Source organism: Ranitomeya variabilis, chromosome 5 (genome assembly GCF_051348905.1).
Source record: "Ranitomeya variabilis isolate aRanVar5 chromosome 5, aRanVar5.hap1, whole genome shotgun sequence".
In the NCBI taxonomy this organism is placed as follows: domain Eukaryota; kingdom Metazoa; phylum Chordata; class Amphibia; order Anura; family Dendrobatidae; genus Ranitomeya; species Ranitomeya variabilis.
This window is the reverse complement of record NC_135236.1, coordinates 237,092,582-237,164,670: the sequence shown is the minus strand read 5'-3', so window position 1 is coordinate 237,164,670 and position 72,089 is coordinate 237,092,582. Positions and strand designations below refer to the sequence as shown.

Genomic DNA, 72,089 nt, shown 5'->3' with positions numbered 1-72,089 from the left:
ATGCTGCATGTGTGCAAGGTGGCTCATAAACGTATTCTCCTCGCACATGTGGAACTGAAAACACGTCTGAAATGTGTCCTCTGTGTGACCATTTAACCGTCCCGGGGGTGTGACTTTCCTTTGTAATGACACGCTGCAACCCCCTTGGTAGCGCTGCCCGTCTTCTGGCATCATTGTTTGGCTGGCTGCGCCTCTGCGGCCGCCCTGACCCACACAACGCCCCTCGGTGTCTTATTTATTGGGACTGCGAGGGTGTGATTGATGGGCAGGATCAGTGCATCAGTTCGCCTGTCCCTCCTCTCCTTCCGCCTTCTTCGGACTGTGCGGCTTCATGGCCGTGGCATGCGATAAGGGATCAGATGACGCCGCACAGTCTGAAGCGGGTGTAAGGACCCGCGTGTGAGAGGCGAACATATGTGCTGCGCCAGGCCCTGAATCCCAGCCCCGCAGTGTTTTAACAATGTTAAGACACTGCGGGGCTGGGATTCATGGTGATCGCGAACCGCAACGGCCGACATTAAATGATGTCAGAAGATGGGCAGCGCTAACGGCGCTAGGCCAGGGGATAACACGACAGCGCAGACTCCTGTACAGCAAATAACAACGCTCAGGAGGCTGCACCCAGCACCAAGGTGGGATTCTTGACATCTGTGCTGCGTCTCATTACAAAGGGAACTCTCGCCTCCATTACACAGTTTGACTGTATAAAGGGCTAAATGTTATACGTGTTCCATTCAGCGTGTGCAAGGAGAAAAATTACAAGAGCAACCTTTGACTTGCGCAGCACTACTGCTGCATAAGCTGTGGCTCTTCTACTTTGTAACCCCTGAGGGGGGGTTAAAGGTGACTTTTGAAATCGGTTCAATTAGGCTTCGGCCTACACTCTGCTCCACCTGCAGAGCCCGGGCTCCAACAACGCTAGTTGCTGTCCGGAAGTGCTGGCTGCACAGAGCCAAACACCTCGCCAATGTGTCAGTGGGGTCCAGCACCGCCAGCTGTTCCCCTGCTGTGTAGCCGGCAACGTGTCCTGCAAAAGCCACGCAGACACAACACACCCAAAGCTGCCGCCTGTGCAGGCTTCGGCCTACACTCCCCTCCCCCTGCTCCTCCTCCTCCTGCTCCTCCTCCTGCTGTCCCTGGGCTCTAACACACCGCCAGTTTTTGCCCAGATGTGCTAGCTGCACAGAGAAAAACACCAGCCAATGTGTCAGTGGGGTCCAGCACCGCCAGCTGTTCCCCTGCTGTGCAGCCGGCAACGTGTCCTGCAAAAGCCACGCAGACACAAGAACTGAAATTGAAGGGAACCTGTCCCCCCTCCCCCAGGCGTTTTTACGTTATCCAGCCACCTTGTACAGCGGTAATGCTGCATGTGTGCAAGGTGGCTCATAAACGTATTCTCCTCGCACATGTGGAACTGAAAACACGTCTGAAATGTGTCCTCTGTGTGACCATTTAACCGTCCCGGGGGTGTGACTTTCCTTTGTAATGACACGCTGCAACCCCCTTGGTAGCGCTGCCCGTCTTCTGGCATCATTGTTTGGCTGGCTGCGCCTCTGCGGCCGCCCTGACCCACACAACGCCCCTCGGTGTCTTATTTATTGGGACTGCGAGGGTGTGATTGATGGGCAGGATCAGTGCATCAGTTCGCCTGTCCCTCCTCTCCTTCCGCCTTCTTCGGACTGTGCGGCTTCATGGCCGTGGCATGCGATAAGGGATCAGATGACGCCGCACAGTCTGAAGCGGGTGTAAGGACCCGCGTGTGAGAGGCGAACATATGTGCTGCGCCAGGCCCTGAATCCCAGCCCCGCAGTGTTTTAACAATGTTAAGACACTGCGGGGCTGGGATTCATGGTCATCGCGAACCGCAACGGCCGACATTAAATGATGTCAGAAGATGGGCAGCGCTAACGGCGCTAGGCCAGGGGATAACACGACAGCGCAGACTCCTGTACAGCAAATAACAACGCTCAGGAGGCTGCACCCAGCACCAAGGTGGGATTCTTGACATCTGTGCTGCGTCTCATTACAAAGGGAACTCTCGCCTCCATTACACAGTTTGACTGTATAAAGGGCTAAATGTTATACGTGTTCCATTCAGCGTGTGCAAGGAGAAAAATTACAAGAGCAACCTTTGACTTGCGCAGCACTACTGCTGCATAAGCTGTGGCTCTTCTACTTTGTAACCCCTGAGGGGGGGTTAAAGGTGACTTTTGAAATCGGTTCAATTAGGCTTCGGCCTACACTCTGCTCCACCTGCAGAGCCCGGGCTCCAACAACGCTAGTTGCTGTCCGGAAGTGCTGGCTGCACAGAGCCAAACACCTCGCCAATGTGTCAGTGGGGTCCAGCACCGCCAGCTGTTCCCCTGCTGTGTAGCCGGCAACGTGTCCTGCAAAAGCCACGCAGACACAACACACCCAAAGCTGCCGCCTGTGCAGGCTTCGGCCTACACTCCCCTCCCCCTGCTCCTCCTCCTCCTGCTCCTCCTCCTGCTGTCCCTGGGCTCTAACACACCGCCAGTTTTTGCCCAGATGTGCTAGCTGCACAGAGAAAAACACCAGCCAATGTGTCAGTGGGGTCCAGCACCGCCAGCTGTTCCCCTGCTGTGCAGCCGGCAACGTGTCCTGCAAAAGCCACGCAGACACAAGAACTGAAATTGAAGGGAACCTGTCCCCCCTCCCCCAGGCGTTTTTACGTTATCCAGCCACCTTGTACAGCGGTAATGCTGCATGTGTGCAAGGTGGCTCATAAACGTATTCTCCTCGCACATGTGGAACTGAAAACACGTCTGAAATGTGTCCTCTGTGTGACCATTTAACCGTCCCGGGGGTGTGACTTTCCTTTGTAATGACACGCTGCAACCCCCTTGGTAGCGCTGCCCGTCTTCTGGCATCATTGTTTGGCTGGCTGCGCCTCTGCGGCCGCCCTGACCCACACAACGCCCCTCGGTGTCTTATTTATTGGGACTGCGAGGGTGTGATTGATGGGCAGGATCAGTGCATCAGTTCGCCTGTCCCTCCTCTCCTTCCGCCTTCTTCGGACTGTGCGGCTTCATGGCCGTGGCATGCGATAAGGGATCAGATGACGCCGCACAGTCTGAAGCGGGTGTAAGGACCCGCGTGTGAGAGGCGAACATATGTGCTGCGCCAGGCCCTGAATCCCAGCCCCGCAGTGTTTTAACAATGTTAAGACACTGCGGGGCTGGGATTCATGGTCATCGCGAACCGCAACGGCCGACATTAAATGATGTCAGAAGATGGGCAGCGCTAACGGCGCTAGGCCAGGGGATAACACGACAGCGCAGACTCCTGTACAGCAAATAACAACGCTCAGGAGGCTGCACCCAGCACCAAGGTGGGATTCTTGACATCTGTGCTGCGTCTCATTACAAAGGGAACTCTCGCCTCCATTACACAGTTTGACTGTATAAAGGGCTAAATGTTATACGTGTTCCATTCAGCGTGTGCAAGGAGAAAAATTACAAGAGCAACCTTTGACTTGCGCAGCACTACTGCTGCATAAGCTGTGGCTCTTCTACTTTGTAACCCCTGAGGGGGGGTTAAAGGTGACTTTTGAAATCGGTTCAATTAGGCTTCGGCCTACACTCTGCTCCACCTGCAGAGCCCGGGCTCCAACAACGCTAGTTGCTGTCCGGAAGTGCTGGCTGCACAGAGCCAAACACCTCGCCAATGTGTCAGTGGGGTCCAGCACCGCCAGCTGTTCCCCTGCTGTGTAGCCGGCAACGTGTCCTGCAAAAGCCACGCAGACACAACACACCCAAAGCTGCCGCCTGTGCAGGCTTCGGCCTACACTCCCCTCCCCCTGCTCCTCCTCCTCCTGCTCCTCCTCCTGCTGTCCCTGGGCTCTAACACACCGCCAGTTTTTGCCCAGATGTGCTAGCTGCACAGAGAAAAACACCAGCCAATGTGTCAGTGGGGTCCAGCACCGCCAGCTGTTCCCCTGCTGTGCAGCCGGCAACGTGTCCTGCAAAAGCCACGCAGACACAAGAACTGAAATTGAAGGGAACCTGTCCCCCCTCCCCCAGGCGTTTTTACGTTATCCAGCCACCTTGTACAGCGGTAATGCTGCATGTGTGCAAGGTGGCTCATAAACGTATTCTCCTCGCACATGTGGAACTGAAAACACGTCTGAAATGTGTCCTCTGTGTGACCATTTAACCGTCCCGGGGGTGTGACTTTCCTTTGTAATGACACGCTGCAACCCCCTTGGTAGCGCTGCCCGTCTTCTGGCATCATTGTTTGGCTGGCTGCGCCTCTGCGGCCGCCCTGACCCACACAACGCCCCTCGGTGTCTTATTTATTGGGACTGCGAGGGTGTGATTGATGGGCAGGATCAGTGCATCAGTTCGCCTGTCCCTCCTCTCCTTCCGCCTTCTTCGGACTGTGCGGCTTCATGGCCGTGGCATGCGATAAGGGATCAGATGACGCCGCACAGTCTGAAGCGGGTGTAAGGACCCGCGTGTGAGAGGCGAACATATGTGCTGCGCCAGGCCCTGAATCCCAGCCCCGCAGTGTTTTAACAATGTTAAGACACTGCGGGGCTGGGATTCATGGTCATCGCGAACCGCAACGGCCGACATTAAATGATGTCAGAAGATGGGCAGCGCTAACGGCGCTAGGCCAGGGGATAACACGACAGCGCAGACTCCTGTACAGCAAATAACAACGCTCAGGAGGCTGCACCCAGCACCAAGGTGGGATTCTTGACATCTGTGCTGCGTCTCATTACAAAGGGAACTCTCGCCTCCATTACACAGTTTGACTGTATAAAGGGCTAAATGTTATACGTGTTCCATTCAGCGTGTGCAAGGAGAAAAATTACAAGAGCAACCTTTGACTTGCGCAGCACTACTGCTGCATAAGCTGTGGCTCTTCTACTTTGTAACCCCTGAGGGGGGGTTAAAGGTGACTTTTGAAATCGGTTCAATTAGGCTTCGGCCTACACTCTGCTCCACCTGCAGAGCCCGGGCTCCAACAACGCTAGTTGCTGTCCGGAAGTGCTGGCTGCACAGAGCCAAACACCTCGCCAATGTGTCAGTGGGGTCCAGCACCGCCAGCTGTTCCCCTGCTGTGTAGCCGGCAACGTGTCCTGCAAAAGCCACGCAGACACAACACACCCAAAGCTGCCGCCTGTGCAGGCTTCGGCCTACACTCCCCTCCCCCTGCTCCTCCTCCTCCTGCTCCTCCTCCTGCTGTCCCTGGGCTCTAACACACCGCCAGTTTTTGCCCAGATGTGCTAGCTGCACAGAGAAAAACACCAGCCAATGTGTCAGTGGGGTCCAGCACCGCCAGCTGTTCCCCTGCTGTGCAGCCGGCAACGTGTCCTGCAAAAGCCACGCAGACACAAGAACTGAAATTGAAGGGAACCTGTCCCCCCTCCCCCAGGCGTTTTTACGTTATCCAGCCACCTTGTACAGCGGTAATGCTGCATGTGTGCAAGGTGGCTCATAAACGTATTCTCCTCGCACATGTGGAACTGAAAACACGTCTGAAATGTGTCCTCTGTGTGACCATTTAACCGTCCCGGGGGTGTGACTTTCCTTTGTAATGACACGCTGCAACCCCCTTGGTAGCGCTGCCCGTCTTCTGGCATCATTGTTTGGCTGGCTGCGCCTCTGCGGCCGCCCTGACCCACACAACGCCCCTCGGTGTCTTATTTATTGGGACTGCGAGGGTGTGATTGATGGGCAGGATCAGTGCATCAGTTCGCCTGTCCCTCCTCTCCTTCCGCCTTCTTCGGACTGTGCGGCTTCATGGCCGTGGCATGCGATAAGGGATCAGATGACGCCGCACAGTCTGAAGCGGGTGTAAGGACCCGCGTGTGAGAGGCGAACATATGTGCTGCGCCAGGCCCTGAATCCCAGCCCCGCAGTGTTTTAACAATGTTAAGACACTGCGGGGCTGGGATTCATGGTCATCGCGAACCGCAACGGCCGACATTAAATGATGTCAGAAGATGGGCAGCGCTAACGGCGCTAGGCCAGGGGATAACACGACAGCGCAGACTCCTGTACAGCAAATAACAACGCTCAGGAGGCTGCACCCAGCACCAAGGTGGGATTCTTGACATCTGTGCTGCGTCTCATTACAAAGGGAACTCTCGCCTCCATTACACAGTTTGACTGTATAAAGGGCTAAATGTTATACGTGTTCCATTCAGCGTGTGCAAGGAGAAAAATTACAAGAGCAACCTTTGACTTGCGCAGCACTACTGCTGCATAAGCTGTGGCTCTTCTACTTTCTAACCCCTGAGGGGGGGTTAAAGGTTACCTTTGAAATTGGTTCAAGTAGGCTTCGGCCTACACTCTGCTCCCCCTGCAGAGCCCGGGCTACAACACCGCTCGTTGCTGTCCGGAAGTGCTGGCTGCACAGAGCCAAACACCTCGCCAATGTGTCAGTGGGGTCCAGCACCGCCAGCTGTTCCCCTGCTGTGTAGCCGGCAACGTGTCCTGCGACCGCCACGCAGACACAACACACCCAAAGCTGCCGCCAGTGCAGGCTTCGGCCTACACTCCCCTCCCCCTGCTCCTGCTCCTCCTCCTTCTCCTGCTGTCCCTGGGCTCTAACACACCGCCAGTTGGGGCCCAGATGTGCTAGCTGCACAGAGAAAAACACCAGCCAATGTGTCAGTGGGGTTCAGCACCGCCAGCTGTTCCCCTGCTGTGCAGCCGGCATCGTGTCCTGCAAAAGCCACGCAGACACTTGCTCTTGTACCTTCTGCTCCCCATCCTGGTTCCAGTACCGTCAGCTGGTTCCGGGCAGAGCCTTTGGCTTAGGTGCCTCCCTTTGGTATCCGAGTTCCACCAACGTCAGGTGGTCCTTGGTAGTGCTTTCAGGCACGGGTACCTCCTGCTTAGTAACCGGGTTCCAGTAACGTCAGCTGGTCCTCGGTAGTTCCATTGGCTCTTGGACCTTCGGCTACCCATCCGGGTTCCAGCACCGTCAGCTGGTTCTCGGCAGTGTCTTTTGCTCTTGTACCTTCTGCTCCCCATCCTGGTTCCAGTACCGTCAGCTGGTTCCGGGCAGAGCCTTTGGCTTAGGTGCCTCCCTCTGGGTATCTGAGTTCCACCAACGTCAGGTGGTCCTTGGTAGTGCTTTCAGCACGGGTACCTCCTGCTTAGTAACCGGGTTCCAGTAACGTCAGCTGGTCCTCGGTCGTTCCATTGGCTCTTGGACCTTCGGGTAGCCATCTGAGCTCCAGTTCCATCAGCTGGTTCTCGGCATTCTCTCAGCCTTCTTGTACCTTCTGCTGCATTTCCAAGTTCAAGAGACTAAACACGATGACCCGGAAGACCACCCCTAAGATGACGACGACACCAGAGACGACAACCACCGTGATGACGACGACCCTGGAGACGATGACCCTGAAGACCACCCCGATGACGACGACCCCGGAGACGACCCCGATGACGACGACCCCGGAGACGACGACCCTGGAGACGACGACGACCTGGAAGACCGAGAAGCAGAAGAACAAGAGGCTGCAGAACAAAGAGCAGAAGGACATTAAGCATAACACAAAATATCAGAGCAAAAAATATTATGTAAATTATAAGCAGAAGAAGACTAAGCAGTGTATGGGGGTGAGTCCGTTCCTCCTCGTGGTGCCCCTGGATAAAGCCTGATGCTGCAGGCCAAACTGAACGCGGACAAATGTAACTGTTTTGTGACAGGCAGAACGGAAGGTGTAATCTTCAAACTTTTATAGATAACAACTACGGGAATGCCTGTCACAAATAAGAATATGATGAAGAAGTAGAATATGATGAAGATAATAGTAAAATAAAAAGAATATGAACAATGTAACCCAAAAAATAATAGGTAGAAGATGAAGAAGAAGATGAAGAAGGTGAAGAAGTTGATGTCAAAGAAGCTGATGATGAGGATAATGAAGAAGAAAGCGTGGGAGAAGTAAAAAAGAAGGTGAAGGGCGTGGAAGTAGTGAAACATCAATATCTGACATAAAAAAAAAAAATAACATAGTCAAATTCTTTCTAACGCCGAACGTCATAAAAAAAAAAAAAAAATCCTGCTATTCTATTAGATTGGGCTAAACCTCTGTGCCTTTAATGTCTCCGCCACGTCCCCCAATACATCCTACATTATTCTTAGTTGTTTTCCTTCATGTAGAATGAACCTACAAGTGTATAAAGGGTTTATTTTAATTCCGATATTTTCGTCCCATTGACTTGCATTGGGATCGGGTATCGGTATCGGATTGGATTCCGATACTGTGACGGTATCGGCCGATACTTTCCGATTCCGATACTTTCCGATATCGGAAAGTATCGCTCAACACTAGATACGACACTATGATCACCAAATAAAGCCTGTAATTCAGGATCAAAAGGAATGGGGATGTTTGAGCAATATAAATGAAAATGGGACAAGTAAGACAATAAATTGTACAATTAAATGGACACTCATTTAAAATACATTTGCATAAATAAATATTGCACATGAGTATATGAAACTTTGTACTATATCTTACCAGAGAAATATGATTCTTTGTCAACTTATGTCACTAAACAGGGCACAGCCTCGCTCCATACAAGTGTATGGAGCGAGGCCACGGTCCCGGGTCAGAAATCGGCGAATCCCTGAAGGGCACAGAGTGACTGCAGACTTATCGGCTTGGAGTGGACCGCCCCTTCAACACCATCTCTTTGTGTACTACTTCTGATAAACCGCTGTTGTTAAATTCAACCTGATTGTCAGCAGTGCATGTGTTGATGAATTTTACACAAAATAAAAAATGCTCTTTATTTTGGTCTTTTACCTTTTTTGTATTTTTTTTAAGACCTATAAGTCCCATGATCCATCACATGCAATTCTAACATTTCCACAGAAATTTCTGGCACACAAAAATCATTCCATTCTAACATTTACGCAAACATTTGAAGAAAAATGGACACCTTCATGTAGAGCTGCACACGAGAATGTGGAAAGGGCAATAGGTATGATTTCTTTTATGCGGATCAATTGGATGAAATTTGGGGGTATAAACCCCTTCCTCAGATAGATCACCTGTTTCAGGAAGGGATTTATACACCGAAAACCATGAGATTGAATTGAATAAAATAAATTAAACATATTGATGATCATTTTCTACATTCTGGTGCTCGGCCCTATATGAAGGTGTCCATTTTTTAATATCCTGCATTACTAACCTTGCATACCACTGGGAAATAGCAAGTAGATGACTGAAGGAGGTCCACTGCCCTTTGAAACGGCACCCTTGTAGATTCCACTGTTTCCAATTTTTGTGCTTGTGCATAACCGGACAAGGTTAGCACCACAGCTGCTATTGTTCGCTGTTGTTAACCACCTCATTATTCTGACCATACACAATGTTGTATGGATCATTCTTCTTTTTTTTCCCTCTCTGCTATACTGTATATGCGAGACATCATAGCAGCTAGTTTCTACCCACTAGATCACAGATAAATTAAAATTTGAGATACAGGGTGCATAGTAAAAAAGTGGTGCAAATTGTACTATACAAGTCAGAGATGGATTAGGCATCTAGCAACTCTGGCAAATGCCGGCCTGGTCCTGTCCAGCAGTCGGTCACATCGACATGCAGCACTTGTAACAATATCTGCATCCTCTGAACAAGGATACTCTTAACAACTGTGGCAGAAAAAGGAGCTATTGGCCCTTTGTTCCATCACTTACTCTGGTAGTCCGCAGGCTACCTCCAGTCTGCAGCCTGCCATATGACAGCACAACGCAGTGGATGTCAGGTCATGCAATAGCATCAATTCATCGCGCTACTTGCATCAAGCAAGAGACCACTGTGGTGCAGGAGAAGTGGCAAATCAGTGAGAGAGAGCAGTTAGGTTAGTTTTTTTATTTTGTTCATTGCAAAGCACAGCACAGGGAGATAGTATTGCTACAGGGGACTGTATTACTATGAGGATCTACAGGCAGACATTATTACTACAGGGGGCTATATTTTTATGGGGATGCACATGGGTACTTTATTACTATAAGGGGATATGTACTATGAAGATGCATAAGGGCATTATTGCTATGAGGATGCATAGGGGACAGTTTTACTACAGGGGTTATGTTACTATGAGGATGCAATGAGCGACACTATTTCTACAGGGGGCTATATTACTATGAAGATGCACAGGGGGTGCTATCACTGTTTGGGTTACTGTGCAGGGCACAGAAACAGCATTGCTTCTGTCGGGGGAATGTGAGAAGGGTGCTAGAAAAGCCATAAACCAAATATCTCTATTACATACTGCAGAGACGAGTCATGGATACAAACAGCGTCGGACTGGAGCACCTTGGGCCCACCAGAGAAAATCATTCTTGGGGCCCACTATGTAGCTACATAGAAATAGATACAAGACCGCCAATTGTGTGGTAAAAAGCGCTAATATCAGGGTATAATATAAGGTAGTTCACGTCTTAATTATGTAGCAAGGGTTGGGGTAGCCCCCTCACAGAATATAATTTAGCCCCCTCATAAAACAGAACGCAGTCCCCTCTCATAGAATATAATGCAGCACCCCACAAAATATAATGCAACCCCCTCAGGTATAACGCAGTCCCCACCATAGAATATAATGTAGCACCCTCATAGGGTATAATGCAGCCCCCTCATATAGTATAATGCAGCCACCACAGAATATAATGTAGTCAACTGAGAGAATGCAGCCCCACCACAGAATATAATGCAGCCCCCCATAGACTATACTGTAACCCCCTCACATAGTATGATGCAGCCCCCCATAATATAATGCAGTCCCGAGAATAATGCAGTCCCCCCACAGAATATAATGTAGCCCCCTCATAAAGTATAATGCAGCCCCTCTCCACCCCATCATTGTCCTCATCACCACCTCCATCATTCTCCCCCACCACCTCCATCACTGCCCATTCCACCACCTGCATCATTGCCTCCTCCCTACCATCATTGTCCAATTCATCACCTTCATCATCACCTCCATCATTGCCTCCCCCCACCAACATCATTGCCCATCACCTCCATCATTGCCCCCCTCACCACCATCATTGCCCATCACCTCCATCATTGCCTCTCCCACCACCATCATTGCCAATTTCATCACTTCCATCACTGCCTCCCACCACCACTATTGCCCATCACCTCCATCATTGCCTCTCCCCCACCACCATCATTGCCCATCACCTATATCATTGCCTCCCCCACCACCATTGCCCATTTCATCACCTCCATCATGATTGCCCATCACCTCCATCATTGCCTCCCCTCACCACCATCATTGCCCATCACCTCCATCATTGCCTCCCCACCATCAATGCCTATCACCTCCATCATTGCCTCCTCCCTACCATCATTGTCCAATTCATCACCTCCATCATCACTTCCATCATTGCCTCCCCCGCCACCATCATTGCCCATCACCTCCATCATTGCCTCCCCACCATCAATGCCTATCACCTCCATAATTGCCTCACCCCACCACCATCATTGCCCATTTCATCACCTCCATCACTGCCTCCCACCACCACCATTGCCCATCACCTCCATCATTGCCTCTCCCCCACCACCATCATTGCCCATCACCTCCATCATTGCCTCCCCCACCACCATTGCCCATTTCATCACCTCCATCATTGCCTCCCACCACCACCACCATTGCCCCTCACCTCCATCATTGCCTCCCCCACCACCATCATTGCCCATCACCTCCATCATTGCCTCCCCACCATCAATGCCTATCACCTCCATCATTGCCTCCCATACCATCATTACCTATCACCTCCGTCATTGCCTCACCCACCATCATTGCCTCCCTCACCCTCATTTCCCATCACCTCCATCATTCCCTCCCTCATCATGATTGCCCATTTCCTCCATCATTGTCTCCCCCACCATCATTGCCCATCACTTCCATCATTGCCTCCCCTCACCTCCATCATTGCCCATCACCTCCATCATTGTCTTCCCTCCCACCATCATTGCATCATTGCCCATCACCTCCATCATTGTCTCCCCCCACCAATATCATTGTTCTTCACCACACACACACAGCTCACCGCAGCAGCAGCTCATCACACACACACACGCACACACACACACACGCACGCACACACACAGACACACACAGCTCACCGCAGCAGCAGCTCATCACACAGACACACTCACACACTCAGTCTCACACACACACACAGGCACACACACAGAGCTCACCGCAGCAGCAGCTTATCCCACACACACACACACACACTCACACACACACTCACACACACACTCTCACACACACTCTCACACACACTCTCACACACACTCACAGACACACGCAGGCACGCAGCACAGCTCACCTCCCCGCAGCAGCTGCTCACCCCAGCAGCCTCTTCCTCGCTGGATTCCTGGAAGCTTTCTGACTGAGACAGCAGCACGCTGGATGATGACATCATCCAGCTGGGCTGTCTCAGACAGGAAGCAGGATGCCGGGAGGTGAGCTGCTCTGTGTGAGTCTGTGTGCCTGCGTGTGTATGTGTGCGGTGCAGGGCTGTGTGTGTGTGTGTGTGTGTGTGCGGTACTTTGTGAGTGTGTGTGTGTGGTGCGGTTTTACATGCGGGCAGTGTTAGCTGCACCCTGCGGCTAACGCTGCCCACAATTAAAGAGAAATGGTATTCATGCCTCTCCACGCCCATAGGGGCGTGGGGAAGCGTGAATATTCATTTGGCATTAGCAGCGGGGACAGGATCCTGTCTCCAGCTGCTGCTACTGGCACAGGGCAGGCCCCTTTGACTCAGGGGCCCTATAGCCACTGGCAAGGGGCCCCTGGAGCAGTGAGAGCCCTAGGCAGCTGCTGGCCAGTATTCCAGCAGGTGTCAGTGCCTGGGCTGTTATGATCTGGTGACCTTGGAGACGCATGGGACTTTCTCAGGAGTAGGTGGATCCTGTACTGACCGCAAACCCTAAACTGACACCGCAACTAGAAGTAGCCATGGGGTGTACCTAACACATCCTAGACACCTCGACACAGCCGGAGGACTAAATACCCCTATAGATGGAAATGGGAATACTATCTTGCCTCAGAGCAGAACCCCAAAGGATAGGCAGCCCCCCACAAATATTTACTGTGAGTATTAGAGGAAAAGACACACACAGGCAGAAATCAGGATTTAGCATAAGAGGCCACGCTAGCTAAATAGGAAAGGATAGGACAGAATACTAAGCGGTCAGTATTAAAACCCTAAAAATATCCACAGCAGATAATACAAAAATTCCACCATCTAACTTAAGACATGGAATGTATATCTGCTTCTCCTGAGAATCCAACTTGACTGAAAATATCCAAACACAGTCTAAGCTGGACAAGAAAAAACCATGAATAGCACTGAATTTTAAAGCACACAGCATGTGTGCTGTAGAAACAAAAAACAGACACTTATCTTTGCTGATTGGCAGCAGGGCAGGAGGAACCAGACAGAGATTCAAAACCTCCAAGAACAATGGACAACTGGCAAGGGCTAATGAATCCTGCACAACTAAATATCCCAGTCAGAGCTGCAATCAGCAGGGACACCTGCCCAGGATTGCAACCCAGGGACAACTGCATTACTATCAACAACCACCGGAGGGAACCCAAGAGCAGAATTCACAACACTGGGCCCACCGGAGAATCCTCCGGTTCTCCGGTGGGCCAGTCCGAGCCTGGATACAAAAGAAAAGTGGCCATGGTGGTCTGGGCCAAAAAGAAAAGTGAATGACAACTATGATCAGCAAGATTGTCACCTGTAAGTTACTAGATTTATGTGTACAGTATGCACATACAGCCGATGAAATAAGTATTAAACACATCACCAATTTTCTTAGTAAATATATTTTCTAAAAATGAATTGACATTAAATTCTCATCAGTTGCCAGTAATAACCCATCCAATCCACACAGGCAAAGAAATTAAACTATAGATGTCTATAAATTAAGTTATGTGTAATAAAGAAGAAATGAAACAGGGAAAGAGTATTGAATACATGAAGAAAGGGGTACAAAAAGCCATAGAAAATCATGACAGCAGCTGAATTCTATCACTAATTAAAAAACAATCCTGTTACTTAGTGAAATATAATGTTAGCTGGTTCAATTGATGGCCAATAAAAAGGTGTCTCATTACCAAGTTACCACACAAACATCTCATGTGGGGGAAAACCAGTGAGCTGTCTCAAGACCTTCACAACCTTATTTTTGCAAATCATACTGATGGTATTAGTAACAGAACAATTTCTAAACTACTGAAAGTTCCAGTGAGCACAATTGGGGCAATAATCCGAAATTGGAAAGAACATAATTTTAACCCCTTCACCCCCAAGGGTGGTTTGCACGTTAATGACCGGGCCAATTTTTACAATTCTGACCACTGTCCCTTTATGAGGCTATAACTCTGGAACGCTTTGACGGATCTTGGCGATTCTGACATTGTTTTCTCGTGACATATTGTACTTCATGTTAAAGGTAAAATTTATTCGGTATAACTTGCGTTTATTTGTGAAAAAAATGGAAATTTGGCGAAAATTTTGAAAATTTTGCAATTTTCCAACTTTGAATTTTTGTGCCCTTAAATCACAGACATATGTCACGCAAAATACTTAATAAGTAACATTTCCCACATGTCTACTTTACATCAGTACAATTTTGGAACCAAAATTTTTTTTTGTGACGGAGTTATAAGGGTTAAAAGTTGACCAGCAATTTCTCATTTTTACAACACCATTTTTTTTTAGGGACCACATCTCATTTGAAGTCATTTTGAGGGGTCTATATGATAGAAAATACTCAAGTGTGACACCATTCTAAAAACTGCACCCCTCAAGGTGCTCAAAACCACATTCAAGAAGTTTATTAACCCTTCAGGTGTTTCACAGGAATTTTTGGAATGTTTAAATAAAAATGAACATTTAACTTTTTTTCACACAAAATTTATTTCAGCTCCAATTTGTTTTATTTTACCAAGGGTAACAGGAGAAAATGGACCCCCAAAGTTGTTGTACAATTTGTCCTGAGTACGATGATACCCCATATGTGGGTGTAAACCATTGTTTAGGCGCATGGCAGAGCTTGGAAGGGAAGGAGCGCCATTTGACTTTTCAATGCAAAATTGACTGGAATTGAGATGGGACGCCATGTTGCGTTTGGAGAGCCCCTGATGTGCCTAAACATTGAAACTCCCTACAAGTGACACCATTTTGGAAAGTAGACCCCCTAAGGAACTTATCTAGATGTGTGGTGAGCACTTTGACCCACCAAGTGCTTCACAGAAGTTTATAATGCAGAGCCGTAAAAATAAAAAATCATATTTTTTCACAAAAATGATCTTTTCGCCCCCAATTTTTTATTTTCCCAAGGGTAAGAGAAGAAATTGGACCCCAAAAAATGTTGTGCAATTTGTCCTGAGTACGCTGATTCCAATATGTGGGTGTAAACCATTGTTTGGGCGCATGGCAGAGCTTGGAAGGGAAGGAGCGCCATTTGACTTTTCAATGCAAAATTGACTGGAATTGAGATGGGACGCCATGTTGCGTTTGGAGAGCCCCTGATGTGCCTAAACATTGAAACCCCCCACAAGTGACACCATTTTCGAAAGTAGACCCCCTAAGGAACTTATCTAGATGTGTTTTGAGAGCTTTGAACCCCCAAGTGTTTCACTACAGATTATAACGCAGAGCCGTGAAAATAATTTTTTTTTTTTTCTCAAAAATGATTTTTTAGCCCCCAGCTTTGTATTTTTACAAGGGTAACAGAATAAATTGGACCCCAAAATTTGTTTTCCAATTTGTCCTGAGTACGCTGATACCCCATATGTGGGGGGGAACCACTGTTTGGGCGCATGACAGAGCTCGGAAGGGAAGGAGCGCCATTTGGAATGCAGACTTAAATGGATTGGTCAGCAGCCGTCACGTTGCATTTGCAGAGCCCCTGATGTACCCAAACAGTACAAACCCCCCACAAGTGACCCCATATTGGAAACTAGACCTCCCAAGGAACTTATCTAGATGTGTTTTGAGAACTTTGAACCCCCAAGTGTTTCACTAAAGTTTATAGCGCAAAGCCGTGAAAATAAAAATTCTTTTTTTTTTTTCACAAAAATGATTTTTTAGCCCCCAGTTTTGTATTTTCACAAGGGTAACAGGATAAATTAGACCCCAAAAGTTGTTGTCCAATTTGTCCTGAGTACGCTGATACCCCATATGTCGGGGGGAACCACTGTTTGGGCGCATGACAGAGCTCGGAAGGGAAGGAGCGCCATTTGGAATGCAGCCTTAAATGGATTGGTCTGCAGGCGTCACGTTGCATTTGCAGAGCCCCTGATGTACCCAAACAGTACAAACCCCCCACAAGTGACCCCATATTGGAAACTAGACCTCCCAAGGAACTTATCTAGATGTGTTGTGAGAACTTTGAACCCCCAAGTGTTTCACTACAGTTTATAATGCAGAGCCGTGAAAATAAAACATCTTTTTTTTCCCACAAAAATGATTTTTAGCCCCCCAAATTTTTATTTTCCTAAGGATAACAAGAGAACTTGGACCCCAGAAGTTGTTGTTCAATTTGTCCCGAGTACGCTGATAACACATATGTTGGGGTAAACCCCTTTTTGGGCGCACGGGAGAGCTCGGAAGGGAAGGAGCACTGTTTTACTTTTTCAACGCAGAATTGGCTGGAATTGAGATTGGACGCCATGTCGCGCTTGGAGAGCCCCTGATGTGCCTGATCAGTGGAAACTCCCCAATTCTACCTGAAACCCTAACCCAAACACACCCCTAACCCTAATCCCAACGGTAACCCTAACCACACCCCTAGCCCTGACACACACATAATTCTAATCCCAACCCTAATCCAAACGTAAATGTAATCCAAACCCTAACCCTAACTTTAGCCCCAACCCTAACTTTAGCCCCAACCCTAACTTTACCTCCAACCCTAGCCCTAACCCTAACCCTACCCCTAACCCTAACCCTAAACGTGACTGAAATACGTGGCACTGAAATACGTGGCACTGAAATACGTGGCACTGAAATACGTGGCACTGAAATACGTGGCACTGAAATACGTGGCACTGAAATACGTGGCACTGAAATACGTGGCACTGAAATACGTGATACGTGGCACTTAAATACGTGGCACTGAAACACGTGGCACTGAAACACGTGGCACTGAAATACGTGGCACTGAAATACGTGGCACTGAAATACGTGGCACTGAAATACGTGGCACTGAAATACGTGATACGTGGCACTTAAATACGTGGCACTGAAACACGTGGCACTGAAACACGTGGCACTGAAATACGTGGCACTGAAATACGTGGCACTGAAATACGTGGCACTGAAATACGTGGCACTGAAATACGTGATACGTGGCACTTAAATACGTGGCACTGAAACACGTGGCACTGAAACACGTGGCACTGAAATACGTGGCACTGAAACACGTGGCACTGAAACACGTGGCACTGAAATACGTGGCACTGAAATACGTGGCACTGAAATACGTGGCACTTAAATACGTGGCACTTAAATAAGTGGCACTGAAATATGTGATATGTGGCACTTAAATACGTGGCACTTAAATACGTGGCACTGAAATACGTGGCACTGAAATACGTGGCACTGAAATACGTGGCACTGAAATACGTGGCACTGAAATACGTGGCACTGAAATACGTGGCACTGAAACACGTGGCACTGAAATACGTGATACGTGGCACTGAAATACATGGCACTGAAATACGTGGCACTGAAATACGTGGCACTGAAATACGTGGCACTGAAATACGTGGCACTATGACTGTCAGAAAATGTTCATTAAACGGTTAGGGGTGAGGTTAGGGGTAGAGTTAGGGTTAGGGTTTGGATCCCTTTATCACCTTGATGGTGGTGGGTGGCTTTTCAGTGTGTTTTCTGTTTTTTTCGATAAAAATGCATGCGTTTTTAACGCAAACAAACGCATGTGCTTAAAAACGCAAGAAAATACTGCAGGTTGTATTTCTGAAAATGAACGCATGCAGAAAAAAACCGCATGCGTTTGAAAACGCGACCAAACGCGTACAAAAAAACCGCATGCGTTTTCAATGTTAAATATAGGGAAAAAACGCATGCGTTTTTTTGTGCAAAAAACGCTGCAGACAAAAACGGAAGTGTGAAACCAGCGACGCTTTTTATAGCAAAAAAGTTTTTGCGTCTCCACATTTTGAGACCTATAATTTTTCCACATTTGCTCCACAGAGTCATGTGAGGTCTTGTTTTTTGCGGGACGAGTTGACGTTTTTATTGGTAACATTTTCGGACACGTGACCGTTTTTGATCGCTTTTTATTCCGATTTTTGTGAGGCAGAATGACCAAAAACCTGCTATTCATGAATTTCTTTTGGGAGAGGCGTTTATACCGTTCCGGGTTTGGTAAAATTGATAAAGCAGTTTTATTCGTCGGGTCAGTATGATTACAGCGATATCTCATTTATATCATTTTTTTTATGTTTTGGCGCTTTTATACGATAAAAACTATTTTATAGAAAAAATAATTATTTTGGTATCGCTTTATTCTCAGGACTATAACTTTTTTATTTTTTTGCTGATGATGCTGTATGGCGGCTTGTTTTTTGCGGGACAAGATGACGTTTTCAGCGGTACCATGGATATTTATATCAGTCTTTTTGATCGCGTGTTATTCCACTTTTTGTTCGGCGGTATGGTAATAAAGCGTTGTTTTTTGCCTCGTTTTTTTTTTTTTTTTCTTACGGTGTTTACTGAAGGGGTTAACTAGTGTGGCAGTTTTATAGGTTGGGTCGTTACGGACGTGGCGATACTAAATATGTGTACTTTTATTGTTTTTTTTTTTAATTTAGATAAAGAAATGTATTTATGGGAATAATATATTTTTTTTTTTTTTCATTATTTTGGAATATTTTTTTTTATTTTTTTTTACACATTTGGAATTTTTTTTTTTTACTTTTTTACTTTGCCCCAGGGGGGGACAATACAGATCGGTGATCTGCCAGTTTGCATAGCACTCTGACAGATCACCGATCTGATTGAAGTGCAGGCTGCTTCACAGTGCCTGCTCTGAGCAGGCGTCTGTGAAGCCACCTCCCTCCCTGCAGGACCCGGATCCGCGGCCATCTTGGATCCGGGTCTGGAGCAGGCAGGGAGGGAGGTAAGACCCTCGCAGCAACGCGATCACATCGCGTTGCTGCGGGGGGCTCAGGGAAGCCCGCAGGGAGCCCCCTCCCTGCGCGATGCTTCCCTGCATCGCCGGCACATCGCGATCATGTTTGATCGCGGTGTGCCGGGGGTTAATGTGCCGGGGGCGGTCCGTGACCGCTCCTGGCACATAGTGCCGGATGTCAGCTGCGATATGCAGCCGATACCCGGCCGCGATCGGCCGCGCTCCCCCCGTGAGCGCGGCCGATCGGCTATGACGTACTATCCCGTCGGCGGTCATACGGGCCCACCCCACCTCGACGGGATAGTACGTCAAATGTCGGGAAGGGGTTAAGGTTCGGTTCGGCTATGTTCATCAAATTTCCCATTGTTTGCCGAACATGCTCGCTGAACAGTTCACCGAATACCATTCAATTCAATGGTAGGCACAACCAAAATCATAGACAACACCTTCAGGGGGCCCAAAAGCTGCCAAAACAGCTCAAATTATAGGCAGACACCAGGAAAAGTGGCATCGATTGACCCATCAATTGAACTATAAATAACTAATTAAAAAAAATTGACATGGATTCACCCATATTTTTGATAACCAGCCAGGCAAAATTGAGACCTGCGGGTTGCAACCCTCAGCTGTGAGCATTAACAAGGCTGGTTATCAAGAAAAGAGAGGTCTGCACGCTGCTTTTTTAAATTATTTAAATCATTTAAAAAAACGGTGTGGGGTCCTCCTCATTTTTGACAACCAGCCAAGCTAAAGCTGACAGCTGGGAGCTGATATTCTCAGACTGATAAGGGGCTATTGATAATGCCCCCAGCCTAAAAATAGCAGTCTGCAGCTGCCCAGAAATGGCACATCTATTAGATGCGCCAATTCTGGTGCTTTGCCCAGCTCTTCCCACTTGCTCTGTGGTGGTGGCAAGTGGGATTCATATTTGTTGGGTTGATGTCACCTTTGTATTGTCCGGTGACACCAAGCCCCCAGGTTAGTAATGGAAAGGAATCTATAAGAAGCCTATCCATTACTAATCCTATAGTTGCATTGTAAATAAAAACACATCCAGATGCTTTAATTGAAATAATGACACATACTCCTTTAGTGAATCTAAATTAAACCGTACTCACGTTATCGTCCAGACCACAGAAGCCAATGTCTCCTGTAACAGAATTAAAATAATAAACAATAATATTCGTTACCTGTCTGCAGAGGAGATAATAATCCATTTGTCCCACGACAGGTGTAGCTTTTCTACATCTAGATTGCAGGCTGCATTGTTGTGTGATGTGACTATACAGCCTGCCATCCAGCAGAGATACTGAGCAGTGTGACAGCATGGCAAACACAGTGAATGGGGTACAGGTTCAAGCCCAGGTACTGATTTGGTACCTGAACTCGAACTTTTTCTAACTCTTTAGCCGAACCCACCACACCCGAAAATCCAGGTATCCACCCATCTCTATTAGTAATGGATAGGCGTCTTATTGATGACTCTCAATTACTAACCTGTGAGATTGATGTCATCTGACAATAGAAAAGTGGCATCAAACCCACAAATATTACTCCACTTGCCACCGCCACGGGGCAAGTGAGAAAAAGCCAGGCAAAGCACCAGTATTGGCACATCTAATGGATGTGCATTTTCTGGGGTTGCCAAGGGATGCTACTTTTAGGCAGGGGGGGTACAATATCCATGGCTCCTTTCCAGCCTGAGAATATCAGCCCCCAGCTGTCTGCTTTAACTTGGCTGGTTGTAAAAAAAATCATTTATTTAAATAATTTAAAAAATGGTGTGGGGACCCGTCTTTTCTTGATAATCAGCAATGATAAGGCTGACAGCTGAGGTTTGCAGCCCACGGTTGACAGTTTCAGGATGCCCTGAAACAGATGCTGAGTCCAAGCGGGAATTCCCACCCTACATTGACCGGTTGCCAGGAAAGCGCACTGATAGTGCACGGCGCCGCACTGGCGGGCACTGCGAAGAGACGCTGTAATGTGTGCTGAGTGTGCAGGTTAGCACTGTCGGGCGCTAGGAAGCTTCCACCATTCACGAGCAGTCATCAACACAAGGAATGGGAATGATTAAGGAGCTTTCATCCATCCACAGACATTCATCTACACACACACGCTAGTAAGTTTACACTAGCGCATGGCCGAGCGGCCATGTGCAGCTTTTATAGCAGGAGGACACCGGGACCTTCCAGATGGTCCAATAGGACCTAAATATGTGACCCCCAACATCCAATGGGAGGTTGTCCCGTGGGCATGCTCAGTGTAAGAAAAGCGGCACTTAGTCCCAGAAAGGCCTGCTCGCTTCTGATCAGTGCCGGCCACAAAAGCAGAGCCTGGAAAGGCAGCAGTAACCAGTCGCACAGTTTCAGCCTGAGCCAGAAGTTGGGACCGATGTCTCCGCTGAGCAGATTCCACTGCAGCTGGAGAAGAATGGGAGACCGCAGTGGACATGGTTCGAGTTTCCCCCTGTGCAGCGGCAGGAACTTGACACCTAACACACAGACTGAAATAACGCAAGCACTAAAAACTACATTGCCTAGTCTGCTCAGTCTGTGCTGGGGTGCAAAAGTCACTAGAGATGCATGACTTGTTCATCTTGAAAAAAGTCAGTTGGTCTGCACTTTCAGGGGACAGCCGGATGCGCTTATCCGTCAGAACACCACCAGCAGCGCTAAAGACAGGTTCTGAGAGAACGCTGCTGGGCATGACAAAACCTTCAAGGCATGACAGGCAAGCTCAGGCTAATCTTCCATTGGCAAAAGGGTATAACGTCCCCTGATGGTATTGATATTGAGCTCGAGATACTCCTGCAAATCCTCTCCTTGTTCACAACGTGTTAGAACAGGATGGTCTGAAAAATGTTTGAAACGACTCACAGAAAATGCTTTTGCCACTTACACCGCTGCTGCTCATGTTTTTGAGTTGACAACTCGATCACTGTTATGCACCCTCTAATAGCACCCACCTGTGCGAAGACAGTCCAGAATTTAGAGATATTGTCATCCCTTCCGCATCCTCATGTGCTTCCACATCTTCCCGTGGGACCACCACCTCCTCCGGCTGACTATTAAAAGTGTGTTCCAGCATGTAGATGACCGGAATAGTGATGCTGATGATGGCATCGTCAGTGCTAACCATCTTAATCATCATTTCGAAACTTTGCAGAGGGGTGCAGAGGTCCTTCATCTGTGCCCACTCCACAATCGTGATTTTCACCACGTCCATACTGCATTGGCCCAGGCTATGCAAAAGTACATACTGCACCAGGGCTTGTCACTGCTGCCACAGTCATTTCAACATGTGCAGAGTGGAATTCCACCATGTCGGCACATTGCATGCCAAATGGTTAACAGGTAGGCTGAAAGAATTCTATAGAGATGCAAGTTGATGACCTGCAGGATGCGAACGGTGGAAGTGAGCTCACATCGACCCTGCTTTCTGCAGCAGCGCATACAGGCCGGGATAGCTACAGAGAAATTGATATACCATCAGGTTGAGGATGTGAGTCATGCAAGCCACTTGTGTGAGGTTGCCCCAACATAGGGCCGCAACCAGGTTTGCACTGTTATAGTACACGACCTTCCCTGGCTCACGGTTCAGTGGAGACAGCCATTGCTTAAACTTGGCCTGGATAGCTGTCTACTACTCTTGAGCTGTGTGACTTTGATCTCCATGGCATATTAATTTAAACACCGCCTGATTATAGTGAACCCTGGCTGCGCAGTACGGAGGTGGGTGGGATTCTCTCTGCACTGTTGGAATGCATGTCTCATTAAGAGAGGATTTGATGGTGCAGGTGGAGGTCCTAGAGGAGGTAGAGGAGATAGAAGCAGTGGAAGAAGTGTTAGATACAGAGGTTTGCCTGCAAGCCTTGGGGATTCCAAGGGATTCTGTGGAGCAGACCCTTCCCTACTTGCCCCCACAGCCACCAGAGTCACCCAGTGCCCAGTCAGAGAGATTTAATGCCCCTGGCCATGTTTGCTTGTCCAGGTGTCAGCAATGAAATGCACACTAGCAGACTTAGAATTTTTCAAGGAATGGGTGATGTTGTTTGCAACATGCTGGTGTAGCGCAGGCATAGCTTTTTTAGAGAAATAATGGCAACTGGGCAACTGGTACTGGGGGATTGCAATGGCCATCAGCTTTCAAAAGCCATCTGCATCCACCAGGCGGAAAGGCAGCATTTCCATGGCCAACAGATTGGAGATGATGGAGTTAAAGCTCTTAACTTTGGCATGTGTAGGAGGAAACATTCTTTTACTTGACCACAATTGCGGGTCTGAGAGCTGGCTGCTGGGCTGAGAGAGAGTGGAGTAGGGTGAACATGATAAACTGCTTGACTGTGATTGAGGTGCAGGTGGAGATATTATGGTGGATTGAGAAGGATGTGGTGTGCTCAGAAAAACAAAAACAGCAGGCATCTCCACTTTCATTACAGTTGACGAGCTCTCACTCACTCTGACTGTAGGCGGTAAACAAGTGGAGGTTCTGTGGCTGGAGACTTGAGTGCGAACACTTGCCATGGTGACTGTTGTGAACTCTATTTTTGGGCTCCCTCTAGTGGTCACAAGCGGTACTGTGTAGTGTTGTCTTTCTGCAGGTTGCAGCATCAGCTGGTTCGTTATCCTTGGTTGGTTTCCTATTTAGCTCACCTGGATACTCAGTTCCTTGCCTGCTATCAATGTATTCAGTGCTCTTCAGATTCCTTGTGTCTTCCTTGCTCCCAGTCTCTCCAAGACAAGCTAAGTTTTTGTTTGATCATTTTTTGATTATCAGTGTTCATTATGTTTTTAGTCCAGCTCGCTAAAATGTGATTTCCTCGCTTGCTGGTTGCTCTAGGGGACTGAGGTTCTCCCCCAACACCGTTAGTTGGTGTGGGGGTTCTTGAAATCTCAGAGTGGATATTTTGTAAGGGTTTTTTACTGACCGCATAGATTCCTTTTTCTATTTTCTGCTATCTAGTATTAGTGGGCCTCATTTGCTGAATCTGCTTTCACCCCTGTGTATGTGCCTTCCTCTTACCTCACCGTTATTATCTGTTGGGGGCTTCTATATCTTTGGGGATTATTTCTCTGGAGGCAAGAGAGGTCTTTTCTTTCTCTCTAGGGGTAGTTAGTTCCTCAGGCTGGCTCGAGACGTCTAGGATTTTTAGGCACGTTCACCGGCTACTTCTAGTGTGTTTGGATAGGTTCAGATTTGCGGTCAGTCCAGTTTGCCACCTCCCTAGAGCTTTTCCTATGTTTGTTACTTAGCTGGAGTAATTTGTGATCCTCAACCACTAAGGATCATAACAGTATAGCAGGCCTAAAGTGTTTAATGCATCGCAGAAGTGGGATAAAAAGAAGACCTGAGTACATTTTTTTTTTTTTTTTTTCCTCCCGCTTTTCCTTTGCTGCAGTCTGTTTAGCTTCTTTCATCCCCTTGAACTCTGGGTGGTTTTGAGCTCAGCTGCAGACATGAATGTTCAGACTCTGACTTCTAGTGTGGATCATCTTACTGCACGGGTGCAAAGTATTCAGGATTTTGTTATTCGTAGCCCTATGTCAGAACCAAAGATACCCATTCCTGAGTTGTTTTCTGGAGATAGATCTAGGTTTCAAAATTTTAAGAATAATTGTAAGTTATTTCTATCTCTGAGACCTCGTTCCTCTGGTGATTCCGCTCAGCAAGTTAAAATTGTTATCTCCTTGTTGCGTGGCGACCCTCAAGATTGGGCTTTCTCTCTGGCGCCAGGAGATCCTGCATTGCTTAATGTAGATGCATTTTTTCTGGCTCTTGGACTGCTTTATGAGGAGCCTAATCTTGAGAATCAGGCAGAAAAAGCGTTGCTGGCTATCTCTCAAGGTCAGGATGAAGCAGAGGTGTATTGTCAAAAATTTCGGAAATGGTCGGTGCTTACTCAATGGAATGAGTGTGCCCTGGCTGCAAATTTCAGAGAAGGTCTTTCTGAGGCCATTAACAATGTTATGGTGGGGTTTCCCACCCCTACAAGTCTGAGTGATTCTATAGCTTTAGCCATTCAGGTTGATCGGCGTTTGCGGGAGCGCAAATCTGCTCATCCTTTGGCGGTATTTTCTGGACAGAGACCTGAGTCTATGCAATGTGACCGAACTCTGACCAGAATTGAGCGACAAAGTCATAGACGTCAAAATGGGTTGTGCTTTTACTGTGGTGACTCTACTCATGTTATCTCAGCATGCTCTAAACGCTTAAAAAAAATCGCTAAACCTGTCACCATTGGTACTATACAGCCTAAATTTATTTTGTCTGTTACCTTGATTTGTTCTTTGTCGTCCTACCCGGTTATGGCTTTTGTGGATTCGGGTGCTGCCCTGAATCTGATGGATTTGTCGTTTGCCAGGCGCTGTGGTTTTGTCCTGGAGCCTTTGGAATTTCCTATTCCTCTGAGGGGAATTGATGCTACGCCATTGGCGGAGAATAAGCCTCAGTATTGGACGCAAATGACCATGTGCATGACTCCCGTACATCAGGAGGTGATTCGCTTTCTCGTTCTGCATAATTTGCATGATGTTGTCGTTTTGGGTCTGCCATGGCTGCAAGCTCATAATCCAGTTTTAGATTGGAAAGCTATGTCTGTGTCAAGTTGGGGTTGTCAGGGAATTCATGGCGATACTCCGTTGGTGTCTATTGCTTCTTCCACTCCTTCTGAGGTCCCTTAGTTTTTGTCTGACTACCAGGATGTATTTGATGAGCCCAGGTCCAGTGCCCTGCCCCCTCATAGGGATTGTGACTGTGCTATAAATTTAATTCCTGGTAGTAAATTCCCTAAGGGACGACTTTTTAATTTGTCTATACCAGAGCATGCCGCGATGCGGAGTTATATAAAGGAGTCTTTGGAGAAGGGACATATTCGCCCATCCTCTTCCCCTCTTGGTGCAGGATTTTTTTTTGTGGCCAAGAAGGATGGTTCTTTGAGACCTTGTATAGATTATCGTCTTCTGAATAAAATTACAGTCAAATTTCAGTATCCTTTGCCACTATTGTCTGATTTGTTTGCTCGGATTAAGGGTGCCAGTTGGTTCACCAAGATAGATCTCCGTGGTGCGTATAACCTTGTGCGCATTAAGCAGGGAGATGAATGGAAAACAGCATTTAATACGCCCGAAGGCCATTTTGAGTACTTAGTGATGCCTTTTGGACTCTCTAATGCTCCTTCTGTGTTTCAGTCCTTCATGCATGACATCTTCCGAGAATATCTGGATAAATTTATGACTGTTTATTTGGATGACATTTTGGTCTTTTCTGATGATTGGGAGTCCCATGTGAAGCAGGTCAGGATGGTGTTTCAGGTCCTGCGTGCTAATGCTTTATTTGTGAAGGGCTCAAAATGCCTCTTCGGAGTACAGAAGGTCTCCTTTTTGGGTTTTATTTTTTCTCCTTCTACTGTGGAGATGGACCCAGTCAAGGTCCAGGCTATTCATGACTGGACTCAGCCCACGTCTGCTAAGAGTCTTCAGAAGTTCTTGGGTTTTGCAAATTTTTACCATCGTTTCATCGCTAATTTTTCTAGCGTGGTTAAACCTTTGACGGATTTGACCAAGAAGGGTTCTGATGTGACTAATTGGTCTCCTGCGGCCGTGGAGGCCTTTCGAGAGCTGAAGCACCGGTTTTCTTCACCTCCAGTCTTATGTCAGCCAGATGTCTCTCTTCCCTTCCAGGTCGAGGTTGATGCTTCTGAGATTGGAGCAGGGGCTGTCTTGTCACAGAGAAGCTCTGATGGCTCTGTGATGAAGCCATGTGCTTTCTTTTCAAGAAAGTTTTCGCCTGCCGAGCGGAATTATGATGTTGGTAATCGGGAGTTGTTGGCTATGAAGTGGGCATTTGAGGAGTGGCGACATTGGCTCGAAGGAGCTAAACATCGTGTGGTGGTCTTGACTGATCACAAAAATCTGATTTACCTTGAATCTGCCAAGCGCCTGAATCCTAGACAGGCTCGTTGGTCGTTGTTTTTCTCCCGTTTCAACTTCGTGGTCTCATACCTGCCTGGTTCGAAGAACGTGAAAGCTGATGCACTTTCTAGGAGTTTTGTGCCTGACTCTCCGGGAGTTTCTGAGCCGGCTGGTATTCTCAGAGAGGGAGTGATTTTGTCTGCCATTTCCCCAGATTTGCGACGAGTGCTGCAGAAATTTCAGGTGGATAGACCTGACCGTTGTCCACCAGAGAGACTGTTTGTCCCGGATAGATGGACCAGCAGAGTTATTTCCGAGGTTCATTCTTCGGTGTTGGCGGGTCATCCTGGGATTTTTGGTACCAGAGATTTGGTGGCTAGGTCCTTCTGGTGGCCTTCCTTGTCGCGGGATGTGCGTTCCTTTGTGCAGTCTTGTGGGATTTGTGCTCGGGCTAAGCCTTGCTGTTCTCGTGCCAGCGGTTTGCCTTTGCCTGTTCCGAAAAGGCCTTGGACGCACATTTCCATGGATTTTATTTCGGATCTTCCAGTATCTCAGAAAATGTCTGTCATCTGGGTGGTGTGTGATCGTTTTTCCAAGATGGTCCATTTGGTGCCCTTGCCTAAGTTGCCTTCTTCCTCCGATTTGGTTCCTCTATTTTTTCAGAATGTGGTTCGCTTGCACGGCATTCCTGAAAATATTGTGTCTGATAGAGGATCCCAGTTTGTGTCCAGGTTTTGGCGGACTTTTTGTGCCAAGATGGGCATTGATTTGTCTTTTTCGTCGGCCTTCCATCCTCAGACTAATGGCCAAACCGAGCGAACTAATCAGACGTTGGAAACTTATTTGAGATGTTTTGTTTCTGCTGATCAGGATGATTGGGTGACTTTTTTGCCTTTGGCCGAGTTTGCCCTTAATAATCGGGCTAGTTCTGCTATTTTGGTTTCACCTTTTTTCTGCAATTCTGGTTTCCATCCTCGTTTTTCCTCGGGTCAGGTTGAGTCTTCTGACTGTCCTGGGGTGGATTCTGTGGTGGATAGGTTGCAGCAGATTTGGAACCATGTGGTGGACAATTTGAGGTTGTCACAGGAGAAGGCTCAGCACTTTGCCAACCGCCGCCGCGGTGTGGGTCCCCGACTTCGTGTTGGGGATTTGGTGTGGCTGTCTTCTCGGTATGTTCCTATGAAGGTCTCCTCTCCTAAATTCAAGCCTCGCTTCATCGGTCCTTATAAGATCTTGGAAATCCTTAACCCGGTGTCTTTTCGTTTGGATCTCCCAGCATCGTTTGCCATTCATAATGTGTTCCATAGGTCTTTGTTGCGGAGGTATGTGGTACCTGTGGTTCCTTCTGTTGAGCCTCCTGCTCCGGTGCTGGTCGAGGGCGAATTGGAGTACGTGGTGGAGAAGATTTTGGATTCTCGTATCTCTAGACGGAGGCTTCAGTATTTGGTTAAGTGGAAGGGCTATGGTCAGGAGGATAATTCCTGGGTTGTCGCCTCTGATGTTCATGCGGCCGATTTGGTTCGTGCCTTCCACGCGGCTCATCCTGATCGCCCTGGGAGTCTTGATGAGGGTTCGGTGACCCCTCCTCAAGGGGGGGGGTACTGTTGTGAACTCTATTTTTGGGCTCCCTCTAGTGGTCACAAGCGGTACTGTGTAGTGTTGTCTTTCTGCAGGTTGCAGCATCAGCTGGTTCGTTATCCTTGGTTGGTTTCCTATTTAGCTCACCTGGATACTCAGTTCCTTGCCTGCTATCAATGTATTCAGTGCTCTTCAGATTCCTTGTGTCTACCTTGCTCCCAGTCTCTCCAAGACAAGCTAAGTTTTTGTTTGATAATTTTTTGATTATCAGTGTTCATTATGTTTTTAGTCCAGCTTGCTAAAATGTGATTTCCTTGCTTGCTGGTTGCTCTAGGGGACTGAGGTTCTCCCCCCACACCGTTAGTTGGTGTGGGGGTTCTTGAAATCTCAGAGTGGATATTTTGTAAGGGTTTTTTACTGACCGCATAGATTCCCTTTTCTATTTTCTGCTATCTAGTATTAGTGGGCCTCATTTGCTGAATCTGCTTTCACCCCTGTGTATGTGCCTTCCTCTTACCTCACCGTTATTATCTGTTGGGGGCTTCTATATCTTTGGGGATTATTTTTCTGGAGGCAAGAGAGGTCTTTTCTTTCTCTCTAGGGGTAGTTAGTTCCTCAGGCTGGCTCGAGACGTCTAGGATTTTTAGGCACGTTCACCGGCTACTTCTAGTGTGTTTGGATAGGTTCAGATTTGCGGTCAGTCCAGTTTGCCACCTCCCTAGAGCTTTTCCTATGTTTGTTACTTAGCTGGAGTAATTTGTGATCCTCAACCACTAAGGATGATAACAGGTGACGAAGGAAGAAGAAGCAGCAGATGTGTTTGATGGGATGGCCGGTGGTTGGCAAGGCCTGCTACTCAGCATTTAAGTGCAGTTAGATTCCCAGACTAATGCATGTTGATTACATATGTGCTGGTTCATGCATGTAGCATTCAATTTATTGCCATTTTTGCCTCTACTGAGTCTTTTTTTGCAAAGTTGGAAGATAATGTGAGTTGGGTCATCCTATGCACTCTCAAAATAGGCAGATGGTTTCCTTCTCTTGATTCTGTGAATCTTTGGAGCCGACCTCTGATGCGCATGGAATAGAATGTGTGAACAGCTCTGCAGACCGACCCATATGTGGTTCCCCACAGTCAGGTGGGCGGTTGGTGAGTTGCGACACAGGGTGAAACAAAGGTAATTGGGGTGCCACCTCTAAGGATTGTACTGTGTATGATGTTAAGGCAGAGGAAGAGGAGGGGAGGCTACTTGCCATCAACTGGAGCACATGCTTTTTCTGACCCTCATCTACAAGGCGTAAAGCTGTGCGGCTGCCAACGAAAGGAAGTGGAGTAGCCCATCCAGTAACAGATGTTGTCGGTTGTCTTTGGATAGGACAAGATGGTGTTTGTTCAGTAGAGATTTCAGTAACATTACCATCTAACTCACATAAACCTTGAACATCAAGCCTATTCCCCTTCCACTACGACCTCGCTTTTTCCCAGTCATGTTGGATGTACCCTTCCCCTCTTTGAACCAACTGTTTAACAACCCTAGGCCCAGACTTGTCAGTCACTTGTCACCAAATTAAAATCAGTATTTATTTGCTGAGATAGTGTGTCTGGACTACACTATTATCAGGGAGGATTCAGATTCTGAAATGTGGCCAGGTGTCTAGCCCACACTATTAGCACCAACGATTTAGATTCTGAAATGTGGCCTGTTGCCTGGAAAACACATATTAGCAGAAAGGATTTAGATTTTGAAATGTGGCCTGGTGTCTGGCTCATAGTATTAGCAGAAACAATTTCGATTCTCAAATGTGACCTGGTGTCTGGCCCACAGAATTAGCACAAATGATTTAGATGATGGAAGGTTGATTTCACACAGGATGCTATGTGAAATATTTGACTACTTGTAGCAGCAGCAGGAGCAGCCTGTCTGCCATGTTACACTGACAAAATAACGCTAAAAAGCAACATGTCTGCTTTTTATATGGAGAGGGACAATGTGACTTTGGCAGCCAATGACAGAATCCTTTGTGTGTGGACGTTGTGGATGGTTTCTGCGCACTGATTGGCTGTCGGAATCTCCACACATTAAGTTAATTAAAAATATAGTCCGCTGCTACTCTGACCTCTCCCCATCCCCTCAACTCATCAAACATGTCCCCTCTTCTCATCATATAGCATGACTATCCTAGCCAAAGTCCTAACAAAAGTATTAGGGCTTTTTCATATGCCCTGATATTTTTGGTACTGGAAAAAACAGTATTGGAGATATCAGTGTCCATGTGTTTAATACTTGTGGCATACGTGTGGCAACCATGTGCCTCATCAGTATCACATGTACTGGCACCTGGGAATCAGCGGTACTGTTAATGCTGTTCCCCGTTTCCAGGTGCTGAGACAGTTCACATCACTGTCCCCTGCTTGCACTGCAATCAGCACTGGCAGTGGAGAATGTTGAAAGTTGTATTCAACTGTTAACAGTGAGAGCTCATGGGAGTATTCATCAACCTCCGCCTGCACTATTAATAAATAATTTAAAAAAAATTGATGTGGGTTCCCCTATATTTTTGATAACCAGCTAGGCAAAACTGACAGCTGCGGGCTGCAATACTCAGCTGTCAACTTTAGTAAGGTTGGTTATCAAGAATAGAGGGGTCCCATGCATTTTATTTAAATTATTGAAATAAATAATGTAAAAAATATGTGTGGGGTCCCCCTCATTTTTGACAACCAGCCAAGCTAAAGCTGACAGTTGGGGGCTGTTATTCTCAGGCTGGTAAGGGAATATGGATATTGGCCCGCCATGCTAAAATAGCAGCCCGCAGCCGCCCCAGAAAAGGCACATATATTTAAGAACAAAGCTCATGATTTTTAGGAAAAATGTTTGGAAATCCAAACACGAATCTGAATGTGCAATGTTTGTGTCGAATTTGAGATTGGCGAACAATTTACAAACAAGTTCGCTCATCTATAGTCATGAAAACAACTTTCAACATTGTCCCCTGCTAGCACTGATCACAGTGCAAGCAGGAGACAGTGATGTAAATTGTCTTCAGCACCCAGCACTGGGGAACAGCACGAACAGTAACATTGATTCCCACGCGCTGGTACATGTCACATTGATGACATACGGATGTCATCCGTGTGTCATCAGTGTGCATGTGTGTGAGACCTTTTGCAGCCTATGCTGCTACTGTAAACACTGACATCTGAAAGAGTCCTTAGTGGAAACTCAATCATTTACAGACCTTTAGTCGAATTTTTGCTGATTGTTTGAAAAAATGCTCAGGAATCTTGAAACAAATCCGAATGTGCAACTTTCGTGCCCAATTTGAGATTGGCGAACAAATTCTGAACAAGTTTGCTCATCTCTAAACATCATTTCATCATAATCTGGACATGACAAGGTGCTGCTCGCAAAATTTCTGACGCAGGAGTGAAAAGAATTATCAGAAAAGTTGCCTAAGAGCCAAGGACCACCCATGGAAAGCTACAGAAAGGCCTGGAACCAGCAGGTATAATTGTTTCAAAGAAAATAATAAGTTATGCACTCAACCTCCATGGCCTGTATGCATGCTCATCACGCAAATCTCCATTGCTGAGCAAAAAGCATATTCAAGCGCTTTTAATGTTTGCTCAACAACATTTAGAGAAACTTGTGACATGCTCGGAGAATATATCCTGGTCAGATGAGACCAAAATTGAACTCTTTGGATGCCATAATACTTTGTTTGTTTGTACACTGTATATCACCACAAAAAAATCATACCAACAAAGTTTGGAGGTGGAAACATGGTCTGGGCTGTTTTTCAGCATACGGCACTGGCAAACTTCATATAACTGAAAGAATGGAAGGATAAATGCACCAAGACAGTCTTGAAAACTATCTGCTGCCATCTACAAGGGTGATGAAGATGAAATGTGGGTGGACATTTCAGCAAGACAATGATCCCAAACACACAACCAAGGAAATTTTCAATTGGTTTCAGAGAAAGAAAATAAAGCTGCTAGAATGGCCAAGGCAATAACCTGACCTAAAGCCAATAGAAAAATTATGGAAGTAACTAAAGCTCAAAGTTCATAGAAGGAGCCCACGGAGCCTCCAAGATTTGAAGAGTGTTTATGTGGATGAATGGGCCAAAATCATGCCTGAGCAATGCATGTGACTAGTTTCTCAATACAGGAGGTATATTGAAGCCGTCATCACCAACAAAGGCTTTTGTACGAAGTATTAATTACATTACAGTAAGTGTGTTCAACACTTTTTCCTGTGTCATTTCTCATTATTACACATAACTTAATTTGTGGGCGTCTATTGGATGAGTTGTTACAGACATTTGGAGATAATTTCATGTCAATAGCACCTTTAGAAATATATTTACTTAGAAAATTGGTGACGTCTTTAATACTTATTTCATCCTCTGTATATGGTTTACATCTGGTGATTTGCTACTTTGTACAGAAATATTGGAAAATCTATAAGGACATCTCCGGAGAGGGGACATATCACTCTCACATTGAACATATGGCATTAATTATAACTTAGAAAGTGAAAAAGAGCTGACATTTCAACCTGTATCGAACCTTGTACCTCCGTCTCCAGGATTTCTCATGTGCTGCACAGTTCTCTGGAATACACTGCCCAAGATGATCCGACTGATACCTCGCCCCCATGTTTTTAAGTGTGCTTTAAAAACACATCTCTTTAAACAAGCCTATCCCCTCAACTCACTAACCTAACCCTCCCCAGTTCCCTCCTTCTAAATATTATTCAGAATCTGCTCCCTCCTATTCATCTGTCTCCACACCCTCCATGCACATGATAACTGCACCTGATAATTGCATTTAAACACACTGGCTGATGACTGGATCATGCAGCTTTATATGAAAATCCCTATTTATTAAAATTGCTGGATCTGAATTAACAAGCACTTTCTCCTATTGTGACTTCCCCTAATTACTTGTAAATTGTTAGCTTGTGAGAGGGCATTCACTCCTAATGTAACTGTTAAAAATGTCTTACCTTGTATTGAATTTATTGTATTGTCTGCATATGTCACTGCTTAATTTTAAAGTGCTGCGGAATATGTTGGCGCTATATAAATTATTATTATAAGTAGGACCTCCTGCCGTGAACAGGTAATTACGACAGAGAATTTGATGGGAACCAGCCAACAAGTCTAGGATTCGTGTAATCAAAGGCAGAAAAGGAATTAGCTTCCTCTCTTCCAAGTAGTTATCTCAGAGGCTCTGGAGCCTATGGTCAGTGATGATTATTGGGGTTTGCATCAATCTGATATTTATGGGAGAAATATATTTGGTGTCATAGCGAAGGGACAAACTTATCGCATTCACTCACATCACCGTAAGGCCTGATGAAGACCTCCAACTTAATATCGGTCAGATGGATGAAGTTATCCATGCCAAAGGTAAAATCATGATAGGAAACATGACCACAATATGTCTTGACTTGGACCTCCAGGGATAAAGATATCCTGAAAGATGGGGATCTCATAACCTTCTAAAAGACCTAGCACATCCTACAACCAGCCTCCCATATGAACTCATCAAGGAGAGATATGTGGGCATAATCTTGAGCTAATAAAAAGCAGAGTTTGCGTTTTGGTCATTTGTCAGTCTTGGAAGGTACAGCTTGCTGTGGTTCTGTCTGTTTCCTAAAGGAGTACTTCCCTCTGCTAAGCTCTGAGCCACTTCCATAACACAGGTTTGATACTTTTTCTTTAATTATCCCGTTTACTGTATGTGATTATATATATCGTATCATTTTGTTCCCATTTTGTAACATCTTTTTACATTTTTTTATAAACACTGCCTAATTTTCTGGATTAAATAAATAAAATGTTTTAGATCCATTCCTCTTGCTCTACAAACCGCACCCTTGAAGCCATATGCTACCTGTAATAGGTGTCCAGTCGGCCTGTATAAACAATTGGCTGGCAGTGATCGCATCGGGATGCATATATACATATTCCATGCGTTGGAATGGTAGATGTATATACCATGCATGCAATGTGAGTTCCCCAGTAATCAGCCTAGTTGAGACTGGAAACAGCCGCGAACTCATCCATCACTCGGCAGTCAATTGCATATTTGTCTTGATGATTGGAGGCAGCGAAGTTGCGTCCTCTGACAAATTGGTAGCAGTGGTGGGATCTGCATGATTTTTCCAATGTGCTCCTTGACATGTTAAGTGGTTCTTATGTTCTCATTCTACCAGTGCGCTCCTGTTCATTCATAGTCACAGAGACATGACTACACTGCTTGTTTCAATTGTGCCCTCTGTGATGCGGCAAGCAGAAGCAGCTTTGCATCTGCAGCGTGGGAGATGCTCGGGGTATTGAAGCTGACCAGATCCAGCAATCTAGCCAGCTTCAGAGCAGTGATCGAAAAGAGCTAACATGCTTGAGCTTTTTGCCCAGGAAACCAGCAACCTCTGTTATACAGTAGAGGTGGCTGGCAATCTAGACAAAGAGTAGAAAACAACTGAATTAAAGATCCCTCTGTTCTTGTGAATGAAGATGAATTTTAATAAGAAGCAAATTGCAAGTTTGGTTGATTTTACAAGCAATTGATAATTTTACCCATTTATGATGATGAGAAAACTCCTATAAGCCCTTAGGGACTGCACTTTTGCTTTTTTACTCCTCTTCTTTCCAGAGCAATAACTTTTTTAATTTTTCAACCATATGAGGTCTTGTTGTTTTTGCAGGTTGAATTGTACATTTGAATGACACCATCCATGTTACCATGAGATGTACTGGAAAATGGAGATAAAAGTTCCATGTTCCGTGTATTTTAGATTTTGCTTTTACAGCATTTATTGTTCAGTATAAATTATCTCAAGGTCGATACGATTACAGCGGTACCAAATTTGCAGTTTTTTTAAAACAGTGAAAAAAAGTCTGAAATGCATTAAAAAAAATTGCTTTTGTTGTCATTTTACAACACCCAAAAGGCTATGTTCCCTCGGTGAACTTTTGGTGATTCAGCAGAATTTCTGTACCGTTTCTCCCCCTATTATGTACGTTATTTTACTTTCATTTTTTCATTGCATCTTTTTAACATGTTAACATGCGTTTTTATTGCGTTTTTTGTCTCTTGTTGGTTTGTCACACTTTAGTTAAAGCTGCTTGACTTCTGATACTTGATGGGATTTAGCTTTGCCAAAACTCTATTGGCATACTTACGTGTGGATCACTTGTTTTTTTGATGCGCTTCTTCCTCAAAAACACACTAAAAATGCATGATGTGCTTTTTTCATCTGTAGATTTCCCGCACCTTAGGTCACTTTACTCAGAGTTAAAAAAAAAAGCACAGTAGGCATGACATTTCTATAAATCCCATCAACTTTGGAGGATCTGAAAGAAACTGCACAGCATCAAAAACGCACCAAAAGTTCATAGTGGAAACGTTGCCTAACATTTTCATTTTTTATTTAATGGAGCTGAGGACTTGTTTTTTGTATGGTGAGTTGACATTTTTATTGATAATATTTTCTGGTAGATTACAAGTTTTGATAGCTGAATATTATGTTTGTGAGAGAAAAACTCTTAATGCTGCAACTTCACAACAATTTTTACCAATTGGGTTAATTTCATATTTTGATAGACCGGACTATTATTGTCATGTTGATGATAGATATGTTTATAGTTTTTATTCTATTTATTTTTTATTGCAGGAACAGGGGATGTTTCAAATTTTTATCTTTTTTTTAATTTTTAAACATTTTTTCTTCTATTTTTAGTCTCTTTGAGGGATATGAACATGCAATCATCTGATTGCTTGTAATATATACTGCAATACTGAATTGCAATATATATTGAAAATTACGGTGTCCTATAAATGTCAGCCCTATGAATTCAGTTATGCCAACCCATTGGCGCCCTGTAATCGCGTCCAGGAGGGTCAATGGGTATGAGGAATGGCACTACCCTAAGCCATTCGCGATATATGTCATTGTCACAAATTGACAGGCATTTAACAGGTTAACAGCAGTGGGCGGGTTTCGGCTCCACCCATGACTGTTAGTGGCAAATTATAGTGGCAAAATAAAGTCATACATGTGAACAGCCTCATAGACTATCATAGGACCAGTGCTCTCCATGAAAAACATGGATAGGACTCATAAGTGTGTAAAAATCTGATATGTGAATAAGTCCTTTTTTATCAGCTTATCAGCCTTCTGCTTGACCTTGAGGCATGGCGACTTGATGGATGAATGATCAACAGGAAGATTGATCTTGTGCTAGCCTAAAGGTACCTTCACACTCAGCAACTTTACAACGAGAACGACAACGATCCGTGACGTTGCAGCGTCCTGGATAGCGATCTCGTTGTGTTTGACACACAGCAGCGATCAGGATCCTGCTGCGATATCGCTGGTCGGAGCTAGAAGTCCAGAACTTTATTTGGTTGTCAGGTCGGCGTGTATCGTCGTGTTTGACAGCAAAAGCAACGATATCAGCAATGTTAAACATGGAGCTAACGACCTGTGAGAACGATAAGTGAGTCACCGTTACGTCACGGGATCACTCCTGCATCGTTGTGGAGCTGCTGTGTTTGACATCTCTACAGCGACCTAAACAGCGATGCTGCAGCGATCGGCTCGTTGTCTATATCGCTGCAGCGTCGCTGAGTGTGACGGTACCTTAAGATAGGTCCACCAGGGTCATGAGCCCTCATAGAAACAATGTATTACACAAGGTATGTAAAATACAAGAAACATAGATGGATCTAGAAGTTTCTTTAGTCTTGCAGATGCAGTCATACATGTGTGTAACTACTGTGTCATGTATACAGGGTTGTAACTATAGCGGGTGCTTTATATGAGAAGATCAATACTATTAAAGACCTGTGATAGTTGGGGGGTCATGCTGGAGATATTGCATTGGGGCCCTATAACTTCAAATTATGTCATATTTTACACAGGACTAGATCCTTGAAGAAGTGCAATCCAGAGTACTGTTCAACTTCTAGTGATAATGCGATGGCCATCACCATGAAGTTGTAGCGTAAATTTTAGTAGTGGTCAGAGCTTTCTGATCCATAATCATTGTGTGTCTTTATCCATTGATCCATAGTTTTTGTTCCCTACTGTATAATGCTCAGATCTTGGTGTCTGGTGTGAATTAGCAATACCTTTAGTTTAATAGCCTCTTCTCTTGGGTTTAAGGTTGTATGCCACTGTCAGAAGTTTCTACTCTTTGTGGCCCGCTGTTCATTTTCTGTAAGTGTAGTTAGTTTTACTCCACTATTGGACTGAAAATGAAGGTGTTTGTATATTTGATTGTAATCCATCTACTTTACCTAGTGTATTTTTGCCTTTACTTATAGTAGTGCAGGAATCTGAGCCGAGCCCAGTAATCATTTCTTAATACATAAAACAGGTTGTCTCAGAAGTAAATCTTACATTTCTCTGTTAGCTTTGAATAACCTAACAGTTATTCATGTGAAATAATGTAAAAAATATTGTTCCTGTGACTAGATGTTCCTCTTTCAGATTTATCGTGACAACGGATGTTTTCCTGATTTCCTTTTAGAACATCCATCTAAAGTGTCCAGTTTTGGAGGTCACATATAGCCAGTAGTACAGTCCCACAGTTTGCCTCCTCTTGTACTTGGGCAGCAGAATGATTCCTGCTATTGTGTAGGCCAGACAATGAGTTTCCAGGTGATTCAGAAGAGGCTTCTTCCACCATCACTGGAATAAAAGCAGCAAGGAGCGCCATAACAACCATGCAGCAGCAATATCAAGAGCCAAGAACATGGTTTTTATCCGATTTCTAATGAAAAAGTGTTGTTTTCCACTTTCCAATGTTTCATGGAGTCATAATATGACTTTCTATATATGCTGTGTACTTCGCTAAAAAAATAACCTGAATAATATAGTAATATTGACAATTAATAATAAAATATAGGATTACAACCTCAACAGCTATAAATATCTATTATTTTAGAGCTTTAGCTGTATCGTTGTATTATCATGTTAGTCATAATCCACCCTGATGTATTATTTTATACAGTCAGCTGACAATCATATGAGTGCAATAAACTGGTTAAAAATCATAAGAATTAGCAGCCTTATTATTGTAAAGAGGACATACAGCTGGCTCTTTGTATGATTCCTTCTGTGTGACTGCCTTGGTAAATCCATACTTGTTTGCAAATTAGACACGGCCCCATGACCAGCTAGATATTAATGGTGTGCAGGGAAGAGGAATGTTCTCATTGTACGCTGCATGAATAATGACACAGTGACTGGTCACACACAAGACAGACAGAACATGAATATCTTTATTGATGGAAGACACGAGGTATGATATTTCATCCATACCCACAGAAAATATATAACATTAAAACATAAGTAACTCACTATAAAACATTCCAGTTTTATACTCCTTAGGCCACGTTCACACGTTGAGTATTTGGTCAGTATTTTACATCAGTATTTATAAGCCGAAACCAGGAGTGGAACAATCAGAGGAAAAGTATAGTAGAAACACAATACCATTTCTTAATTTTTCACCCACTCCTGGTTTTGTTTTACAAATACTGAGTTAAAAAACTGACCAAATACTCAACGTGTGCATGTGGCCTTACATTTCTAGAGTCAGGTGACCAATGATATTGCACAAGGATTTATTCCAGCTCCATATCATAGCTATGTATCATAGTGCTTTAAAAGAAATCAGATCCCACAGAAAAAAATTTCCCCAAAAAACTTGAGAATGCAATATTATTTTACCCCCATTGCAGGTCAGGTTTATTAACCTAATTTACAAAAGTTCTGCTATTCCCAATAAGCCAATAGAACAAGAACAATTTATATATCTCAACACAACTAATATAGCAAGTGGCTTCTCCAAATTGATCACAAAAATGCCACTTTTAGTGAGAATTATTCAATCTCATGAATGGAACTTCTCATAGGAGCACACATCTGTAAATAGGATCTTGTCTCAAACAGACCAGATCTAATTGATACAACACAATAAGTACCTGGACTGGCAAGGGGTTTGCATTTTAGAAATAAGTCAAGTTAGCAGTCTAAAAAGTTATAAGCAATCATCAAGGATACATAAAGATACTAACATCATTGAATGATCTTATAGATACAGCTGGAAGTATAGTTCAAAAGTTCAAAGTTCAAGGAAGAACAATGGCTACACTATATGGATGTTTCAAAAAAAGAAAACTATTACTGGCTCCTATTAGATTCCTAAGGAAGCACGTGATTAAAAATTGTCGAGTAACTGCAAAAGCCCTGCAGCAAGATATGGTGGTAGAAGGCACTGGGGATTCAGTTTGCACAGTAAGGCACATACTAAATGATAAAGGTCCCCATGCCTATGCACCAACATATGCACCTCTACTGACCCCAAAGCAGAACAAAAATCAGCTTCAATATGCTAAAAAATATTTAAATAGGCCACAGAAGCTTTGTTGTTCAAGTTTTGTTTCATTGCTCTATAGAACAGAACTTTTCTGGCCTATGTATCAGTGATATGGGAGGAACAATGAAGTATTTGATAAAAAGGACACCTTGTCTACAGTGAGTCATGATGGTGGCTTGATGATGGTTTTGGTCTGCTTTGCTGAGACTGGTACTGGCAACCTGTGGCATGTGGACGGCAGGATGGATTCAATCAAGTATCACAAAATGCATCATGTCTTCTGTGAGGAAGCTTACGTTTTTGTGTCATTGGAGTTTACAAAATAGCAATGATCCCAAGAGTAATTCAAAGTCCACCAAGTGGTCATCTCAGTCGTCTAACATAAAACCCATAGAAAATCTTTGGTGTGACTTAAAGGAGGCTGCTTCTTCATGCAAATCCAAGCATATCAGTGAATTGGAGGTCATTGCCCATGAGGAATGAGCTAAGATTAAATGGAAAAACTGCCAGAAGCTGGTGTCTGGCAATGCATCACATTATCACATTTTAAGGAGGTCATAATAGCCCAAGGTGCTCAACCAAATCATTGGTGTGTGTGTGTGTGTGTGTTTGAATATTTCTGAGACTACAGCAATCAGTAAAAGTAGCATCTTGTGTTGAATTTGGAGAAATCACTTGATATTTTGGCTGTGTTGACCTATTTACATTGTTCTTGATTGACTTGCATATTGCAGACAGCTGAAAATGTGAACATTTTGCTAACAGATCCCATTTGCAATGAGGGTTGAATAGTATTGATTGCAACTGTATAATATAACCATATGACTAAAGATGGTCAAATCTGCCAAGATTGAAATTCACCAAATCATGTAGGCTCTTTAGACCCCAGAACATAAAAAAACTGTAAGATATATATAAAAAAAAATCTACTAATACTCAACCTCCAGCCATTCTCACTGCTCGCCGTCTCCCGTCCAGTCCTTGGCGCTTCTTCTTACTGCTGACGGAAGGAGAAACCATGGGTGTCTTCACGCTACACCAGGACTGCCGGCCATGACCAGTCCTGCACATGCGAGTTGAAAGGTTGTAAAGTCAAGACTTGTGCTATGACCATACTCATATGCTGTGCATGCGCAGAGACATCTCAGGCCTGGTCGAGGCCAGAAGCACCAGCCTAACATGAAGCGGTTCAGGGTTTCAGCGCAAGGCACCAATTAGAAGAGGCTTTGTGGACTGGATGGGGACAGTGAGCAGCAGGGGCATCAGGAGAGGTGTGTTTTATTTTTATATTTTTAACCTTTGGCCAGATCTCCACAATTCACTAGATTAGTGACAAACGAACCAACATTTTGCTGAATTCACGAAGATTGAATTACCAAAAAATCCATATTCTGGAGAATACAGATTTTTGTAAAATTCGAGTATAAATCCATTTTCACTTGAACGGATTCTCCCAGCTCTACATATCACCAAAACCTTGAGTATATTTACTATATTGTCAAATATTTATTAAATGATGATTACTGCTTATAGGGAGAATCATTAATGCAAGTGTTATTAAAGTTATAGTACGATCTGTATTTGCCCCTCTTAGAGGTAATTTTAACACCACCCTACAGTCTGTAAGAAGCCAAACTGCTTGGCGCTAGTGTATTGCATGATTAGTCATTCTTACCAGTTCCTTTTTCCTCATACATTCCATTAAGACAACGAGGAGCTGGTGAGCCTGGTTCCGACTGTAGTTAAAGGTTTTCTGAATGGTAACAAGAAGCTGATCACGAAGAGATTCACTGATTATCCTAAAAAACACACCACAAAATACAAAAATAGCCACACCAAGAAACATTTTATTCTTATTTAGTCAGTGAACCTTAATACTCTTTGGCCATAATGTTGCTAAAACCATAGTAATAGTCTGTAATACTGTACTCTAGTCAATCAGTCCAATTATTTTACTGAGAAGAAAGTGACTGAGGACCCCCTTTCCTTACTGGTTATTGCCACTTGGCTTAATATAGTAATAGGATTGAACTATGTTTTATTGTTACCACTATGGTGCTGGTAAACTGGACATTTCATAGGGTCTGGTAATGTGCGCCCTTATGGAAGCCGCTGCCGTGCTGGCCTTCTGATTAGTTCATGCCTTCTCATTAGAAACCCCCAAAACAGCAACTTGTGTTTTGTAATTTAATCTTATATGTTAAGGTTATGATGCACTGATCTCATAAGTCTGGTTGTATTCTTTGTAATTTATAAAAATTAGATGAGGGAGTGAAGATTTCCCACCACAGAAAATGACTCTCGGATCATAGAAGAACTTCACATACAACATGAAATCCTACCCTGCTTCTTCTGAGTATTTGTGGGCAAATGACAGTATGTCAGAGGCTCGACCACTTCCATCACAGATAACTACAGGGATAGGTGGCTCTTCACGCAGGCATTCAAGGACAATGGAGATGACGTTGGGACCCCCTTCCACGATAAGTGCGACTACTGGCACACCTTGTCCTAGTCCTACAACATAAACAGCAAAAACTCTCAAGTGTCAATTAAATGTAGATGGCAATAAACATAAATACATGAAACTCATGATTTTTATGATTCCATGCACTACTTAAATGAAATTCATACACGTGGAGTGGTCACACTGGTGCAGGAGATGACAGCTGAGCATCCCTTTGCTGTCCCTGCCTCCTGTTTATTCCCAGGCATAGGATGACAAAGGGAAACCCATGTGTCACATTATTATATCCTAGAAAGTCAATGTTAATAGGAGATTAATAGGAGATGGAAATCCATACATACACGAATGCAATAGCATTCTAATCTCTAACAAATCTTGATGACATGGAAAATGAAAAAGGGTCCTCTGATATTAGTAACAGCGCCACACCTGGTAATGGGTTGTGTCTGGTATTAAAGCTCAGCCCTATTCAAGTATATGTATACTTTTGTTTCTAGTTAGACCAAATTTTGATTGCTAAACCCTTGTCATAAAAATATATCTAAATTGGCATTAGGTGAGCATCAGTTACAATTATTTCAATTAAACCAGAAGTTTTGGAAGTGACATCACTTCTTACTGCCATACACCTTGATGAAATCACTGTTTTTTTATGCTCCCCTATATCCTAATGCTCTATTTCTATACCATACACATGAGAGTAAATGTACTTATGGTTTATTAATGAGCTGCAACACATAATTATGGTGATTCATGCACATTGATGTTCTAATTGTTGGGGTGGAAAAGGTAAACTTAAAGGGAACCTGTCATGTCAAACACATATTTGGTTAGCCGGCAGGTTAATAGTGTTCTGGAGCTGATCAGCGCCTGCACTGAAAGCCTGGCTGCTGAGAAGACATGAACTTTATTCCTACTGGCAGCCCCTGGCTTTCAGTCATAGAGGCGCGGCCAGCATGGCTACAGTCACTGTCAGTGCATAGTGAGTGGCAGCTGTAACCACACCCCTGGTACTGACTGACAGCCGGCTCAGAAGTGCATCAATACAAAACTGGCTGTCAGTCAGTGTCCGGTTATGATTACAGCTGCCACTCACTATGTACTGAGCGATGATTGAAGCTGCAGCAGCCGCACCTCTGTGACTAAAAGCCGGAGGAATAAAGTTAATTTCCTCCCAGCAGCAGAGCTTTCAGGGCAGAGGCCATACGACTTTAGAATGTTATTAACCTGTAGTCTATCCCCATATCTGCAGGCTGATGGTGCTTTCTGACATGACAGGTTCCCTTTAAGCAAACATCATTGCCGGCAGGATTTGTATGGCAGAGTAGTGGTAGAAATACGTGATGGATAAAGATTGAAGACAGTGAAAATTACAACCTGACCAGACTTACTCGTATTGATTTTCTGAAGTGATATGTGTTTTTCTAACTGCCGCCTTAATTTCACCTCTGCTCCGTATTTTCCAAGCGTTCCATTATCCGCTAATATGAAGTGTGTGTGAGTGTTATTCAGCACAGAAAGTTTACTCAGAGGATTGGACATTGTTTGATAAGGTTTTGTTACCTGGTAATAAAATGAAATGAATGTTACATTTTATTAGATTACTATAATGTTGTGTGATATAATTAATGCAATCTTTACAATCATTACAATACAATCTCGGCCACTTAATTTAGAATAATATTTATTTAAGTAATTATCTAATTAATACAAATACAATAAACCTACTGGATTAAACTGTATGATCTCATGACCTGTTGAAATTTCTATGAAACCTTTCAGAACAAGCCTTCAGTTCACGCTACATAGTATTATAAGTAACATAAAATAATAAAACTTATAACCCAATGCTACACGTTCACAATGTAACTACTATAACATAATCTCATCAATCTTACATCTTTTCCTATAAGATCCTCCTTGTTCTCCACAATTCCCCAAGGAGCAATTCCTATGGCACATATTCTTCCTCTGGACTTGGAAGAGTGGTCTTTCAAGGCATCACCCACATGACGAATTACACCTGCAAAAGCTCAAGTTAGCCAGCTGCATTTGTAAAAATGAATGCTGCAATATTACAGAGTGCAGAAGATTGCATCAGCAAGAGCAGGTTCATATGGCCTCAGGGGTGGATGGGTGGGCTTTCCCATAATGCCTTGCAGCTATCACATCACATTGTATAGCAGAGCCAACCAGGGGGGCTATCATAGTATGTCAGTGCAGCGCCCCAGAGTCCTGGTCGTTGCAGTACTGTGGCTCCGCCACTATGGGGAGCCATGGTGCGTCCGATGGCACTGAAGGAGTTCATCTGATCAGGTATCACAGACACCAATACATTTCACAGCCGGGCCTCCGGGGGGAGCTAAGGGTTCTATTCATTAGGCCACTCCCCACCATAGTGGGTAAACTGGGGGTCAGGCAGGAAGTTAGATCAGAAAGCTGACTGGATTGGACGAAGCAACACCTAGTGGCAGAGGGTGTTGTGGAGGAAGAGACAGTAGGGTCTCTGTCAGGGGTGGGATCCTGACAGAGGCTTGGCATTGAAAAGAACGTAACGGGTCCGCGCCAGCTCCGGGAAGCGGCGGGACCCAAGAAAGGACTAGAAGCGAGATAGATTGTGCTGAGTGAGAAACGAGATCAAGCAATAGGAGAATTCCAGTAGGGGTCGTGCTGTAAGACCGGAGCAACACCCTACTGAGGTGCACTACCGGTGGCCGGAACGCCGAGGGAGTATTATAACATTCAGCTTCAAGCAATACTCTAAACAGCGGCAGGACAGTCAGTTTAAGGCGGGCTGTCTAACACATATCACCTATGAAGTCTTGGGAGGCAATTGCGGGAGAGGGGCGTCTCTAGGGTCCCGGAAGAACTCCAGGCCTATCCGACAAACGGGTGCCGTTCTAACTGTAACATCAGGAAGGGACGGAAGATTAGAAGAACATCATTTAATCGAGTTGTGAGGGAACTTAAGAAACAGACACAACGGTTGTGGGGTACTTTCCGTAAGCACAGCAGGGAAGGACTACAACACATAGCGCTAAGAAGGAAGGCACCGATTTCCACCTGTGAAGTGAACTCTGGAGGTGCCATTGGACCGGCCGGACTTGCGCAGCCTGGTGAACCGTATTCTGGACTGAGGACTCAGAGATCTCCAGTAAAGAGGTAAAGAGACTGCAACCTGGTGTCCTCGTTATTTACCGCGACCTGCACCCCACAACTGCACCGTTATAACACCACTTATTGCACTGGACATCCCCCACTGACAGACAGGGCCACGGACCGGGTCTAGCCACCATGACAACCCCAGAGCAGAGACCCAGAGGCCCGGCTCCGGGTACCCCTCGGCCCTGCGGTGGTGTGGGGGCGCTCCAAACTTGGCGTCACGAACAGGATCTACTTAAGCCTGAAGAATCAGGTCATGTGTGCCTTGGAACTGTGATTTATCGTGCTTGGACTGTGCTTTATTACAAGGACTGTGTGTTGCCACTTGCCGCCAGAAGTTCCCGCCAAAACCGCCGCCATTACAGCGCTAAGGAGAGCGCAGGAGAAGAAGAAGGGCGTGGAAGTGGGCGTGAACAAGCTGAAGAGCGCGAAAGACAATGGCCGCCCAGTCTAAATATCTCGGCCCCTTGAGGACGTGTCCGTCAGCAGCCGAGATCCGCCTCCTGATCCTTAATGGTGGGCAGAGACAACGAAAACGAAACCGCCCACGAAGAAGAGAGCGGAAAAAGGACCAGGAAGAAGGAGCGAGCGACATGGAGGACGCCATGGCGAGCCGCCCGGAGCCGGAGCGTGGGGTCGGAGCAGAGGACTCCCTCAGCCACCCGGAGGGGCACCGCAACCAGGCCTCCACCGCTGATGCTGAATTCCTGCAGGCCGGAGTGGACGAGCTCAGCGACCGACCCCGGCGGACGCAGCTGAGCACTGAGGCCAGGTGGAAGAAGGCCATCATCAGGAGCCTCACCGGACATCTGTCGGCAGCCTCATCTGGTCCGGAGCAGGGAAGAAGTCCCAGCGCTCCGAAACTGGAAAGCAAGGCCCTGCCGGAAAGGGGTATGCTGCAAGCAGAGATGACAATGTCGCAGCACAAGGCCCTGCAACCAGCGTTCCAGACCCCAGCGGAGGCAGAGCAGACCGGCACCGGAGGGACCGCATCTGAAGCAGGTATGAAAGACGACCCTGCCCTGACGACCGACACCACTCCAGTGACTGCTAGTGCCACAGCTGCTGACTCCGTTCCAGTGACTGATCTTGCAGCGGCCGCTACCTCTGCTGCAGCAAATGCCCATACTCAAGCTGCGCAGACCTCCATCGCTGCGCATGATTTAACCATACATGAAGGACGGATTAACGGCGTTTGTCCAGCACTGGGTGTAACCCTGGACCTCACTTTGCCCAGGCCAAGAAGGGTTAAGTGCCAGGTGCAGCCCTGGAAGCCGTCCAACTAAACCTCGGAAACCTGAAACTGTAAATAGTTAACTGTTTATTTCCTTGCTGTTTTGCTGCTAAAACCCGTCCTGGGTTAACTCTTAAAGGGATCCCTTTGTTTACCCGGGATCCCTATTGCTTTTTATTTTTGCTTTCACTTTCATTTTTGCTTTTTGGTTCACAATGTTATAAAAACTGCTGAATCATGAACAGTGCATGATACAAACTTCTTGTAAATAGTTTGCACCTTATTAAAGGTGCTCCCTACTGGTTTTACTTAAACAAGGACTCTTTGCGAAGATACCGTACTGGAACCTTTGATGAGTATGGACTGGTAGCTTGAGAAGATGTGCTACCTCACAGAGATTTGGTCCCCTCTTAAAGGGGATGTTCATTTGTTGCACGTAAATGGTGATATTGCTTTAAGACCGGTAGCAATAATGTCAATGGAAGAAAATGCTGATAATATTTACATGTAAAAGTTATATGTATGCCATTAGTTAATTGTAAAGGAATGCTGATAATGTTCTCTGAAAGAAAAAGTAAAAGGAAGTAATGAGAAAGTTTAATGTTGTGAAAAGAAGATAGTTGATAATGTTGATAAGAAAAGGGGGGGGATAGAAGGTAAACCCTGCGTTCCCCATCGAAAGTTAGTAATGTGTTACTAAGGACAGAAAGTGAACCCGTAAGGGTTAGTGGGTGAGTCCTTATAGGAGCCAAGTAGAGCCGGCTCAGTGTTCTCAAACTGAAAGAAAAGTTATGTTCTATACTGTGTATAGTAGTTGAAAAGGCAGTAGGCCCTGGCTGAACGGGGCGGTCCTGTAACAGAAAGGAGAGGCAGTAGGTCTGGTGCCGATAGGACAGGCGGTCCTGCAGATCCAAAGTAGGAGAATGAAAAAGTTAAAGTAACTTATAATGTGATTATAGGAAGGTCTTTAGTGGATTTAGAGTGTGAGTCTTTAAAGGCAATGTTAAATTATTGTTCAACAATTTTGCACTTAAGTAGAATGCCCGGTTGGGTAACAGAAGTAAATTATAGCATGTTGCTATGATATTTTTTGCCATGTTTGTAACGTTCAAGTGTCCTTACCTCCCATAAAGGGAAGCCTGTTCAAGTATACTTATTGTCATTGCACTCAACAAAATTGTATGTCTTTTTGCTAACTTGTATTGTTGTTTTCTTCCCAGTCCCGGAGTACTGTGTTTAACCAGGGGGGAGTGCAGCGCCCCAGAGTCCTGGTCGTTGCAGTACTGTGGCTCCGCCACTATGGGGAGCCATGGTGCGTCCGATGGCACTGAAGGAGTTCATCTGATCAGGTATCACAGACACCAATACATTTCACAGCCGGGCCTCCGGGGGAGCTAAGGGTTCTATTCATTAGGCCACTCCCCACCATAGTGGGTAAACTGGGGGTCAGGCAGGAAGTTAGATCAGAAAGCTGACTGGATTGGACGAAGCAACACCTAGTGGCAGAGGGTGTTGTGGAGGAAGAGACAGTAGGGTCTCTGTCAGGGGTGGGATCCTGACAGAGGCTTGGCATTGAAAAGAACGTAACGGGTCCGCGCCAGCTCCGGGAAGCGGCGGGACCCAAGAAAGGACTAGAAGCGAGATAGATTGTGCTGAGTGAGAAACGAGATCAAGCAATAGGAGAATTCCAGTAGGGGTCGTGCTGTAAGACCGGAGCAACACCCTACTGAGGCGCACTACCGGTGGCCGGAACGCCGAGGGAGTATTATAACATTCAGCTTCAAGCAATACTCTAAACAGCGGCAGGACAGTCAGTTTAAGGCGGGCTGTCTAACACATATCACCTATGAAGTCTTGGGAGGCAATTGCGGGAGAGGGGCGTCTCTAGGGTCCCGGAAGAACTCCAGGCCTATCCGACAAACGGGTGCCGTTCTAACTGTAACATCAGGAAGGGACGGAAGATTAGAAGAACATCATTTAATCGAGTTGTGAGGGAACTTAAGAAACAGACACAACGGTTGTGGGGTACTTTCCGTAAGCACAGCAGGGAAGGACTACAACACATAGCGCTAAGAAGGAAGGCACCGATTTCCACCTGTGAAGTGAACTCTGGAGGTGCCATTGGACCGGCCGGACTTGCGCAGCCTGGTGAACCGTATTCTGGACTGAGGACTCAGAGATCTCCAGTAAAGAGGTAAAGAGACTGCAACCTGGTGTCCTCGTTATTTACCGCGACCTGCACCCCACAACTGCATCGTTACAACACCACTTATTGCACTGGACGTCCCCCACTGACAGACAGGGCCACGGACCGGGTCTAGCCACCGTGACAACCCCAGAGCAGAGACCCAGAGGCCCGGCTCCGGGTACCCCTCGGCCCTGCGGTGGTGTGGGGGCGCTCCATCTACAAGCCAGGACAGGGAATGCAGCAGCCATTTTATGGTGAATCTGGATAGTTAGAAAACATCATAGCTCAAAGCTCAGCCATAGAAATAAGGAGAGATAGCTAGAAAACTCTTAAAACACTGCACCAAAAACAAATCTTTTTGCCGCAATTTTAGAAAATTGCAGGAAAACGTTGCAGTTCTAATGCAATTGTGTAAAAAAAAATGTGATGCCGCAGTGTGCGAATGCAACCAAAGGATCATGCATGTGACAGTTCAGCATTGAGGAAATTTAGATTGCAAAGAATAGAATGTCATTCATGTTTTTCAGGGAAATTGGAAGCATTGAAGTACTTTAAATATTCTGCAAATCAATTTACTTTGGAATAAATGTCCTGTTAAAATTCAGCAAATTTGAAAAGATTTGCTCTTTTCGAATATAAACTCTTTGTCGCAAAAAGAATGTAGAGTTTAAAGTCTACTAATTATATGTTTCGTATTCCACATCATGTCGTATACGTCAAATCTGCCTGATGTCAAATGTATGACATAGCTATGCAAGTTAACATGACATATCTATGCAAGTTAACATGACTCTTCAGAGAGGAAGAATAAAGGAACTCCTGTGCCACCTTTTCTATTTCTAATCCTAAAAGTCAATATCGACCCCTCAATGGGCCTTGCCATATGATTTAGGATCAGAAAACAAGCCAGAAACTATTTTTGCAGACTCGCCTTTCGGGGGTTTTACCCTTCATCAGTGCATGGCAGGGGAGCTGATTTGCTGGTTGAGAGGCCTTTAACAGATGTTCACAGGGGAATGAAACAAAACTAATTAATTTAGGATTTTATTATTTTTTCTTTTAACTAGTGATGAGCGAGTATACCCGTTACTTGAGATTTCCCGAGCATGCATGGGTGGTCTCCGAGTATTTCGGCGTGCTCGGAGATTTAGTTTTTGTCGCCGTAGCTGCATAATTTGCAGCTGCTAGACAGCTTGAATACATGTGAGGGTTGCCTGTTTGTTAGGGAATTCCCACATGTACTCAAGCTGTCTAGCAGCCGCAAATCATGCAGTTATGATGACAGAAACTAAATCTCCGAGCACATCCAGATACTCGGAGATCACCTGAACATGCTCGGGAAATCTCGAGTAACGAGTATACTCGCTCATCACTACTTTTAACATCAAAAGTATCGAGCATCATTCAACAGCCCAATCCTGATGTCTGCCATCATGAGAGAGTTGGGAAGCCCACATACACATTAAATGGTCAGCAAATTCTACTTAAAGTGGCAAATTTGGAAAACATTAATCTAATGTGTATTGCGAGCTTTTAGTCTTGGAGTATATTAAAAGTGAGAACTACTTCCAAACAAGAATTGAGATGACCAGAAAATTAGAAGAAAAAAGTGAGTAAGGCTTTTATTACACTCAATGCGCAATGACAGGTCACATGCCAAGGAAATTTACGCAAAGCATTTTTATGTCAATGAACTTTGCTTTCATATTGATAGTAATTTATCATAGCTCTTACCTGTACTGACACCCCCAGTAAATATCCAGGCCCCTGTGGTCATGGCAGCTTTGATTAACCCTTTTCCAAATACTTGTTTTAGCTTTGGCTGCATTTCAAAGTTCTGCAGTCCACCATGTACAGAGATTAGAAGTTTAGGAAGTTCTAGCTGCCACTCTTTTACCATGAGGTGAAGCAAAGAGTCAGGTTTTGTATCGTAAGAAACCCGGATGTACTATAAGAAGACAATTATTGTAAAAAATACAAGATTAGGGTGAAATACAGAACATTCACTTTCCATTACAATATATAATAATGATTTCTTGATTTTGAAATAAGTCTTCATAAGCAGTCTCAATATTACTCTTCTTTCGCAAACTTTGTGTAAACTTTCTTTTACTCTGTGTTTATGACAATGCAAAAGAATCACATTGTTTAAAGGGGACCTGTCATCAGGTTAATACTGCCTGAACCATGGACGGCATGAATCAGAGCCTAGCTGTGCAATTACAGTCAGATATGTTTTACTTTGCACCCAGCATTTCAGTATAATAATAATTTGTATGGCCGGCTGGGGATTATGTGTCTCAGGTGACTAGTTTGGGAGATACTTCTCAGTCAAAGGAATCAGGGCAGTGAAAACCCGGCTAGGGACCACAATGAACTAGTCTACTGCTATGTGATGTTTTATCAAACAGCATTCGGTCCAATGTTATACTATAGGGCAGTGCAGATCTGCATTTTTTTTACTCATGCCGATTCGTCTTGAAAAAAGATCACAGCATGGGCAAGTGGCTCCACCAATCGAATCATGCGTACCTAGTGGCACCTATGGATGCATGTAAAACATCTTCCAAGTGCAGTACGATATCCGTGGACTCAGGCAATGGAGAAGAAGGAGAAATTAAGTTCTCCATCTTCTGCACACCTGTGCTGAGATTTTCTCTTGCAAGAGAATTGGATCACGCTAAGGGTACCGTCACACAGTGGCATTTTTATCGCTACGACGGCACGATTCGTGACGTTCTAGCGATATCGTTACGATCTCGCAGTGTCTGACACGCTACTGCGATCAGGCACCCAGCTGAGAATCGTACGTCGTAGCACATCGTTTGAAACTTTCTTTCGTCGCTGGATCTCCCGCTGTCATCGCTGGATCGTTGTGTGTGACAGCAATCCAGCGATGCGTTCGCTTGTAACCAGGGTAAACATCGGGTAACTAAGCGCAGGGCCGCGCTTAGTAACCCGATGTTTACCGTGGTTACCAGCGTAAAAGTAAAAAAAAACAAACAGTACATACTCACCATCTGATGTCCGTCAGGTCCCTTGCCGTCTGCTTTCCACTCTGACTGTCTGCCGGCCGGAAAGTGAGAGCAGATCACAGCGGTGACGTCACCGCTGCGCTCTGCTCTCACTGTACGGCCGGATCTCAGTCAGAGCAGGAAGCAGACGGCAAGGGACCTGACGGACATCAGATGGTGAGTATGTACTGTTTTTTTTTTTTTACTTTTACGCTGGTAACCACGGTAAACATCGGGTTACTAAGCGCGGCCCTGCGCTTAGTAACCCGATGTTTACCCTGGTTACCTGGGGACTTCGGCATCGCTCCAGCGCCGTGATTGCAACGTGTGACCGCAGTCTACGACGCTGGAGCGATAATCATACGACGCTGCGACGTCACGAATCGTGCCGTCGTAGTGATGTAAATGGTACTGTGTGACGGTACCCTAAGGTGAAACTTGGATCAACCTCTCACACAGTTTGAGCAGAGTGTCATTAGCATAAATGGCCCAATTCTCTCGCATGAGATAATCAATGCTTGTGTGACCTCAGCCTTGAGTTACCTCGTGTTGGGTGATGTTATATACAGTAGTTTTCTCAGAGCTCTAGTGCCATTCTCTTGTGATTACATAATTTTCACTGCCCAGTAGTACCTTACACAATGCCACAATCTACTGAAAACCTTCTTAGTACCTTATACATTGTATCCTAATTCCAGAAATAACTGCATGTCATATAATAAACAGTATGATAAATAAATTCTACTGTCAGGACTCTGAACATTTTTTACCTTTTGTGCATTACTGCCCTTTTCCAAGATGGCATCTTTGGTCTCATTTGCACTGTGTCTTCCTGCTATAAAACTCCACCCCAGCCTTCAGTATGTGCTAGAGTATTCTGCCTTGCATCCAGCTCCTGACCTCTGATTACTCCCTGGCTATATACCTGCTCCTGTGAACCTGTGTGGTGATCCTGCTACTCTGCTCTGAGTTCCTGCTGCATACACCAGTTTCCAGTAATCCTCCTTCATCTGCTGCTCGTGTTTACTTCCATCTGCATTTGCTGGACATGTAAGCTGTTTCTGCTCTGCAAAAAACTGAGACTATTAACCTATTAACCAGGCCTCCCTGATTGAGCTAAGATATGATTTGAACTGCCTTATAAGCTTATCTATCTGTGTTTGGACTAAGCAAGGACTTATTCGTGTCAAGTATCCTCAAGAATAACTGTGCTTCATAGACTTTCTGCTTGATTGTATTTTCCTCTGAAGTTTCCTATAGACTGCTAAGCTGCGTTTAATATTTACACCAAGTGTTGTGGACTTGAGTTTCTCTCTGCACCTGTTTGAATCACCGTGTGATAATATAGACTTTACCACTTATAAAACTGTGTCCTGTAGTTGTCTTGTTCCACGCAAAGAGTCTCCTGAGTTATCCCCTATAATTATTACATCTACCATAGTATTGCCTTTTTATTACACTTTGTTGCATAATGAACAGCAAATAATTATTATAATCCCAATGGCATCTTACTAAGTAAGATGATGAAGGGACATTTTAATCACTAGTATCTAATGTCTACAGAACAAGAAGGGTGTGCACTGCAAATATACAGGGATCAACTCTCCAACTACTTACCAAGCAATATGAATAGTAAAAGACCAAGAGGAGTACAAAATATGGCGAGGATTAGTAATAAAGTATATATTTTTGTTAAGAGATAGGACACCAGATAAAGAACATGATACTAAACATTTAAAATGATAATAAGATGCTAAGGGGACACCTACTGCTACGCCCAGTGGAAAATAGCTAATATTATTATTATTATTATCATTATTAAGTATTGATTTTCCACTTGCCATAGCAGTAGGGTTTTATCTTATCATGGACACACCCAAGCTTAAATTAAGTATCTTTTTAAATGTTTTCAATCATGTTCTGGTGCCCTAACTCTTAATAAGAATGTATACTTTATTGAAGATCCTCACCATATCTTATACTTTTCTTTGTCTTTTACTCTTGGTATCTAATATCTGTTACTTGCAGAACACAAGAAAAACATTGGGGGACAGTATCACCAGTTAGGCTTCTGCAGGTTCCCCTTTCAGAATAGAATTAGATTAATTGATTCAACGCCTACAGTTTTCTTTTCTACTAGTCTTCATACATCTCCCTGAATGTGTATGTTGTATGTGTTTAATATGCACATTGTGTCTAAAATGTATTTTATGTGTGTCATATGTTTCTTAAAAGCACATTGTGGTATATGTGTGTAACCAATAAGTTGTGTATGTTTGTATAAAACCACTGTTGTTAAGATTCTGTGTACACCGCCGCTTTCTATACTACAATAGTATTCTTCTATGTCGTGGAAATGTTACACTGGTGCTTTAAGGCTTGTGAATCCTTCAGAATTTCCATATTTCTGCATAAATTTGACCTAAAACTTCAGCAGATTTTAATCCAAGTCCTAAAAGTAGATAAAGAGAACCATATCAAACAAATGAGCAAAAATATTAGACTTAGTCATTGTTGTTTTTTTTAAGAAAATGATCACATATCCCATGTCTTTAAGTGGGAAAAGTATGTGAACCTTTAGGATTAGCAGATAATTTGAAGGTTGAATTAAAGTCTGGTGTTTTTAATGACAGGTGGGAGTGGACGATCTGTTTAATGTAAAGAACAAGGTTATATCAAAGTCAGATTTTTACAACAGATGTTTTTGGAAGAACATCATGCTGCAAACAAAGGAGATTTCGGAGGACATCAGAAGAATTGTTTATGCTCACCAGGCTGTAAAAGGTTACACAACCATCTCTAAAGAGTTTGGACCAATCTACAGTCAGACAGATTGTATGCAAATGAAAGAAATACAACACCATTATTACCCCTGCCAGACGAAGTCGTCCAAAAAAAAGATTACTCTAAGAGGAAAGGCGTATAATTGTCCACAAGGTCACAAATGATCCCAAAGTAACCTCTAAGCAATTAAAGGCCTCTTACATTAGCTAATGTTAATGTTCACGAGTCTACCATCTTGAACTGTACTCCCATCTATCTTCCTGCTCCCTCTTCGACCTCTTACAATTAGGCTTCCGGTCACACCACTCCACTGAAACTGCCTTAACTAAGGTCACCAATTACCTATTAATAACCGCCAAGAGCAAGCGACACTACTCTTTCCTCCTCCTCCTGGACCTGTCTTCTGCCTTTGACACAGTGGACCATTCCCTGTTGCTGCAGACCCTCTCATCCCTTGGCATCATAGACTTGGCCCTATCCTGGATCTCGTCATACCTAACTGACTGGACATTCAGCGTCTCCCACTCACACACCACCTCCTCACCTCGCCCCCTATCTGTCGGAGTCCCGCAAGGTTCAGTTCTAGGGCCCCTGCTCTTCTCCATCTACACCTTTGGCCTGGGACAGCTCATAGAAGCTCACGGTTTTCAGTATCATCTCTATGCTGACGACACACAGATTTACATCTCTGGACCAGATATCACCACACTACTAACCAGAATCCCTCAATGTCTGTCCGCTATTTCATCCTTCTTCTCCGCTAGATTTCTAAAACTTATCATGGACAAAACAGAATTCATCGTCTTTCCCCCATCTCACGCGACCCCCCCAACGAACCTATCCATTACAGTAAATGGCTGCCCACTCTCCCCAGTCCCACAAGCTTGCTGTCTTGGGGTAATCCTTGACACTGATCTCTCCTTCAAACCACATATCCAAGCCCTTTCCACTTCCTGCTGCCTTCAACTCAAAAATATTTCATGGATCCGTACATTCCTAAACCAAGAATCTGCAAAAACCCTAGTCCATGCCCTCATCATCTCCCACCTCGACTACTGTAACCTCCTGCTCTGTGGCCTCCTCTCTAACACTCTCGCACCCCTCCAATCTATTCTAAACTCTGCTGCCCGACTAATCCACCTGTCCCCCACTATTCCCCGGCCTCTCCCCTCTGTCAATCCCTTCACTGGCTCCCCATTACCCAGAGACTCCAGTACAAAAGCATAACCATGACATACAAAGCCATCCACAACCTGTCTCCTCCATACATCTGTGACCTCATCTCCTGGTACTTTCCTGCACGCAACCTCCGATCCTCACAAGATCTCCTTCTCTACTCCCCTCTTATCTCCTCTTCCCACAATTACATACAAGATTTCTCTCATGCATCACCCCTACTCTGGAACTCTCTACCACAACACATCAGACTCTCGCCTACCATCAAAACCTTCAAAAAGAACCTGAAGACCCACCTCTTCCAACAAGCCTACAACCTGCAGTAACCACCGATCGACCAAACCGCTGCACAACCACCTCTACCCTCACCTACTGTATTCTCACCCATCCCTTGTAGATTGTGAGCCATCGCGGGCAGGGTCCTCTCTCCTCCTGTACCAGTTATGACTTGTATTGTTCAAGATTATTGTACTTGTTTTTATTATGTATATCCCTCCTCACATGTAAAGTGCCATGGAATAAATGGCGCTATAATAATGAATAATAATAATAATAATAATACCATCAGGAGGACATTGAAATACAATCGCGTGCACAGCAGGTTTGCAATGAGAAAGCCAATGCTCTTCAAAAAGAACATTGCTGCCCATCTGTAGTTTACTAAAGATCATCGGGACAAGCCAGAAGGCTTTTGGGACATTGTTTTGTGGACAGATGACACCAAACTAGTTCTTTAATTATAATATTTTTTACTCATTTATTTGCTTTGGTTCTTGTTATCTCCATTTAGGACTTGAGCAAAAATCTGAAGTAGTTTTAGGTCAAATTTATGCAAAAAAATGGATAATTCATAAACTTTTAAGTACCACTTTATTTGAGCTATTGTAATAAATTGCCGCAGTAGATTATAATGTTTGTGTAGCTTACGTTTCTCCAATTTCAAAACAAATTCTCTTCTAAAATTTGCCTAGTCCTACTTACCATGGCTTTATTTGAATGTCCTCCTCCCTGAAATTCCAGTATTCCAAATGCATCTGTGGGATTTAACTGTGTGTGTTTACCTATGGACCATTTTTCAGGCACAGCTTCCAGTTGCTTGTTTTCTTCTCCGGTCTTGTTAGCTATTGCATTCTGAGGCGCTGGGACATGCTGAGTAATGAGCTGACCACAACAACATCTGAAAGCAGTGCACCAGCAATGTAGAACAGATTCATCACTTGGATTCAATTTATACCATACATTACATTTCTTCATGTGTTTGATTATAGCAGGGATAGTGAAAAGTAGCTAAGATCTGAGATTCAGCTTTTAATGATTACATTTGGCCCAACTAAATGAACATACAAAGGAATTACATACATGAGTATACTGTAATATATATTATTATAAAAGGATTAACGCCTTGTGATGACTTTTAAATCCTCAGTTGAGACCCTGTGACAGACTGCAGTGTCATACATTACAAATAGTGATGAGCGAATGTGCTGAGATAAGGTGTTATCCGCCATGTTCATGTGCTAATAGAGCATCTTCAGCGTGCTTGAATAATATGTTCGAGTCTTCGCGGGTGCATGTCTCACGGCTCTTCGACAGCGGCAACACCTGCAGGAATTGCCTAACAAACAGGAAATCCCTGCATGTGTTGTAGCTGTTGAACAGCCGTGACATGGACCCGCGAAGACTCGAACATATTATTCAAGCACCCTGAAGACACTCGGTTAGCACACGAGCGTGCTCCGATAACATTATCTCAGCACATTCGCACAGCACTAATTACAAAGTATTAAATTAAGGGATGGGTAGATGATTAAATACAAGGCATGACTAAAAAAAAAACCTAGAAGATATAGTTATTTAATAACATGAACATTTAGACTAGTTGTAGAAAGATTAAGATAAAGTACCTGTTGCTGTCTTTGCTGTTGGCAACTATGTAGATGCATTCTCTTTTGAAAAATGTCTTTTCTATCCAAGCCTTTTGACCCTATAAAATAAGGAAACACAAACAGTTTATGTTATGCGAGTGTAACTTATGCCCTATTTCTTGAAAGACAATACCAGGCGATATGTTATATAGACAGTGGGAAAAAGTTTTAAATAAATTCCCAAAAAGGAATATTTGTAGGAAGTCAGTTGGCATCACTAATATTGATATTTCTGATAAGTAAATCTGACAGCACTGAACTGTCCTCTGAAGCCTGATCATACAAGCTAATGGTGGAAATCTTTAAAGGGAGTCTGTCACCATCAAAATGCAAATTTAATTACATATATATATATATATATATATATATATATATATATATATACACAGTATATATAGGGAATTTAGCCAAAATAAAACTCATTCCAGTAATGTACATTTTAGAGTCGTAGCTACAGCTAGATTCACTTTTAACCAATATGCAAATTAATGCGCTTAGGTGATCATTTGGCATAGCCCATTGCTCGCTGTACTGTTGTACCCTCTGATTTGCATATCCAGCGCTGTCTCTGATTTTAATTGACAGGGCAAGATTTCTCACAGTGTCCGCTTCCTAAATACAAAACTTTGTATCTGCATGGGCGCACTGACAGTGTTAGAGCAGGTGAGCGCTCACTGTGGGTATGCGCTCGCTCTGATCTCCAGCTCCTGCTAGTCTGTGGCCTCTTCAAACAGGAGCAATAGAACAGAACGTGCCTGCACCCATACTGAGTGCGTGCCCACCCTCACAAAGTGAGCACGCTGCCTTGTCCCTCCACTGTCAGTGTAGATGCTCAGGTACATGGAGTAGAGTTTAGGACGCAGTCACTGTGAGAAAGCCAGCGCTATAAATCAAGATCAGAGACAGTGCTGGATGTACAAATCAAAGGGCGTAACGGTGCACAGAACCATTGACTATACCAAGCATTCACCAAAGCGCCCTCATTTGCATATGGATTAAAAATAAATTAATCTGTAACTACAACTTTAAAATGTCTATTACTGGCACTATTTTGATATACGCTATGTCCCCTATGTAAATTTTTAAGTAGCTGAATTTGCATTTGGGGGTAACAGACTTTCTTTAGAGAGACTGAAAAATTGTGTTATGCCTAGTATAAGGTCATGCAATTTACATAATTCTCCTTTAAACCACTGTTTCATGCACTGGCTTCGATGCACAGTCTATTAGGTGCGTCCAGAGAACGTATGGCCATAATTCACGTTAAAGGGGTTGTCTGGTCTAAAATGATAAGTCTGCAGTCACACAGAGTGACTGCAGACTTATGAATACTCCCACCACACACACTCTGTGCTGCAAAGGACTCGCTGGTTTCTGAGCCGGGATCGGCGGGTACATATGCGTTATGCCCGACTAGTGGTAGCGGCCTCTCTCCATACACTTGTGTAGAGCGAGGCTGAGCCCACTAGACGGCCATGCTCACTGGAGGGCCACATCACTAGACAGGGTGCGGCCTCGTGCTATACAAGTGTATGAAGCGAGGCCTTGCCCACTAGTCGATAACCTTTTGTTCTTTTCAAAGTTCACTTTATAGAAAAAAAAAAAGGAAAAGTGGTGAATAAAGAAAATTGGACGAAAGAATTGGGAATTGGACTTTCCATTCCAAAATACATAAGGGAGAAGAACTGCAATCACTCTTGTTAAACCCCATTTTGAATTATTTATTCCGCCTGATTGCTCAGGTGAGGGGCTCCAAGCACAACTCATGTCCTCGTCACTTATTTAATCATTCAAGTTTCATCACACTGAATTACTTTCCCTGCTCCAAGTACGATATATAGGTGATGGGAACCAGAATATTAGAAGCTGGACGCTGTATGGTTATGTTGCACGCATGGTCTATATTAATAAGTAGAACCTCAGATGCTTTATGATAAAGGAAGGAACGAGGTGTAAAAGTGAGTTAATAAGGCAATTCATGGTGAGCTGTGCCACTCTTGTAAAGCATCTTTAGACTTTTAAGGCTCATGCAGACGTCCATACAAATCATTGTAATCTCGGACTGCCATACACGGACTGGCTGCGTCTCTCCTGGCCTAGCTTCGTAGAAATACATGAACTTTCACACACCAGTTAGGTGACTCGCGGTCAGTCTGTGTATTGCTGTCCAAGATTGCATCGATTTGCACGGATGCCTCTATAAGCCCTTAGAGTGGGTAATGACAAAAAGATTTTCCAACCTGTAGGCCCCTTGTGTCAACTCCAATTAATTGATTAACTTTATAGCTCTAAAATGGATGACTCAGTATGTACACAGTTAACTCTAGGACATGAGCAATTCTCATTCTACAAAACACAAGCACAGCAGTCATTGTAAAGACCTAAAATGTCAATCAAGAAAGATTGGCCTTAGGAGTACCAGTTAGTATTTAGGAGCCAACAGAACAAGATGATTCTTAAAGGGGATATGGGGAGCTTTAAAAAAAGGTATCTAGTTGCTAACAGAGGCAACTACTGTCTGTTGTACCTGACGCAGTTCATTGACCGCTCATACCAGGGATTCAGCTACTCCCTGTCAGCAGAGCAGCAGTTTCTCTTCCTGTTGACAGGGTGGTACTATTGGAGTCATGCTGATTGACAGCCTGCTCTCCACTGCCTAATTGGGGGAAGCTGGCTGTCAATCAGCAAGACACCAGTCAACAGGACGAAAAACTGCTGATCTGTTGACAGGAAGCAGCTGGATCTCGGGCAGGAATGGTCAATGACCGGCGTCGGGTACACTAGACAAGTAGTTGTCTCTGTTAGCAACCATATGCCTTTTTTTAAGTCCCACATATCCCCCTTTAGAGGGTATGGGTCGAATCAGGAAAAAACTTGTTTTTTGTGTACTTGAAACAGCGCCATATCTATCTACAGGTTGTGTCTGGTATTGCTGCTCTGCTCTATTCAATTAGGAGCTGCAGCACCAAACACAGCCCATGGACTGGAATAGTGCTTTTTCTTGGAGGAAAAAAAATAACCATCTCTGACAAAGACGGGCATAAATGATGTTTTCACCACATTGTTTAGACATTTGTGAATATATTATGTAATTATAGCATTTAATAAGATATTAAATAATTGGCTCATGATTTATTCCTTCCAAGGACCTTACAAAGGACTAGGGGACATTCATTATGTGAGGAAGAAAAACAGTTCTGGCATCTAAAGAATAAAGGGTTCTTTCCAGAATAGTCAGACTTTGGGCATTCCAGATAATATATCAGCATTTAAAAAGGGCTGTGTGGATTATAAATATAATCTAGCAAAGGATAATGTGTAATTGATTGAGAAAAATTGAATTTAATGGACCATATGTGTTCTTTCCAATCTTTATAATATTAAATATTTCTTTGGAAACAATGCACATAAACACGATTTGTGACTCATTCAAGCTTTTCTGTGCAAGGTCACGTTGACTCAGCAGTAAACCTCCTTTTTTCTCCAGATTTGCCATGCTGAAGAAATCCATAACTCTTAGTGTTAGCAGTGCTAGAAACACACTGGGCTTTTGAAGTTTCACTGTCCTTGTCTAGTTAATCCTCTTACTGACAAGCTTGATTATAATCCAGTTCACATACTCTAGCAGAGAAAAAATGTACATTATTAGGAAGCAAAACTCTCCTGGAGATTTTTTAAATTTTAAAACTTCCCATAATAATTACAATTATTTTTCAGAAAGGTTTTTCTAGTCTAAAAAAATGGAGTAAAAATCAAAACTAGCTGAAGTGTGGAATCCATGAAGATCATGACAGATTAAACGATAATGGTCAGTCTGATGGCCGGGACAGCTATTTTGCCTACAGAGAAAAACAGATATTAGCAGTCATGTCTGTAACAAATGTTCTGTTAATTCCTCAGTGATCCCGTCTATCCCAACTAATCACATTGGTCCAATCGCTGTGTCTTTTAATGCACAATGTATGAATTGCTGACTCTGAGAAACACCAAAGACTTACTGAATATTACTGTGCTAGAATGCTCATGGGCTTAATGCTGCCATCCCGGTATTCACAGGTTTCCTACGTCCATATTAGATGCATCATATCATATACCAAGGACATTAGGATGTGACATTGCTAAAAGTTTCACAAGTGTGCCATCTTTCTCCAGTGTATATATCATACGTCTATATACAGAGCATGTATAGACTTAATACATATAGAAAAATTCCTACTTTTGGTGAATAAGATATTTCTAGCTATATAAGCAATATCTGTGCTCTATCTACATAGACAAATATTGTTTATTGTACTTATATATATAATCACATGTATGTAAATCTATGTGTCTACCTATATTAACATATCCCACAGGTAGCATATCCACAGGTAACATTTACCTGTCTATACACCAACAAATATTTAATATCATCTCTATATGGGAGTATATACCTGTTTACCGAATGGCTTCAGAGGGATGGTATCTGTGTATGTGCATATATATATATATATATATATATATATATATATATATATATATATATATATATGATTATATATATATATATGATACTAGAGCTATATATTAGTGGCATACTTGATTTTGTCTCTGCACTATTTCTTTTTCTGAGTCTTTATATTTGAACATAATGCATCATTTACTGCTATATTTGAACATAATGCATCATTTACTGCCAATTTCTGAGGGATATATCAGTATTCTTTATAGATGATTTTGTGATTTACTATGATGTGAATTATCGATCTCCTGAGTTTATTATGTCTTAATTGTAAAGTGCTATGGAATATGATGGCGCTATATAAAATAAAATGATTATATTATTTATTATGTATATTATGACTGTGATGGATATTGCCATTTCCTTTCCAGGTGTACCCAACATTAGCCTCGCCTATGTTGTTTCGTTATATACATATGCTGTAAAAAAAAAATTATGTATATTTGTATAAATAATGTCAATGTTTTTCCCTGAAAAAACATGGTTACTATATTGTGCTGGATGTGTAGCATGTTCAGTATAGGTACAAAGTATATGCAACTTATACAATAATGTTGAAGGTCAATGAAAAGATTCACAGCTGCTTCCTTCTGAAGGTACTTACTCCTTAAAAGTAGAATAATCCACTTAATCTAACACTACAACAGTCTTTTATGAGGTGGTAATAGTCCAAAGGTTCAAAAAAGGTTATAACTCCTCTGAAATTAGAGGTCACAGCAGTAACTAGACCTGAGACAGTGACTATAGATATCTTATTATGTTCTCCTTAACCAAAGAGGATAAGACAGCTTCTTCTAAGGCCTCTGGTGGAATCAGGGTTTTGCCTCTGTGCTTTTAAAACAGAGGACAGGCATAAAATTATTCAGGCTACAAACTAAAGAAAGACATGCTGTTTACTGCTCCTATAGAATAGAGCAATCATATGATTGTGCTTTTATGGGTCACGAGCACTCATATGACTGACCGAAGGAAAGAGTGAATGACATATTGTAAGTAGAACTAGGGACAATCCAGTAGCTGGCTGTTCACAAGTGTCAGTAAGTTATTAGTGAACAAGATGAATGCAGTAGTTGGTATATTTATTTAAGAACAGAAAAGGTAGACCAAAATTCAAGTAGGAAACTGGACTCCTGGGTTCAAACCCCACCAAGGACAACATCTGGAAGGAGCTTGTATGTTCTCTCCGTGTTTGCGTGTATTTCCTCTGGGTTCTATGGTTTCCTCCCACACTCCAAAGACATACTGATAGGGAATTTAAAGATTGTGAGCCTCAATGGGGGCAGTGATGATGTCTGTAAAGGGTTGTGAAATATGTTGGTGCTATGTAAGTGAGCATAATAAATAAGTAAGCATAATATTCCTACTAGAAAAACTAAATTCCTAGTCAACTCTCATACATTTATACATACTTGGTCTGTGGTTATTTGGAGTACCTAAGGCTAGGTTCACATTAACATAGTGCTTTCTGGAGAGCACAATATCATGGTTAGCATCAGAATCCCTGAAAAGCTGTATTTTAAACCCCAACGTAGCCTCAACGGAGGAATTCATTCGAATGAAGTTTTATGGGAGTCACAGGCCTCCATTATGGAAGTTTTCATCTTTTTCAGACATGGGCATAAACGTGGCTAACACTTTTGTGCATGGTTGAGAAAGATGAATATTGGCAGGATGGAGGACATACAGTGTCCATAGTGACTCTGCCATTTTCATTCATATGAACGGCTCCATTGAGTCTCATGTCAGAATACAGTTTTTCATGGATTATGACAGAAACCACAACATAGTGCTCCCAGGATAGAACTATTAATGTGAACCAAGCCTAACTCCACAAACTTCTCTTCTACTTGCCCTGTATAATTATTGAAGTATTGTATGTATATATGGCATGGACACAATTTATATTATTTTCCTGGGAAGTTACTGCCTAGAAGAAATAACTCTGAACATCATATCTAAACAAGCACATAACCTACAATTCTGCTCATTTCTGACATAATGAACAAGTCGGAAAAAAACAATGTTGAACCACAATAGTATTTTAATACATATTTTATGAGTGTTCGTTTGTTACTTATTATTAGTTATATGAGTCTATGAATAGTAATTATGCTCCATGCTCAGTGCTAATTATTATACATAAGTAATTTTAATAATTATCATCATGACACCAGACACTGGTGATTGATGACAGAATTCAGGGTCATTTCCCAGAATTTTAACATTACCTGCTTTTGCCCAAACATGGGTGCATTAATAATAATAATAAAAATAATAATAATAATAATAATAATTATGATAATAATAATAATAATAATAATAATAAAAATATAGGCAATTTTTAATTTATACGGTGCCAACTAATCCAGTGATGTGAACCCATTTCCCACTAAAACTCGTACTTTTATTTCACCCACGATTTTAATTAGTGATGAAAAGTTCACCATATCTATGATACTATAAAATATTATTTTATTTGTAGCTGTAAAATTCTAAAGTTAGAGTGAAAATCAAAGAAAATTTGTTATATTTCCCACAAGCATTCACAGGAAATTCAGTGAAATATTTGAACCCACATATTCGAGTTTATAATATGCCTGCATGAGAAAGCTTCCAAAGTGAACCCAGGGATGGTACAGGGCTAGTTATGTGGCCACCAAGTCTATACTTCTCTTCCTACCTCAAGAGTCCTGGAGGGACAGGGTGCTGTGTCTTGCCTTGCTGGTTGCCTTCTGGAAGTTGATGTGAATCCCTGATGAGAAGAGGTGCAGACACTTTAAGAAGAGAATCTCATATGATAAGCATGTGAGCAGCCTCTTTGTCCAAGCCAATCTCATGACTGCCTTTGAAGGTAATCCTTCACCAGTCCCATGATCCATCTCCCTGCCCAGAGGGTATTTTCATCTCATGGTGGAACAAGGCACAACAAATCTACTTTGATAATGCCAAATCTCCAATTTGTTAAACCTTCTGTGTGACTGTAGTAACTGGAAAAATGCCTACTTTGCAGAAGGAACACTGAAACTTCTAATCTGAAACTTTGCTCCCTCCTGCTTAAAAATTTCAACTATATTTGCATAATTGAGACAATTGGACATAATAGGCCCTTTCAGGGGTCCTCATTAATCTACCCATTCTTTTAGCATTGGGAAAGGAGGTCACCCTGCATTAATTACAGCTAATCCTTTCTAAAAACTAATTTGAAACTTCAGCGAGATTTCTGCATGAAATACTCAAATTGTCCAACAAAAAAAACTGGACTGTCCACTTCAGGCATGTCTTAAACCTGAGAATTTGCTTTCAACTATTAATCACAACACATAAAATTCTATTTTTTATTTTTTTTTAGTAAAAATAATATATTGGATAAAATTATCAAGTGGTTGAATCATATCCTATTAAATGGGTCACTTTTGCTGGATATAATTCATCTATATAGTTAAAAGGTCCAAGTATAGATTAGTTCCTAACAATTGACCCTCACATGTACATGTGACTAGGGTTGTCAAATTAAATTACACCCTCCCAAAGGAAAAGATTAATGAATTCTCAGTATAGGGCTACATATTATGGTGATATACAGGTGATTCTAACAAAATTAGAATATCATCAAAAAGTTAATTTATTTCAGTTCTTCAATAATACAAAAAGTGAAACTCATATATTATATAGAGTCATTACAGACAGAGTGATCTATTTCAAGTGTTTATTTCTGTTAATGATGATTATGGCTTACAGCCAATGACAACCCAAAAGTCATTATCTCAGTAAATTAGAATACTTTATAACACCAGCGTGAAAAATGATTTTAAGATCCAAAATGTTGGCCTACTGAAATGTATGTTTAGTAAATGCACTCAATACTTGGTCGGGGCTCATTTTGCATCAATTACTGCATCAATGTGGTGTGGTATGGAGGTGATCAGCCTGTAGCGCTGCTGAGGTGTTATGGAAGCCCAGGTTGCTTTCATAGTAGCCTTCAACTTGTCTGCATTGTTGGGTCTTTTGTCTCTCATTTTCCTCTTGACAATATTCCATAGATTAAGGTCAGGCGAGTTTGTTGTTTGTTTGTATGGAAGCCCAGCCTTAAGCTTATCTGCATTGTTGGGTCTGGTGTCTTTCATCTTCCTCTTGACAATACCCCATAGATTGACTATGGGGTTAAGGTCAGGTGAGTTTGCTGCCAATCAAGCACAGTGATACTGTTGCTTTTAAACCAGGTATTGGTACATTTGGCATTGTGGACAGGTGCCAAGTCCTGCTGGAGAATGACATTTCCATTTCTAAAAAGCAGAGGGAAGCATGAAGTGCTCTAAAATTTCCTGGTAGATGGCTGCATGGACTTTGATCTTGATAAAAGTGGACCTACACCAGCAGATTACATGGCTCCCCAAACCATCACTGATTGTGGAAACTTCACACTAGACCTCAAGCAGCTTGGATTGTGTGCCTCTCCATTCTTCCTCCAGACTCTGGGACCTTGATTTTCAAATGAAATGCAAAATTTACTTTCATTTGAAAATAACACCTTGGACCACCAAACAACAGTCCAGTTCTTTTTCTCTTTTGGCCCAGGTAAGACGCTTATGGCGTTGTCTATTGGTCTTGAATGGCTTGACATAAGGAATGCGACACTTGTAGCCCATGTCCTGAATACGTCTATACACGGTGGCTCTTGAAGCAATTACTACAGTAGCAGTCCACTCCTTGTGAATCTCTCCCAAATTTTTGAATGGCCTTCTCTTAACAATCCTTTCATGGCTGTAGTTATCCGGGTTGCTCGTGCACCTTTTTCTACCACACTTTTTCCTTCCACTCAACTTTCCATTAATATGCTTGGATACAGTACTCTGTGAACAGCCATCTTTTTTTTAGCAATGACCTTTTGTGGCTTAATCTCCTTACTCAGTATGTCAATGACTGCCTTCTGGACCTTTGTCAAGTCAGCAGTCTTCCCCATGATTGTGGAGCCTACTGAAACAGACTAAGGGACCTTTTTAAATGCTTAGGAAGCCTATGTGGTTAGCACATTTGTTTTGTCGGGTGAAATTATCTTGCACAAAAGATCATTGTTATCAACAGTAAGGATTTGCACTGCCAAGAACAACGCCAGTTTATGCATAGTGAACAATCTATTACAGATTGACCAGCGGTCAGCCGGTGTAAATAAGCTACTAAATGACCACTGAACAAAAAAGAAGCTGATAGGCAGTTGTTATTTCCATGGTTGATTTGTGTAATCGGACCGCATGGCTAATTTGGCTCTCTTTCTACTGTAAGTGATACCTCTCAACTTTTATCTATTAACATGACCTTTAATCATCTAATGATTCACAAATATATACATCCTTCATTTACTGTGGTATCTAAATACCTAAACTATACTATCCTGACGGGATAATTCCTTTACATGAGCACTGTAGACCACTTCGTATCAGCCCTAAAAGAGAAAAGCAGAATATGTTCCCTATTTCTTCACAAAAGAGTAAGTATTAAGATGCAGTTTTTAACATTGCTTGCTTCTAATTCTTCTAAAGTACTATATTGTATTTAGTTTACCTTCACTTAAAGACGTTGTCCGGTCTTAAGCTACAAGTCAGCGGTCACTCCATGTGACTGTAGATTTGGGAATCCTCACATCGTAAGCACTGCGCGCTGTGAGGATTCTCCATTGCTGGGAGCGGGTAACCAAGTGACCATAAGTATGCGATTCTGAAAAGACTGTAACCGGCTTTGCTCGATACACTTGCATTGAGCAAGGCCGTGCCGGTTTATTCAGCACGTGATCGCAAATCACATACTTGCAGTCACGCACACGACGCTCTTACTGGCACAGCCACTGTAGAATCCTTACAGTGCGCAATGCGCACAATGTGAGGATTCACAAGTCTACAGTCACATAGAGTTACTGCAGACTTGTGGCTTAATGCCAGACAACCACTTTAACTATACCATGAGATGCAGAGACAGTGCAACCATGGTATATCCTCCGTTAACTAGGTACTGTCATACAAAGTAAAAGACATCCTTGAATTTGCAATATAATTTCAGAAAATTAAATACAACTTACTAGCATTTTATTTCTTCTGCACAGTATGCAAAGAAAACTTTGGAGAAACATACAGCTCGCCGCACAATATGGTGGGAAAAATGTTTAGCCACAGCCACTCTGTTGGATGTAGCCAGCGAAAGTGCACAGTCAGTGTTCACAAGAATAACACACATGAATGAAAAAAAAAGACAGGCTGAAATAATATACAGATACAATGGGCGATCTCATGGGTGAATGGGCACACACTATGAGAGAGATCAGCTGTGTTGGAGTTGAAAATGACTTGGCATAATAAGGGTGCAACCAAAAGACAAAGGCTACATGTCCATGTCTCTAAGATATGGTTTTGTCAGTGAAACTTGGAACAAAATAAACATTCTGTCAAATCTTTATATCTGAGTTTCCTTCTTTAGCATATGATATATTGATAAAAAATATAATTAGAATATTACTTTCTCTATATATTTATAACATACCATAGTTGTATTGAACACCATAGATATGCTCAGTACTAGTATTCGTGATTTAGGTAAGGACATCACACCCAATTTTTTACAACTGTCCCAATGCTTCGCAAATAAAAAAAAAAGCAACAAGGTATAGTTAAAGGGATGTTTTAACTCTATCATATTGATTAAATACAGTATTAATAGATTAGGTCATCATATCACATCCGTGGGGGTCTGACACCCAGCTTCCTCGCAATTGAGCAGTTTGCCCTATCCTTTTGTTCAGTGGATACATAAGCTTCTGCCACCTTATTTCTGAAGCTCCTCTCTCATAGAAAGGGAATGGGGAGAGATAGCTGTCGGCCTAAGAATAGCTTGGCAGACAACAATTTAATGTGTATGGCAGATTTAGATCGGACTGTAGAGGTTATGATTGTATTCTGCCGCCAGGGCCGATTTTAGGCAAAGTGGGGCCCTAGGCAAAAGTTTAAAATGGGGCCCCAAATGCTAACATATTGCACATCACACAGAAGCATTTCTGTTGTATTTACATGCGCTGAGTTCAGGCCGCTAAATGAGTGTGATCGACAATATTGAAGTCATTCGCTTGTTTCCCAGCCTCTTTACACCAACTGAAAAAGAATGATGTGAACAGAACAATCACTATTAGATCGATCTGTCCCCATACAATATCATGTTATCAGCAGCATATCTACAGTTTACACCGGCGATGTGCTGCTGAGAACAATGATTTTTGTTCCCGCATAAACAATCACTTTTGCTTGTTTAGTATAATACACCCCATAGTCCTACACATAGTATAATGTGCACCACAGTCCTCCATATTGTAAAATGCAAACCCCATAGTCCTCCGTATAATATAATGTGCCTTATAGTCCTCCATATAGTATAATACGCTCCCCATAGTCTTCCATATAGCATAATACACTCCTCATAGTCCTCCATATATTAAAATACACTACTCAGTCCTCCATATAGTATTATACACTACCCGTAGTCCTCCATATAGTATAATACACTGCTCAGTTCTCCATATATTAAAATACACTGCTCAGTCCTCCATATAGTATAATACTCGCCTCATAGTGCTCCATATAGTATTATACATTTCCCATAGTCCTCCATATAGTATAATACACTCCTGAGTCCTCCATATAGTATAATACACTCCTCAGTCCTCCATACAGTATAATACACTCCTCATAGTCCTCCATATATTAAAATACACTGCTCAGTCCTCCATATATTATAATACACTCCTCATAATCCTCCATATATTAAAATACACGCCTCACAGTGCTCCATATAGTGTTATATACTCCCCATAGTCATCCATGTAGTATAATACACTCCTCAGTCCTCCATATAGTGTAATACACTCCTCCATATAGTATATTACACTCCTCATAGTCCTCCATATATTAAAATACACTGCTCAGTCCTCCATATAGTATAATACACTTCTCATAGTGCTCCATTAGTGTAATGCACCACCATAGTCATCCATGTAGTACAATTCACTTCCCATAGTATAATGCACCCCATAGTTTTTCATATAGTATAATGTATTCCCCATAGTCCTCGATACAGTATAATGCAGCCCACATATAGTATAATGCTGCCACCCCACAGAGTATAATGCAGCCACCCCACAGAATATAATTTAGCCCCCTGAGTATAATGCAGCCCCGCCATACAATATAATGTAACCCCCCCATAGTATCTAATGCAGCCCACTCATATAGTATAATGCAGCCCCTCCATAGAGTATATGGTAGCCCCCTCATAGCGTATAATGCAGCCACCATAGAATATAATTCAGCCCCCATACAATATAATCTAGCCCCCATAGAATATAATGCAGCCCCCCATAGAATACAATGTAGCCCCCCTCATAGAGTATGATGCAATCGCCCCTCATAGAAAATAACACATTTAATACATAGAATAAATGAAACTCATTTATGCCATCGGATGGAATAGTACGTCCGATTGCAGAATCCCCGCTTTGATGCGGGCTCTGGAGGTAAGCCCGCCTCAACGTCAGGAGATGTCAGCTGTTTTGAACAGCTGACATGTGCCCACAATAGGCACAGGCAGAATTGCGATTATCCTGCACCTATTAACTAGTTAAATGCCGCTGTCAAATTCTGACATCGGCATTTAACAAGCGCTTCCGGCCATCCGGCCGGAAATGCACGCACCACTGACCCCGTCACGTGATCACTATTAGATCGATCTGTCCCCATACAATATCATGTTATCAGCAGCATATCTACAGTTTACACCGGCGATGTGCTGCTGAGAACAATGATTTTTGTTCCCGCATAAACAATCACTTTTGCTTGTTTAGTATAATACACCCCATAGTCCTACACATAGTATAATGTGCACCACAGTCCTCCATATTGTAAAATGCAAACCCCATAGTCCTCCGTATAATATAATGTGCCTTATAGTCCTCCATATAGTATAATACGCTCCCCATAGTCTTCCATATAGCATAATACACTCCTCATAGTCCTCCATATATTAAAATACACTACTCAGTCCTCCATATAGTATTATACACTACCCGTAGTCCTCCATATAGTATAATACACTGCTCAGTTCTCCATATATTAAAATACACTCCTCAGTCCTCCATATAGTATAATACTCGCCTCATAGTGCTCCATATAGTATTATACATTTCCCATAGTCCTCCATATAGTATAATACACGCCTCAGTCGTCCATATAGTATAATACACTCCTGAGTCCTCCATATAGTATAATACACTCCTCAGTCCTCCATACAGTATAATACACTCCTCATAGTCCTCCATATATTAAAATACACTGCTCAGTCCTCCATATAGTATAATACACGCCTCACAGTACTCCATATAGTGTTATATACTCCCCATAGTTATCCATATAGTATAATACACTCCTCAGTCCTCCATATAGTGTAATACACTCCTCCATATAGTATATTACACTCCTCATAGTCCTCTGTTGTGGATTCTGTTTTTGGGCTCCCTCT

General features: G+C 43.6%; 1 protein-coding gene across 2 annotated transcripts; it reads right to left on the bottom strand.

The window, feature by feature from the left end:
* Positions 1 to 40,360: 40,360 nt before the first annotated feature.
* LOC143775592 (transient receptor potential cation channel subfamily M member 1-like) lies at positions 40,361 to 57,229 on the bottom strand. 2 transcript variants are annotated; one of them, XM_077263922.1, is made up of 6 exons: positions 57,096 to 57,229; positions 50,875 to 51,088; positions 44,455 to 44,579; positions 43,948 to 44,119; positions 42,432 to 42,606; positions 40,361 to 41,888 (listed from the first exon to the last, which is right to left on the bottom strand). In XM_077263922.1, exons 1-6 carry the CDS (start codon positions 57,096 to 57,098, stop codon positions 41,735 to 41,737), a joined length of 843 nt encoding a protein of 280 aa, XP_077120037.1. In that variant the 5' UTR covers positions 57,099 to 57,229; the 3' UTR covers positions 40,361 to 41,734. The 2 variants fall into 2 exon arrangements, with proteins under 2 accessions (XP_077120037.1, XP_077120038.1); XM_077263923.1 differs by having other exon boundaries at positions 41,747 to 42,606.
* Between the last annotated feature and the right edge of the window lie 14,860 nt (positions 57,230 to 72,089).

What these genes read in the sequence shown, in the direction of transcription:
- LOC143775592 (XM_077263922.1), bottom strand. An exon ending in TACTGGGGGTGTCAGTACAG is followed by an intron (nt 44,580 to 50,874) that starts GTAAGAGCTATG and finishes GAGCTTTTGCAG; the next exon opens with GTGTAATTCGTCATGTGGGT. An exon ending in AAATACTCAGAAGAAGCAGG is followed by an intron (nt 41,889 to 42,431) that starts GTAGGATTTCAT and finishes TGTGTTTTTTAG; the next exon opens with GATAATCAGTGAATCTCTTC.